Source organism: Mytilus trossulus, chromosome 3 (assembly GCF_036588685.1).
Source record: "Mytilus trossulus isolate FHL-02 chromosome 3, PNRI_Mtr1.1.1.hap1, whole genome shotgun sequence".
NCBI classification, from domain to species: domain Eukaryota; kingdom Metazoa; phylum Mollusca; class Bivalvia; order Mytilida; family Mytilidae; genus Mytilus; species Mytilus trossulus.
Genome location: NC_086375.1, coordinates 13,869,967 through 13,942,055, shown reverse-complemented (window position 1 = coordinate 13,942,055; position 72,089 = coordinate 13,869,967). Strand labels below are relative to the sequence as shown.

The 72,089-nt window shown below is 31.7% G+C and overlaps 5 protein-coding genes across 6 annotated transcripts in view; 1 reads left to right on the top strand and 4 right to left on the bottom strand.

Annotated features, from left to right (window-relative positions):
• LOC134710203 (protein angel homolog 2-like) overlaps nt 1-9,615 on the bottom strand; it is a 12,315-nt gene extending 2,700 nt beyond the window's left edge. The window contains exons 1-4 of one of the 2 annotated variants that reach the window (XM_063570441.1): nt 9,454-9,615; nt 3,419-3,645; nt 2,257-2,326; nt 1-1,736 (exon numbers count right to left, since the gene is read on the bottom strand). The exon at nt 1-1,736 is cut by the window's left edge and continues 2,700 nt beyond it. In XM_063570441.1, coding sequence (XP_063426511.1) covers nt 805-1,736; nt 2,257-2,326; nt 3,419-3,645; nt 9,454-9,556 — 1,332 coding nt within the window. In that variant the 5' untranslated portion in view covers nt 9,557-9,615 and the 3' untranslated portion in view covers nt 1-804. Of the gene's footprint in view, nt 1,737-2,256; nt 2,327-3,418; nt 3,646-5,785; nt 6,816-9,453 lie in introns of those variants that run through there. The other variant, XM_063570440.1, reaches the window with a different exon arrangement.
• Nucleotides 9,616-20,160: 10,545 nt separating this feature from the next.
• Nucleotides 20,161-28,853, bottom strand: LOC134710202 (menin-like). Its single transcript, XM_063570438.1, has 6 exons — nt 28,435-28,853; nt 27,377-27,529; nt 25,117-25,301; nt 24,203-24,243; nt 22,836-23,060; nt 20,161-21,805 (listed from the first exon to the last, which is right to left on the bottom strand). Exons 1-6 carry the CDS (start codon nt 28,841-28,843, stop codon nt 20,713-20,715), a joined length of 2,106 nt encoding a protein of 701 aa, XP_063426508.1. The 5' UTR covers nt 28,844-28,853; the 3' UTR covers nt 20,161-20,712.
• A 187-nt stretch (nt 28,854-29,040) lies between these two features.
• Nucleotides 29,041-44,373, top strand: LOC134710201 (putative lipid scramblase CLPTM1). Its single transcript, XM_063570437.1, has 14 exons — nt 29,041-29,135; nt 29,934-30,095; nt 30,852-31,010; nt 31,548-31,665; nt 32,090-32,175; nt 33,385-33,502; nt 34,027-34,129; nt 34,581-34,725; nt 35,178-35,271; nt 37,235-37,425; nt 38,164-38,259; nt 41,049-41,184; nt 43,173-43,340; nt 43,965-44,373. The coding sequence occupies exons 1-14, from the start codon at nt 29,058-29,060 to the stop codon at nt 44,240-44,242; spliced, it is 1,932 nt and encodes a 643-aa protein (XP_063426507.1). The 5' UTR covers nt 29,041-29,057; the 3' UTR covers nt 44,243-44,373.
• A 10,242-nt stretch (nt 44,374-54,615) lies between these two features.
• Nucleotides 54,616-58,681, bottom strand: LOC134709246 (uncharacterized). The gene is made up of 2 exons (XM_063569415.1): nt 58,620-58,681; nt 54,616-55,553 (listed from the first exon to the last, which is right to left on the bottom strand). Exon 2 carries the CDS (start codon nt 55,470-55,472, stop codon nt 54,771-54,773), a length of 702 nt encoding a protein of 233 aa, XP_063425485.1. The 5' UTR covers nt 55,473-55,553; nt 58,620-58,681; the 3' UTR covers nt 54,616-54,770.
• Nucleotides 58,682-66,969: 8,288 nt separating this feature from the next.
• LOC134710420 (uncharacterized) lies at nt 66,970-68,673 on the bottom strand. The gene has a single exon (XM_063570774.1). It carries the CDS (start codon nt 68,671-68,673, stop codon nt 66,970-66,972), a length of 1,704 nt encoding a protein of 567 aa, XP_063426844.1.
• Nucleotides 68,674-72,089: the final 3,416 nt, after the last annotated feature.

Below are 72,089 nucleotides of genomic sequence, written 5' to 3'. Positions count from 1 at the left end.
AATTAGAAAATACAAATATATAACATGTATCTATATATTCCTAATTTGTAAACAGCATGATTATAAGTGACTGTTATTATTTCATCTTAATAACTTCAGACATATCATAAGAGTTTAAATAACATATTTACGATTTATAAATTATAAGCATTTAAATCCTCCTTTGACATGTTTAATACCAATTTTTACAGTTATTCCTAATTATAATTAACATAGTTTATTAAAAAGAGGTTTATTTGGATAACATTGTATATGCATTTATCAATGTTTATTGAGAAAATACAAAAAAATAATTAAATACAACTTTGAAATTGAGCATAATTAGGAAATGCTGTCTTGAAATAATGCTATACATATGCACATGATGCATATCAGATATATTTGAGAAATAAAATTTGTCTTCAAATTAATGGTATAACTAATACATGATATATGTGCAGTGTATATGTGTATCCAATTCTATACAAGTGATTAGAAAACAATTATATTGCTGATTTATTTGCAATTTTGGTGTTTGTTTGGCTTCAATGAAAAATTGAAAATACAATAACATTTTTACCCCTTATTGTCCCACTAACAAAATTACTTATATACATTTGTACAGTTCTAAATATTTATTGACAATGATAAATCAAAACTTACATACACAGCACCACATATTTTGAAAGTATAAAAAACTTCTAAGTCAAAATAGTAAGAAAATGCACTGTTCATGTGTTAGCACTAAATGAAAGTAGAAGCAGAATTAAGATCAAAGATCATGAAGATTCAAATCTAATGGAAATAACTAGCACCTTTTCATAATTAAATCAGCATCATTTTAACCAACAGAGGTAAATGGTCGGAAGGATTATATTGATTTGGCAAATTACCAAGTTCTTGAATTTCTCTGGATGACATGAGGCCCCAGCGACCTAATAATCTGAGTTTGTCCTCCATAATATTGCTGGTCGTGTGCTTGTTTCGTCGTGTATGCACGTTCCTATGTTGGACGCTGTAAAATATATAGTCCACTGTGCAAGCATCGGCACTGTGTTGTGTTGTGACTTCGTGTTCATAATGTCCCAGTCTTTCTATAGTGTGGCGATATGTTGATACTAAATTCAACTTGTGCCATATACACCCTGAAGACTGTGACACAGCTGGTTGGCTCCTATGTCCATAGTTCTCCTGATGGTGAGATCTTCTAGAAGCGTGTTTGTTTTCACTTTCTATATGTTGACACTGGTCCGAAATGTTTACATCTGACGGAAAAAAATCTCGTGATAAATAATTGTCTTTGCCATATTGCCCTTCTCTCTGACCAGATATAGTCCTTGTTAGTAATCCTTCATACCTCAAGAACCCTTGAACCATGAACTTATATAAGTCACTAAACGGTGTAGCATTGAAATCCCCACACATGAGAACCTGACAATGACGATTTTTATTGGTTTTTGCAACTTTATCAATTTCTGCCAGAAGACACATGGCCTGTCCAAGTTTAATATCCCCTCTCCTTGGATTAAATAATAAATGAGTATTAGCTACACAAATGGAATCTTCTTCTGAATATTGGTGTTTATGCGGTCTAAGTTTAACAACAAGACCAACATTGTCTCTGTCCAACAGACTATAGTTAGATTTATAGTAAGGCACAGAAACACTCTGTTCCAGAGTAAATTTTTCTCTTTTAAAAAATGTTGCACAGCCGTCTAATTTGTCACCAGTTCTCTTGACATACACACCATTATAACCTGAATAAAAATTGAAGTAATTTTAATCCATGGATTTTTCTTCTTTATAGTAGTGAAAATATTGAATCTCTGCAAAAATTCAAACATTACTAAATGTACAAATGTTAACAAAAACAGAAAAAAATCAACGTAATGTCTCTTTTCCTGTACATCATGATTTATGCATGTACTAATATTGAAAGAAATGCATTATGTTCAGCAAATGTTTTATGATTTTCTTGTTTTCTACTTTGGTGAATCCTTTCTCAAAGAAAGTACTCAAAACCAAGAAGTTCATTTTTAAATTTGACATGCTTTAAAACTGGATCATTTGGTCCTCTGATGGCTTGTTCATGTATAGATTCTGCTTGTATTTTGCTCTGATGAATTCCTTCTGTTTATTACTGTGGATTCATTTATTTTTGTGGTTATCATTTTTTTGTGGATTGATGAAGAATATGACAGCCAAGCGACCTCAATTTACTTATTAAGGTATTTATTGTCTCCAAGCAATAATTTCATGTCTATCTTATTGTCTTACCCAGCTGTTTCAGTTTAGGTTCCAAGAATTCTGTGTAATGCTTTTTGTTTACTTCTTGTAAACATAATATCTGAAATTAAATTAAAAGTAAAGTATTGAGAATGTATTAATGTCATGAAGATGTGATGAAATAGCTATTGTCAGATTGTTGTTTTATAGATGTACATGTATACAGATGTATACTACACTACCCAAAATACCCTTTTATCCATATACATGTATAATGTAGATAGTACTTTTTTTTTATTCTACCTACAATTTTTTAAATGACTTTCCAGTCTTTAGAACTCCCTAACCCTACACCCCATCCCCGATACTTAAAACAATAATTGTTGTACATGTCATGTAATCATATATATATAAGAGGATTATTTGATTTGTAATATGCTTTATGTATCCTACACATAATATGTAAAAACTCTAATTTAGTAAAATTAAAACAGATTATTAAAGTTGTAAAAAGGATATAATTGTTTTTTTACCATTGCTCATACATTCATATATAATTACATGTGTAATATTATCAGAAATTTCTTCTTTTCTTTTCTTCAATGATATAATTACTTTAAAATTACAGGATATATTTGACATGTTTAATTTAAGATAAATGAATAGACTAGTAAAAGTTGTCATCCTTAAATAAAATAACTCTTTTGTTCAAATAAGGAAGTTTTCAGACAAATACTTGTCTTTAGTTCAAAGAGCCAAAAATTAGAGCAAGGTCTTCCTTTTGTTTTAATATTAAGGACATTTACTTAAGTGGCACACATATATATCTATCTAGTCTGTCCATAATACTTCTAGAATTATATTGCATATTGACTTTGCTTAAATGACTGTCACTCATTGTGACAATGACTGAACTTATTTAAAAAATAAATAGCATGTGTAGCAGTGGGGGGAAATATGAGAGAGTCAAAATATAGTATGCCAATACACAAAATGAACAGTGCCTGGTGTCCCAATAAAATATTTTAATATTTTACTTGACAAGGCATACATGCATGTATTATAATTCCTCTTTATACAATGTAATAGCCCAACAATGTTAGATCTGTAAATTTGTGGAAGCAAATTTTTGTTCTTCCCTTGCAGGGAATAGAACTCATGCATTTATATATCTGTACTCATTTCACACTATATTAAGGTTCATCATCAATACCTCAGCATTTAGAGCTTGAATCTCTTGCAGCAATTTTTCAGATCTGTACTTCCAGTCTAGAACTTGTTTTGGGGATTCTTTGTATAGATATTCATTGTCCTCCAATAAGTTCTGAGCCAGGATATTGTATGACATTATGGTAAATTCAAATGCAGGTCTGGGTCTTTGTAGCTGTTCTATACCTAATCTGGTCAGTTCCCATTGTCGATTCACACCATACTCTTTATCTGTAATATACAATGTAAAAGACATGCGTCATGTGGGTTATTCAAATAAGACTTCTAACTCCAATATGTATATCTGATAGTGATACATGTAGCTACATGTATATACTACGGTATATACATTTGTATATATAAACAAGTCTAAATTGAAAACTTCTTTCAAACCTATGATTGCGTTGGATAAAAACCGCAATTTTTAAATGTGTGCATGCACTCACACCACATCTTCCTATATCTATGTAAAACAAATTTCGTTGTAGAAGGGTCTAAATACATTCAGTTTCACAAGGAATACAGAAAATGTGTAGCTTATTGTGTACATGTTATTCACATTTGTTCTTATTTCCATATATTTTTTATTTTACTCTATAATTATTTCAAGCTTTTGTAAACTAGTGCTCTTGTGGGCTTGTGTGGACGCCAGTCTGTTGTTTCAGGCTGTGTGTTGCCATTTGAGTATTTTTTATAGTTGTTGGGTTGCTTTCATGTTGACAAATAACATGAATCTGTAGGGGACATAAAAAAAGTTTTGCCTTATTCTACTATGGGCATAATGACTGAGTGCAAAATGCGAATCTAATGGCACATGTGGCATGTAGTGTATTGGAAATATAGACTTGACCAGGAAATCTAAATGTTGATCACTGGTCCATGGAATGGGGTCATGATCAGGTGAGCCCTGTCTGACAGACCTGTTAACCTTGAATGGAGCCCAAAATTAAATAGTCAAGTGAGATAAACACAATAGATGGTCATGATAGTACACAATTTAAAAAACATAGATTTTAATTATTAAATATAAAGTTGTTGAAACATAAAAATGAAAACAATTTGTTTACAAAGAACACAAAACGTATGATGCATCCAGTGTTTCACCTTTTGAAATATATAAAGCTTTAAGCAGAGATTTTAAGCTTGTGTGCCATTGCTGGAGCAGTATCCTGATAAAGTTATACTCACAGAGAAGGATAAAATTAATGTAAATGATATATCGAAATTTGTATTGATTGGCATACAGACCGTTGGTTTTCATGTTTGAATGGTTTTACACTAGTAGTTTTTGGGGCCCTTTATAGCTTGCTGTTCTGTGTGAGTCAAGGCTCCGTGTTGAAGGCTGTACCTTGACCTTTAATTATTTACTTTTATAAATTGTTACTTGGATGGAGAGTTGTCTCATTAGCACTCATATACATGTACCACATCTTCCTGTATCTATGACAAACTGACAAAGTTTTAGACGTGTTTTAATGTCTGATATCATGATAATCATGATTTACGTGAAATTGGTTTTAAATTTCTGTTGAAATAAAATGGTACATTGTATTTTCTTGTTTAAACATTTTAACAACATGTAACATACAAATGTATCAATGCCTGTGACTTTGCATTAAGGTTCATCATAACAAATGGACAAATATGGCCGTATTTTTACCTCAAAAACTACTCTGTGTACAGACTTACCTGTGCTGTTTGAAAAGTTTTAATGCCTAGCATCCACTAGATATATAAAAGTTAAATGCATTTTGTGTTTAAGAAAGATAAAATCTTTCTTGGTTTTTGCTGGGCATTTTTTTTCCTTTCTTCAGAAGGTGCAAAAATAAACAAACACCTGCATTACTTTGATACTGTCCACTCACTGACTCAGATAAACTCTTTAACTCACCTATAGTTGTGAAGATACCTGGTGTCCATGTCAATTAAGGACAATGAAAACAATACAAACCGGTTTTTTACCTGAGGGAGCATCTCATAGTTGTTCCACAACTTAGTCAATTTTCACACCTTTTGCATGAAGGGAAAAAAATGCCCATCAAAATCCAAAAGAGATTTAATCTTTCTGAAACACAAAATGGATTTAACTTTTTTATATCTAGTGGATGCTAGGCATTAAAACTTTTCCAACTTTACAGGTAAGTCTGTACTCAGAGTAATTTTTGGCATGTAAATACGGCCATATTTGTCCGTTTGTTATGATGAACCTTAACCTAACGAGATGCATTTTTGTAAATATAAATATTCATGTATTTTAATAGAAAACCGTTTTACTTAACCATGTTTACAGTTAACAAATGGTTAAACACATAAAATAAATTCACATTCTCCACATACAATGACATAAAATAAAATGAAAATAAACATGTACCTATTTGTTGAACCTTGTTCGGACATTTTATCTCTTCAGCAAGTTCAAGAACTTCATCAGTTTTGGTTCGAGCTACTTTATAATTAGATTCTCCAGACAAATGAACTTTTCTTTTTTGAGATACAGTTGCATGAAAGCTGTTTTCCAATAATCCTGAGGAAAATGGAATTGATCTTCGATTATAACGATCCTTTTTATACTGAAATATTTCCTCTTTTACTTCATGTGTACAAGATTTCATAGTACTTCCAACTTGAATAACAGCTGGGTCGTCTAATACATTAATATTTTTTTGACTACACTTTTTCTGCATTCCTTTTTCCTTAGAACAACTCGACTCAGAATTGTCAATGTTAGATTTTCTTTCTTCCATTATTTGTCTTTGAATATAACATTTGTGGTTATCTAACAAATTCTCTTTTTCACGGGAATTAATTAAAGTTCCATTAGTACAAGTAATTGATGATTTGGTACTAACAGTTCTTTGATTCACAAGTCTCCCCAATATACAAAGCCTGCACTGCATTTTCGAAAACATCTTTCTCAAACAAAGTCAATACCACTAGTGACTTGACATCCATTCTAAAAATACTTATCATGATACTTCTTAGGTTTAAAAAACCCAATAAGCTTTAACCTTGACCTTTAGGATTAAACATAGGATATGCTTCACCAATATTACATCATACATGTACATGTAGTGTTTCACTATTGGGCTGCCTTATAACAGAAGTCTTTGATACGTGCTTCTTTTTAAAAAAAATGTTTTGATCTGAAGAAAATAGAATAAATGTGACTTGTTCAAATGTTAGTTTCACTTTCAAACAAGTTTTATCGCATGCATGGTTAGATATTTTCGTAGACTTCAGCACTTTGTCATGTTTTTTTAGCTCTTTCACATTCAACCCAAAATGTTCTTATTTTGAAAACATTGGCAGTGTGCCGAAAAGTTTTATAAACAAAGCAACCACTTATCAATCACTCCTTTGTGTCATGCATGTACTGGGTTTTCGTCCTTGATTATAATAACACACGAGTCGACTACGGGTCTTAAATTCCGTGTTTACCGAATAATGTCATTAACCTCAACAAGAACCGGCCAGGCTTAAATTTCGATAACACACAAGGATTTGTAACAAGAAAATGAACACTAATTAAACATTTTGTACTTATATGCTGTTTGTACAAAGTGAAAGATTCTATATCCCCACCCTTACAATTGTAAGCAGGAGACAGAGGCGGATTTAGGCCCGGGGGGGGGGGGGGGGGGGGGGGAGCCCCTCACCCTTTTGGGGAAAAAAATGGTTGCTTATATTGGGAATCACTGAAGGGTGACTGGAGCGGGCCCCCTCTTAGGTCAGTCAGTGAGCCCCCACTTATGAACATTTCTGGATCCGCCACTGGGAGAGATGTTTTACATTACTAGCGGTATATTTGGAAAAATCAGATATATTTATCATACATATACCATATGAATCATATAGCTATATATATATATAGCTTGTCTCAGAAAAAATGTCCTATACACATTAAGAAATATATTAAGGTACATAAGGGGAGAATTCTAAGACAAGTGCCTGTGATATACAAGTCTCTGGAAAGTTGCAAACACCGGCCCAGAGATAATGAAGCTGATATTGTATGTACTTCGGGACAATACTTAATTTTAGCGCTCTGGGCCCCGCCGGCTTTCTCAAAATACGTAAAAAAAAAAATTCCATCAATTTTTATTTTTTAGCGTTTTACTGTATTTTATTAATATAAATATACTATACACATCTTGTATTTGCAATTTACTATCAATTCCAAGTTTACTGGCTTTCCGAAGAGGTCACTGATCATATATAATGACCGAAGGATTTTTTTGTTATACAAATATATATATAATCATGGAGGTCACAGTATATATCAGTGACCGCTGTGGATAGTAAACATCGAATTGATAGTTAATAGCAAAAAAAAGTAGTTTATAGTATACTTAGGTTCGCATAATAGAGAAACTGAACGCAAAAATAATGGTAGATTGTTATGCAAATATATTTCAGATCTCCTTGGTATTGGAAGAAATATACTGTTCCCAGTTCTAATGCAGTCCAGCATTGATGACAGAGTAACGTTGGAGTGTTCAGCGGTCTTGGAACAGCAGTATCCTTCATTCAAATTAGTTCTTATTTCATTGACACCGCCCCGCCCCTCCCCCTACTGAATACCGTTTCTGTTCGGATTATTCCTACTCAGCTACTCACGGTACGATTTTTAAAACACAACCCTGTACCTGAATGCAGCGCATGGAGTAATAGGCTCTATATATCTTTGGTGTTATCGTCACACATTTTTTTCCGACCGTTTTCCCCTATTAAAACAAACAGATTTAAAACTAGCAGATTTATTTTTTTGATGGATGTATTGTAATTCTGTTATGTTTTGCATTACACAATTTTCCAAAGCCAGTGTATCTATCATTATTTTAATAACGTGTAGACTTAGTGACCATGGCTAGACTTTCGTTTCAGCACAAAAGAAATGTGCCGGTCAATGATACAATTTAATCGAATGACACAGTGACACAAAACTAAAAGAGATAATAGACAGTCTATAGAGCAACAATAGACACTACAAAAATGTCAAATTCACAAGGTTAAATCACTTCTAAATATATTTGATTTTCTCCAAATCTTTCATATTCTAGGCAGAAACCTTGAATCAAAGATCACCTATTATTACACAAAAAAACTCCGATTTTCGAAAGCACATCAGTCCTGGACTGTATTTGGTCACAATTTTGGTGTCTCACAAAAAATCGTAAGTCACGAATAATTCAGTATACTTATGACCAATCTGCATCGACTGAATTCACACCATGTATAGATATGGATATAATCATCTCAATTCTGCCAGATCAAAGCCACACACATATTAGAAGAAAAAGGCATAACAATTATTTGTAATATTAACAGGCAAATATTCTCAACGATATCTGTACTATATTGATAGCTTTCTCAGTTCAAATAGATATAGGAAGATGTGGTGTGAGTGCCAATGAGACAACTCTCCATCCAAATAACAATTTAAAAATTAAACCATTATAGGTTAAAGTACGGCCTTCAACACGGAGCCTTGGCTCACACCGAACAACAAGCTATAAAGGGCCCCAAAATTACTAGTGTAAAACCATTCAAACGGGAAAACCAACGGTCTAATCTATATAAACAAAAAGAGAAACATATATTAATATAAATGGCAATACTTTTCAGCACCGCTAGGTTTTCTTGAATAAAAAACTAATTAAATTTGGCACTTGTGCTTCACATTAAAAATTTACAACCTATTAGAATATTATCATAAAAGTCTTTTCTTAAAAAGTTATAAAGGGGACATTGTCTTGACATATGAAATATTGATATAAATATAGACAATCGTTGAAGCATGACTGTAGCGACCCCCTCTTATAGGACAGTCAACTGCTCCCCTTATATTTTTTTTTTATCCTATGACCACTGCATGGGTATTTTATTTATTTCAGTTTTATAACTAGCCCCCGCGGACCTACTATGCCAATTATGTGCTATATGATAGGAACAGTGAACTTTTTGTATGTCCCTACAAGAGACAGCAACCCAAAGATACAAATAATTTTACATAAATAGAAGACAGATATACTAACTTACCTGTATACTTGTGTCTTTGTCTCCCAGACATGTCTATATACCTTATGTATATTTTATTGGTCAATATATGATGTGAACATCGTTTATAAAGGAATCGTAACATTAATCATTTCATTTATTGAAGACCCCCCATTCCCTTACGTTGCTAATACCTTAACAACGCCTGTGACGTGTATACATATTTACGTTCGATGCGCCATAAGGGCACGGAACAGCATGTGATTGTTTAGAAAAAGTTTTCCAAGAGAATCATTGAACATGGTCTTCAACAGAATCATTATTAACTGTGGGTGACAGTGTTACAATATCACGAGTTGGTTGGCATATATCGCTCCGTTTCACAGATGATTGCGAATATGTTCCCTTTCCCCGAATGTGACATAACGAATTAGAATAAAACCGAATTTGTACTGATGAACATGCGCATCGCGAAAGGGCGCCCCAATAATGTATGTGGAGCAGATTCTGCTTATCCTTCAAGAGCTGTGACCTGGCTTGACATCACCCCTAGTTTACAAAGTCAGTGGGGGTTTGTTTTGTTCAGTCTTTAGTTTTTATGATTTGTTTTGCGTACTATTTGTTATTTGTTTGTTGGTTCTTTTCTAAACTTTGTTAGTTTTTTTTTCTTATGAGTTTGAATGTCCCTTTGGTATCTTTCGCCTCTCTTTTAATGAAATCGGCGAAATAACTATCGGCTCCTCATGCAGTGTTGAATAGTTCTTGATGAATTGTATTTATTGATACACGTGCATGTTGACAGATATATCATTAGAAAGTAACAAAATTAAAAAAGAAACTCCAAACCGAGAGAAATTAAAATAAGTTGACAGCTAATCACCTCCAGACAATCATTCTTTTCTTTTTTAATACGTAATTTACAACCAGTGTAAGGGAGGTAATCAAATAATGTTTTTTTAATTGAGATTGGATTACCTCCCTTAGACTGCTTTTAAATTGTTGTAATTGTTCTTTAACCAGAAAAAAACTCGTTTGGCCCCCTTTTTGCCTTTAATTCTGAAATGGTTGGGACCATAACCCCCATAGTCAATCCTTACCATCCCTCTGTTGTATGGAAACTTGTGGAATATTTTCAGAGATACATACACTTTAACACAAGTTATTGTCTGAAAACTACGAACATGCTTATTTGGGCCTCTTTTTTGGCCCATTATTCCTAAACAAGTGGAACAATAGCCCCCAATTTTAACCATCCTTAAGTGGTTCTCAAACTTGTATTAACATTTTATTGATTTCTATTCACTGATACTAAAGTTATTATGCAGAAACCATCTATCTCAGACAACGCTGATGACGACGTATTACCAATATACGACCAAAAACATTTTAAATGTTTGCAGTTGTGTAAAAACCCACTGTGAGTCTTCCAAGAAGACTTGTCTCCAAATATTGCAAGCAGAAATTGTCCATGGTTTGGTATGGTAAAGTTAGGTAAACCCTAAAATTCATTCAGATAATAAATTAAACAAGAGTGCACACACGGAATGTCTCACTTGCTTTACTGTTGAAAGTCTTAAAGGTAATGATTTAACAAAAAGCATAAAAGAAACTAAGCCTTTAAAGCTGACTATATGAGGTATGGGCTTTTTCATTGTTGAAGGCCGTACGGTGACCTATAATTGTTAATGTTTGTGTCATTTTAGTCTTTTGTGGATAGTTGTCTCATTGGCAATCATACCACATCTTCTTTTTTTTATAAGGTATGATAAATTTAGTTTTTAAGATTTTGTATACACAAAATATAGTAGAGCTATAGCTTCTGGTTATTGAAAAAAAGACAAGAACAAGAAAATCTTAACAAACTTTACCAATGAACCATGAAAATTATGTTAAGGTCAGATGATACATGCTAGACAGACATGAACACTTTACAATGGTTCCATTATATAATTGACCTATTGCTAAAAGTGCTTGAAATACAAACTAAACCACACACCAGATGGTCTGCAGGGCGCAGCTTTATACGACTGCAGAGGTTGAACCCTGAAGGGTTGGGGCAAGTATGGACACAACATTCAAGCTGGATTCAGCTCTAAATTTGGATTGTGATTAAATAGTTGACACAGCATAGGTTTCTGACACAGAATGAATGTGGTCTAATGAACTTAAAATTTTTGTTTTGCCTTTGAGCAATTCACTATGCTGTTGAATATTAATCCTCTCAAAAAAATATTTGAAAAATTTTCTTTTTATTTATGAAATTTCAAATGAGAAAAATTAATCCCCCCCTTCTCCCCAATTTTTTTTTCACATCCTCCTAACCTTTATTCCAAAACCGATCTCAATTCAAATTTCTAATGGAGTTTGCAGCAATAATCACTCATTTAAATACATCATAAAATATCAAAATGTAAAAAAAGTGCTTGTTATCACTGAATGGTGAAGATTGTTTTAATTTATCAGTTGGTAGTAAAAGTGAATATACATTGTATTGTATAAAACATTGATTTAAATTGATTGAACTACTATTCAGGACAAAGAAAGATAACTCCAATTGAAATTTCTTGCTATTGCACATTATTGTGTAATTAGATATTTCTTGCTATTGCGCAATACTGTGCAATTGAAAATACTTGCTATTGTGCAATTGAAGATTTCTTGCTATTGCGCAATACTGTGCAATTGAAAGTTTCTTGCTATTGCACAATACTGTGCAATTGAAGATTTCTTGTTATTGCTGAGTACTGTGCAATTGAAAATTTCTTGCTTTTGCACAATACTTAATATAATAATTTTAGATCCTGAGTTGGACCAACTTGAAAACTGGGCCCATAATCAAAAATCTAAGTACAAGTTATCAAAGAAACCCAAGAATTCAATTTTTGTTAAAATCAAATTAAGTTTAATTTTGGACCCTCTGGTCTTTAATGTAGACCAATTAGAAAACAGGACCAAAAATGAAGAATCTACATACACAGTTAGATTTGGCATATCAAAGAACCCCATTTATTCAATTTTTGATGAAATCAAACAAAGTTTAATTTTGGACCCTGATTTGGACCAACTTGAAAACTGGGCCAATATTCAAAAATCTAAGTTCATTTTTAAATTCAGCATATCAAAGAACCCAACCAATTCAATTTTTGTCAAAATCAAACTTAGTTTAATTTTGGACCCTTTGGACCTTAATGTAGACCAATTTGAAAACGGGACCAAAAATTAAGAATCTACATACACAGTTAGATTCGGCATATCAAAGAACCCCAATTATTCAATTTTTGATGAAATCAAACTAAGTTTAATTTCGGACCCTTTGGGCCCCTTATTCCTAAACTGTTGGGACCAAAACTCCCAAAATCAATACCAACCTTCCTTTTATGGTCATAAACCTTGTGTTTAAATTTCATAGATTTCTATTTACTTATACTAAAGTTATGGTGAGTAAACCAAGAAAAATGCTTATTTGGGTCCCTTTTTGGCCCCAAATTCATAAACTGTTGGGACCTAAACTCCCAAAATCAATACCAACCTTTCTTTTGTGGTCATAAACATTGTGTTTAAATTTCATTGATCTCTATTCACTTAAACTAAAGTTATTGTGCAAAAACCAAGAATAATGCTTATTTGGGCCCTTTTTTGGCCCCTAATTCCTAAACTGTTGGAATCAAAACTCCCAAAATCAATCCCAACCTTTCTTTTGTGGTCATAAACCTTGTGTCAAAATTTCATAGATTTCTATTAACTTTTAAAAACTAAAGTTAAAGTGTGAAAACCAAGAAAATGCTTATTCGGGCCCTTTTTGGCCCCCAATTCCGAAAATGTTGGGACCAAAACTCCCAAAATCAATCCCAACCTTCCTTTTGTGGTCATAAACCTTGTGATAAATTTCATAGATTTCTATTCACTTTTACTAAAGTTAGAGTGCGAAAACTAAAAGAATTTGGACGATGACGCAGACGATGACGCCAACGTGATAGCAATATACGACGAAATTTTTTTCAAATTTTGCGGTCGTATACAAACTTGACCTTGAAAAATGAACCATGAAAATTAGGTAAATGTCAGAATAGACCTGCAAGACAGACATATACTCCTTTCAATTATTCCATACACCAAATATAGTTGCCCTATTGCTTATAGAACAAGATTTAAACAGCCTCAACCACAAAAACTTGGTGAACCATCAAATAGAGTTCCAAGGTCATATGAAACCTCTCAGACTGACATATCATTCCATAGACCACATATAACTTGTTGGCTTACTGCTTACTAGTATATATAGCATTCAAGAAAAAGACTTAATCATGTAACCTTAACCTTGATCATTGATCCATGAAATGAGGTTAAGGTCAGGTGAACTCTGTCTGACAGACATGCAGGTATCACAAATAACCCATATACCAAATATTATCCTATCCCTCATAGTATTTATATGTGAGAAATTCACATGACCAATAAACTAAATATTTTTTCAAGCAATGGCTAAACCATGAAAATGAGGTCAAGGACAATGGACATTTGACAGATGGAAACTTTGTAATCTAAGGTATTTGTATACTAGACATAAAGCATCCAGTTGACATAGACAACTATGCAAGGAGACAGCAGTAATCTTGTTTCTCAGCAGCTTCTTTGTTTAGAAAACATGTTTTGTTTTAGTTCATGTCTGTCATATCTTTTTTCGTAAATCATTTTGCTATATATTTTTTTCCTTCTCATTTTCAATCATACCACATTTCTTATATTCTTCAATAAAGGTGTAACAGTTTATGAACTTTGCTTAGATCATCACAGATCAGACAATAAATAATGTAAATACCTAGGTCTTCCTACATTTTCTAGTATGTTTACCAATGGTGAATATGATTGATGGATGGCTATTTGATGTCCAGTGGCAAATTAAATGAATATCCAGGATGAGAACATGTTATGCTTTGTACCAGATTTTTAACAAGCTTCTTCAATTACGAACAGCCCACAGGAAGAATTGTCAACCTACTGGTACACTCTGATACAGATCTGACCAGTGTCTGCTCTTATTCCTGAATGACGTCTGCATAAAGGGAACAGATATACTAATTTTAAGTATTTTTTTTCATCTGGGGTTGAAGTCATAAAACTTTGCTCAGTGCTTGGAGCACAAAAATCATGCTCAAAACATGAAATCCAGCATTTTTATTGGTTGATTTTTTTAGTACGAGTACAAAAAACTGACTCCAACGTTTTATGACCGCAAGGCCTGGCCTGGTTTAGAAACCTCAATCTCTTGAACTGGAAACAGACACATTACCACAAGACCCCCGAGGTGGGTCTGGTGAAATTTAAGGCAAATAAATAACAAAATATTAAGTTGATACCATCACACTTTATCTTGCACTAAGACAAAAATCACATGACAACAAAATGGCTAATAACAATATTTACATACAACTGCTTGTACTAGCTGCCTGAAGAAGTTACCTCCCCTTTAATCACTCATCAAAGCTATTGCATGTCGTAACAATAACAACAATTGGGACGGCACCAACATGTGCGAATTAACAATAAAATAACAATGCACAAATATTTACAGTTCTTAGCACTTGTTACTGAATGAAAGTAAGAAAATATCATCTAAATCACAGAATTTATATAAAAAACTTTATCAGACGTGTATCAAGCCTGACAGAGGTGCTTTTCAGGTGTGTACCTAAATTTACATACATTTACATAATAGACATTACAAAGAAATAAACCATTTTCAGATGTGTAAATAAAATTACATACATAACTGAAAAAGAAAAGAATTTATTATTTTAGCTGTGTACCAAAAATTACACACATAACAAAGAAAAAGAATTTATAATTTTTCAGATGTGTACCTAAATAACATACGTCACAAAGTTAAGAATTTATCATTTTCAACTGTTTACTTAAATTACATACATAACAAATAAACTTATCATTTTAAGGTGTGTACCTAAAATAAGATTCATAATTATGTAACAGACAATGAAAAGAATTTACAATTTTCAGAAACATAACAAGGAAAATATTTTATCATTATCAGGTGTGTATCTCAGGTTATTGTATCTCTCTGTTTACTCTGATATTTTTTAAAAGAAATTTCAATAATTTTTATCTCTCTGCAATTAAACAAACTTTGAAATTTTTCTTTTGTTGTTATACAAGTTTTTGAACAAATAGTTTAATTTACGTCTCCAAAAGCACTTAAAATGCTTTCAAAAAAAATATACGAACAGCTCAGAAACTTTGCCGCAATAATTTTCCCTATTTCATTTAAAAAAAAAATTCAATGGTAATTACCCGGTATCTTCTTTTTATATTTTTTTGTTATTGAAAACCTCAAATACCCCTCCCCAAGCACTAAATTTACTCTCAATTCATCCCTAAAATTAACAGATGCACCACACAGTTGTTTCAGTGGCAAAAACCAAATGATTACAAGTGTTCTATTAAACCACTTTTTTTTCCAATCCAATTAAAATACAAACCCTGTGTCAAAGCTTTGATTTAAATCAGATATATCAGTTCCTTTAATTTCTATCCATAAATGATTTAAAAATTACAATTGTGTAATGTTAACGTTATACTAAGTACATTTCTTTTAAACCATTTAATGTGGATAGAAATTCACTAGCCTGTGCATATATGCAAAAAAGATATCAATTATAAAATGTGCATCTAAAGATGAACAAGTACAAACAATTTAAAAACATACAATGATGCACCAATGATAACAATTAGTTTAGAATAAGCTAACAAAGAAATGTACAATCCAATAACAGAACAAGAACATTAACAGCTAAAATACAATTATTATTAAAAAGAACATGATTTAACACACACTTATTTGTACAAATACATAATAACATATTTTTTATTAAAATAATTTTCCTAAAAAGTAATGTACAGTAGAACAAGCACAAATTTGTTTTGTTTGGGAAAAATAAAATGACCATATCATATTTCAATATAGTCATATCAGAAAATCTTAACAACCTTTAACCAATATTTTCTAAACTATAAAAAGTAAACGTGAAGACGATGGGTCTGACAGATGCCCAAGCTTCAATCAAATCCAAAGCAGAATACAGAATATTGTATCTGAGAAAATTATGGATTTGGAGTTAACAGTGTTGTTTTTGAAGATTTACAGGCATAGATTGACAATTTTCCCCAAATTGATTTAACTGGAAACACATTAGTAGTCAGTAAATATATATGTATGCGAACAAAATTAAAATATTTATGCCCCCAAATCTTTAAATAGAGCACTGTTATCTGCCTTCTAATGCAACCGAGAGAACCACTACTAAATGTACTGTTTAGTATCATTTAAATGACATCTGTGCTTGTGACAGAAAATATAGGTAAAAAAGACCATTCAGAGGAGACGAACTATGTTTGAAAGACCATTCTTTTGTCAAAATTCCTTTTCATCTTAAGAATACTTGTTATTAAATATAAACCTCTTTTTCATGACGGAAACTCTGAAAAGGTGGTCCATAAAGACGAGTTCCACTGTAAGAAAAAAACAAATTTTAATAAGTCTTGAATGAAGTGAAGAAATAACATTAATATGTGCACAGTTTTTTTACTTTTTATTAATTGGCCTTACAGAAACTTCACAAGTCACTTCTAAATATAGGTTAAAATCACACACATGTTATTTTATCATTATTGTTCTGTACGAGGAGACTCGAGTCTGATGTATACCAATAACAGGGAAACTAGACTTATATAGTAATGCAAAACTTTAACGAATTCAGAATGTACACACAAGATAAACTTAAAGGCAGGACATACAATACAATACTGTAAATTTAGAAGTTATTATGTGCATTCATTATTCCGATTTTAAAGAATGGACAAATATGAGATTAATCATTGAGATTTCATGTATTAGATATCAGAAGATATCAGAATACAAGTTTTTATTACAGTGATCGTCAGTCAAGGGGTCTCATTGGGGGGTTCCAATCCCAGATCCCGCTTACTGTTTTGTTAGATTTCAGTATCACGCTTACACTATGTACATAACCAATTCTCATTTTTTTGTCATTTCCCAGGTCCGGCTAGACCTCATTTCCCGTTTTTAAGACACAATAATTTGTGTGTAATTTCACGTGTCACACTTACAAAAAAATCGAAAATCCCGCGTCAAGCTCATACCCCAATGAGACCCACACTCAATCACATTGTTTGCATGAATAAAAATGTTGCAATAATTTCTCAATTTTAAGTAACAGATAAAACAAACAAAATTATGTCTACCTACTGAAAATTTTGAAATATTTGTGAAAAATTGAAATGGGTTAGATTTTACAAAAATAAAATTTACATTCAAAATTTTGAAAGTGCTATTTCTATGCAGCAAATTGTAATGATCTACGCAGTACATTTTTGTTACTGTTTAACAATAGCAATAATAAATTCACAGAGAAATTTCTGAATTTACATGTAAAATACAGTATGATAGAATGTGATAATACCGGTATCGATAACAGTTAGATGATAAAATGAGTATGATTTTTCTACTTCATTGACACAGTGGAAGGTTCCGAAAGAAACTTTCATACAAAAAATGCTTTCATTCCAGATAAATCACTTATTCAAAACACTATTCAATGATGTCACAATAATATTTACATATATGTACAATTATGAGTGATTTTATATACAATGATAACTTTTACACAAAAGAGATCTAACACAATTGCATTTAAGTAAGAACACATTGTGGATGACTATAAAACATAGATATAAACACATTGCCATTAAAAATTTCATTAAAACAAAAATATAGCACTATATATAGATGCTTTCAAGGACTAAAATTACAACTTGAAATTATGCTAAATTAAATATAAATAACACTTTTGTTCTTCAATAAAAATGTACATCATAAAAATTCAAAATTCTTAGGGCTCTTCCATTAATTAATGGGGGGTTTATAACCCCAACCAACCACAATATAAAATTTTATGATTCTTAAAACTCCTTAAAATACAACAGCATAATTATTAATCATAAGTATCTCCCAGTGCCCATAAAAAAAACATTTCCGAAACAACTCTTTTTTGTGGAAAGTTGTCTCATTTGCAATCACACCACATTTTCTATTTTTATACTTTTTCATCATACCCCACATTTTTAATACTTCAATAAAAGGATAACAGAAATCTAGAGAACCTAAACATGACTATCAAATAATACTGTAAACCAACTGAATTTTACCCAAACTTTATTTCACGTTTAACCCTTTCTAGACAACTTTACAGCAATTTCTTTTCCCCAATTTTCTAATTTTCTAAATATATATATATAATGAAAGATGATTGATTGATTGATAGATAGTGGGTTGCCTAAAACCCAGTGGCAAATATTTCATGTATATTCTGGACGAGAACAATTTAATATTAATTACAAAAGGTAGGTTCTGTAATAGAGGCAAATGAATATCAGTTGACCTATTTTGTGTTGAAAAAATCATGTAACTGTTTGAAAACTTATTATTTTGTATTTTTAATCAAAGGCTTATACATGTATATGTATATGTGCACTAATATAAGGTCAATTCCTAATTGCTGCCACTCATATGATTCTGATTTCCAAATTAACTATGATTTCCTTTCCTTGAACATGTTTTTTTTTTCAAAGAGCAAATTTTATGATTCAATAAAACATTTTTAAAACTAAAATTGAAAATATTATTCAAACTTTGATTATTTAGTAACTGATGGGGGCATATGGTTGTCCTTTTGTGATCTTCCTGCTTTCAGCCTCAAAATTATTTGGTTTCAGGATCTGAAATTTTACCTTCATTCTATTTGATTTCTTTTATTGCAAACTCTGTGGAAAAAAATCAACACATTTTTAATTTTTTTTCAAAACAAATTTCTAAAACATTGTTGAAATACATTCATTTGTTTTTATTGGCCACTCAAAACAATAAAATAATATTTGCCCTAAATATTCAGAATACTATCTGGTAAGAAAAGACTTTGACATATGCCTGTCACAAAGATATTCAATCATCTAAGGTAAACTGTCACTCAAGAATCAAATGCCCTATTTATGTTTCTATAAGTATTGAAATCATCCTTATTTAACAGTGTATGTATGTATTTGTATTGCAAATTAAATTCTTAAAATGTCACAGGCAGACCAGGTTAAAAAAAGATGCACAAAATATATTGATTGATTGATTTTTCTTGTTTAATGCCACTTTGAAGATTATTGGCTATTTCATGGCAGCCATTTTTTTATTTGATGATGCAGTGTGTCTGAGGACAACCACTAACCTTTCGTAGCAAATAAGGCAAAAGAGATTGGAACCGATCACACCTACAACATGCAGAGCTCAAATTCACAATCACAGTATTGACAGGGTAGTGATAAAGTAGATGAAATACTTGCATGCCACTGAGGCCTCTGCAGAAAAATGTGAAAAAATCTTACATAAACTTAAATAAGCCATTTATTTTATTTTCAACATCCAAATCCATTTTTTTGTTGTTCAAAATTTCATTTCATTTCAATTTTTTTTTTGGGGTGATAAAATGACTCACTTTCAAATCCTCTTAAAACTTCTTATAAATTGATTTTCATGAGAATTTCTGTAATAATTTTTGTGTTTGACCTTGGACCATCAAATACCTTAGAGTGAACGGACACAAAACATACGGAAACATTACTTTGGTCCTATCACACTACCTGTAAAGAGTAAAATAGAAACGTGAAAAAGGTCTAGTTAATAAAGTTAATAAACAGGAAAGTTCTTAGAAATTTTTAGAAAAACAAGTATTATAACTATAAAAAAACAAACAAATAACTTAAAAAAAAAGCAATTAAAAATGGCTACAATAGCTATTTTGTGTAAAAAAAATATTGTTTGATCAAATTTGATTCAGTCATAAATAAATTAACTTGGAATGCAATCTATACATCAACTTAAACAGGCAGTAAAAAATAAAGAAAGACGGCCATGGAATTTAAATTAAAAATATTTACAACAAAAAATAATCGCAGGGATCATTTCAAAATTTGACAGTTGTTTCTAATGATCATAAAATAGGAATATTTCTAATTTTCAGTTGTTCAGTTTAATATGTTCATGATGTTTACATTAAATCTTTGCATTTGTACACTTTTCATTGGAAAAAGTAGACATGGTTAGCGAAAAACACCCTTATGTCAATTAAAACCAAAATGTCAAATTTTGAAATGGTTCCTAACTAACTAAAGCTACAATCTCAAAACAAAATAAACATTAACAATAATAACTAATTGGACCATTTATTCTCGTCGTTGACGTTTCCTTGCCATTGCTAGGTCACCTTCCGTGCTCCTTTTATGATTTTTGAAATGTACTTGTGATTGTGCCGTAAGTTGAAGTTGTATTGCACTGTAGTTACACTTTTCCGAGGAGAAAATTTTACGCAATGCCAACATTTTATGACTTTTCAGACATAAAGTTACTGGTTCAAAAATAACTTTTTCTTCCATTGGCTCTGGTTCAGGCTCAGGAATGGGACTTTCATGAGAACTGACAGGTACGGGACTATTCGGTGAGACAGGGGTAATAACTCCGTTTGTAAACTGCTGTTCTTTTTTATACATCATCATATCTGATGGACTTTCTGCCTTAAGCATGGCGTCAACTGACATACCCATGAAAGGAGATCCATTGGACTTGGTGCTCAAGAATTCCTGTAAATCAACCCTTGTGTCTGACGATGCTGTGACAACAGATGTTGTACTAACAGCTGTAAAAGGTTCGCCGTTTCCAAGGAGATACTCAGGATTAAGTATTGAATCACCGCATGCTTGAGCTAATGCCTCTATATTGGGATTAGGTTCTGTGTGTAAATCATCATCAACTTTAGAGACCATGGCTTCAATATCAGACATAGATTTGATTTGAGAGTCTTCTGCTTGCCCATTTATTTTGTCTGATTTTTCTTTGTCATGAGTTTTACCTTTCTTTGCTTTAACTTTTTTCTTTTGATTTCTATTTTCATCTTGGATGATTTCTCTCTCTTCTTCCGATTCCTCGTCCGATTCAGATGAAGAGGATGACTCTTCGCCATCCTCACTTATCAGATGAATCAATTTTCTAACTGTGGGATCAAATTTAGCTAGAGAATTCACCAGCTGTTTTGCCCATGTTATGTGGAGGACAGGTGTTTTACTGTCCTCTTCCCATTCACAAATTCCGTCATAGAATCTAAGAAAGTCGGCGTAGCAGTCAGGATCATATGATATTGATGTTTGGTGAATACGGGAAGCATTTTCACTGGCTACATGCTTCATCATTGTTGGTATTAAATCATTGCCCACTTCTAGAAATTCTTTGTAAATTTCTTCATCTTCTCGATTGTAATTAAAACTGTAAAATAAATTATAAATTAATAAGGGTGACCGTAAGATATAAATAGAATGAGACGAGGTATGATGACTAAAGAGACATCTATTACCCTAGAACAAAAACTGGGGATGTAAACAACTACATATGTAGATGCTTTTGCTTTTATAAACTTGTGAATTTTAATTGAAAACTCATAAAAATTTACCCCCATAGCTGTTTTTAATAATACACACAATACCACAATAACAAGCCATATATTATTCTCAATTCAAAATATGAAGTTTCTATGAAAAAGCTACATTTATAATTTTAACCCTTTCCTCCATAATGACGCCTTTTGACGCCACCCCCTTTATTCCATAATGACGCCTTTTGACGCCTGTGTAGTACCTCAGTTGAAACACTTCGACTACAAAGTGTCTGCAGTTGACTTAATAAAGTTTGTATCCAATATGAAAAGGAATATCATAGGAATATTTGACTTAAATTTATTTGATGAAATAGTTGTTTTTCACAATGCTTTAATACTTCAAATCATAAGTTCAGCATTTTATCAAAAAAAATCCTATGCGAATCAAGTATGCAAAAAAAAAGGGTTAAGGAAATAGATACATCCCTCTTTTATAATTTGAAAATTGTTAACATGGTTCTATCAGCAATGAACAAAATTTATATCTTCTTATGAAAAATTTTGAATTTTAAAAAAATTGCATGATGCTGTATATCAATAGCTGATCATTTATACAAAGACATTCATTTCTTGTACAACTGATAAAGTGTTATTATTTCATGCATATTCAGGATTATATTTTTTTTGTATGCACTCAATATCGTGATTGTTAAACGATCAACAAAAATGAGAGTTAAATTATTGTGAATACAAATAATGATATCAAAATTCAAAATGCGACTTTTCATTTTTTGCAAAACCTGTCCCGCCATAATTTTGGCAATAATGAAAACATCCACAAAAATTATTCCACCCTGAGGATAACACTGAGTAAACAACAATATCCACAGTGAGTCACCAGCTTTTAAACAAAATACTTACTTTTTCACTGCATTAGTTGCTTCTGCCCATGCTTTTAATGCTTGTTTATAATTCTGTTTTCTGTAATGGTAGCCTCCAAGATAGGTATATGGATAAACGTGTTGATTATTGTAATGAACTTTAGATGACTGGATTGATTCCTCAAAAATGTCCACAGGAGGCGGCCTCCCAGGTGTTGGTGAGATCTCTTCTAAGTCACCCAGATTACCTAAAGCCATTGGGTATCTGTAGAAAAAAATTGATATGTTTAATTTTTCACAATAGTTATTTTGGGACCTTTTTTTTATAAGTATACAATGAGGTATGAGTTTAGATTATGTTGAATAATGTACAGTGACCTATAGTTGCATTTATTTTTTGAAGTCTCCAAAATTACCTATAAAAGCTACTGGGTACCAGTGGAAAGGAGTTTGTTTATTTTTTTCTTCAAATTTGTCATTTCCAGATCCTTTTATAGCTTGCTATGCATTATGAGTTTTGCTCATTGTTGAATAACATTCAGTGCCCTATAGTTGCTAACTTCTACCTAATTTGGTCACTGGTGTCTAATTCGCAATCTTACCACATCTTCTTCTTTTCATATAAATAGTTTTAGCAATATGGAATAATAAGTGTTATTCCATATTGATAAAATATTAGTAGGTTTTTCTATATAAATGGGATTTTTAATACATGTTGTTATTCATAGAAGCACAAAAGATGGTTACAAACATTCAAAGTTATTCGTTCATAATTTTTTTTAACATTATTTACTTATGAATTTTAAGATAAAACTTTAGTTTCATTTTATCTACATTAGGAAAAAAAATTGAAAATAATCAAAAAAATTGACAGTATTTATTACATGAATGAAAGTTACTTAGTACCAAAGGTTAATGTCTTTTTTTTTTTTAGGTCTTTTGCTTACATCTAATTTAATATCTATAATCTATTGCATAATCTATGTAACAACAGATCAGATTACAGTTTTCTTTTATAATGAAAATGTCAATTTTTACATTCTATTTGATTTCGCAAGCTTATAATGAAATGTTTTTTTTCAACAAAAAAAATACACATTAATTTACAAAAGATACATTAAAGAAAAATTGAATGTGTGCTTGATTTTCATTCTGATATTAAAATGTTTCCTTATTGGTTGTAGGTTTTTGGTCTTTCATCAAGTTGTTATATTCCTCCTTGCATTTCTTTGGAAATGAAGATTTTATTATTTTTAAGAAGAGTTTATTTTTTGAAGAAGAGTTTACTCATTGTTCAAGAATCATAGATTTATATCTCTAGTTTGGTTGCTGTTTCAATGATGATCCCCCCATTCCATTTTTTATTTGAAGCATAATTTTTCGACACATATTGAGGAGTAAACTTACTTTGATAAATGGCCCAAATCATACAACAGCCACAAAAGTTCCTGCAATGATACAACCATTTTAATTTGTTTTTAAATATTCATGAAGTACGTAAAGTTCAGCAATAGTCCTGGTATAAAAGATGGTTCTATCCAGGAATAAGGTTGTGTGTTCAAAAGTTATTGCATGACTATATGTCTATGTCCTAACTCAGTCAAAATAACAATGGTATTGGCAAATATCCCCCTTTTAAATCAAAGGAAATCAATATTTTCTCTGTCCTGTGTAATAAAAGGGACAATCATATAAAAGTTTTAATGCTTTCATTTTCAAACAAAGATAAAGAGAAAATTCAGCCCAGTTGGTAAAAGAAAATATATCTTCAGAATTGAAACTATACACTCATTATTATTTGTTCGATGGTGGCCTTCTGCTGTTTTCTGCTCTTTGGTCGGGTTGTTGACTTTAGACATATTTCCCATTTCATTTTTATTTGATACCAATTTTTGTGGGTTTAATTAATGTTGTTGGTTGTGGTGAACCTCAAATTGAAATGTTCAAAGAATTATAAATTATGAATAAGATTTTATGCAAGCTTGGATAAAACCAAGAAATTAAACATGCATATAAATGCAAGTTTTCGTTAGTCCAGAAAGTTGTTGTCCACGAAAATAAATGAATCCACAGCAATCGTTTTTTGTTGTTGTTTAAATTGCTATCTGTTATACTGTGGATTCATTTATTTGGTGTGTGTTAGCCAATTTTCATGGATAAGGGAAAACTTGCATGCTAGTGGATATTTGAAATTCATTGTTTTGCTGAAGTTTGAATTTAAGCCTATAGAAAATTTGTCACTGGTTGAATATTTCATTTCGTGGTTCACATATACCCATCAAATCCACTTTAATTGGTATCTTACAATGAATCCACAGTACCTGTTGTAATGATCCCATCTCCACACTATCCACAGTCAAATTTATGGATGGATTAATTCCACTAACAATGGCTGCCACTTCCATGTGTCTGTTACATATAACTGGCTGTCCATTTAAATACAACCAACTCTTTTCTACAACACTAGCTGTGATTGGCTGGCCTCTTTTATCTTCATTTCCTTTCCCTTAATATAGAAATTTCTTATTAATTCATCATTTCACATCGGCACATGACTCCAACACAATGAACCAATGAAAAATACAATTCATTGACAGGTTGAAAAGTAAAACAAGTTGCTGTGCTAAATATTTTATTGTCGAAATATAACCTGCGAACTAAAATAATATTGGTTAAAGCCTTATCTAGTTAATACAGAATAGGATCAGGTATTGCTATTATCCACATGTATGTTTTCGAAAGGGGAAGTTTATTTATGTTGTTAGAAACACCATATACAAGTAACAAGGTAAATCCAGTGTTCTCCCCAGGCCGATATGACACTGCGGTGCCGCAGCGCCTTCATAATATTTCCGTAGATCCCGCAGCGTCTTAATTGGCCGTTGTCCCTTAATACTTGATCCCGCAGCGTGTTAATTTTCACATTTTCATTATAAATATTGGTTAAAATTGACAAGTTGCTGATCACCGCTGAGAGGTCAGTCAGTGTTACGCAATAACTGATACTGAAGTCTGAACAAGTTTTACCTGGGCCACGCTTATCTTAGCCTTATCGGACTATGTTTTCATGTAATAGCGTAAATGATTATTAAAAAGATAGACATGTGTAGAATAAAATTAAAACAAATAAAAACTGCAGTGCAGAAATTAAAAATATAGATCGCAAATACATTGTATTTTCGCATCGTGTGTGTGATCACTTGACCATTTAAATAACGGATTTTTTCATTGGTCGAGAAGAAGAATCTATTTTAACACGACCAATGAACGCGCTGATTACACGTGATAAATTTGAATACACATGGATAAAGATATTTACGATGAAAATTATGAATGAGAGTATTTGTAGATGAAAAAAAAAAAAAAACTTCGATTTAAGATAACTAGGAGTTATTTATTTAAATAGAAAGTGAGAAAAAGTTGCTTGCAAGGTAAATTCGTCTCAAACTTGTGTTTCTAAAAATAAAATGATCATTGAACATCGATCGTAAATCCGTTCGTCGGGAAATATGTGACAATCAACACGGCCGGGTACGGATTTGCTGCAGCTTCTGTATAATGTCACTAGAAAATAATTTCAATGCTTTTAACTTTAACGAATTTGTAAAGTTTCGTTTATATTTACCTGCCAAAGATAGGTTTTAAGAATAAAACACACGGAAGGAGTAATGTCAAACTACGGAAACTAGTCGGCTGTTCATTAAAACATTTTTGTTTTAAAAAGTTGTATTATGTATACCAAGTATCTTAACCGTAAACAATTTTATTAATTCTGAATGAACATGTTCTCTGCTAATAACAAAGGGTTGACTTCTAAGCTAAAGGCAGATGATGGAAGTAGGTTTTTTCTCTCAATCAAATGACTTCTAATAAAAGGGGGAATACACCTTCCTCTACACTGACAGTATGAGCAGATGTCATTGCTTCTCCTACCAACCGAGCTAAAGTGTTAGCAAGTGATAACAGCAAGCACCTGTCTCTGGTTTCAATAACATGGCTGTCTGAGTTTCTCATAGCTTATATATGTTAAAGGGGGTATAAGCAAAATTTATTGTACATTTGTTGTAAGAGGGGGTTTTCAACCCTATCAAAAGAGGATAAAGGCAAAATTGAGGAACAGACTGTACAACAAAATAACACTATTTTGAAACAATATAATCCCTAGAAGGAGCAGAGAGTATAGAGATGAATATTTATATTTTGACTTCTTTTATAATTAATATGAATAACTTTTGTGTTTAAAATCATTTTATTTCATATACATTCTTGTACTTTATACTCTGCATTATTAAACACATAACACAAAACATTTTTACTCATACAGCATGTCATGATTTATAACTGATTGCTTCAGATCACACAAGTTCAATCTAAAAAAAAAAGAGTTACGCGCCCTTGAATTTTGCGCCTTCAAAAAATCCTGGGGAGAACACTGAAATCTTAAATATATTGATAAATCTAAAATACCATGGTATTTTGCTAGTGGAGTTGTCAATCCTTTTGAGAGCATGCCCAACAAAAATCCATATATATTTTTGCAAAAGATGCAGCAAAATCATGAGTTTAAACTTGACCTATTACCATGCCATGTGACTTCAGCAGTTTCTTTTAAATCTTCACCAAACACAACCCAAGCATGGTCTTCTGATAAAGATAAATGTACGTCATTGTATTCTAATATCTGGAAGGCAGCAACTACTGCAAAAGCCACACCAAAACAGTCAAGCTTGTTTCCTGCAAGAGAAAAAAAAAGTACATACAGTTTATAAAACATTCAGACATCAAATGTCAACCATTCTTAAAATATTTTTTTTTATTAATAATCTGTTTTAGTGTTTCGTATATTTACATCACTACCTATAAAGAGATTGTTAACCTTATTATCATAAGAAAAGGAGACTACATATATACATACATTTGTATATTCTATTCATTCTATTGTACTCTATAAATACCATGTATACATGTGTGTGTGTTAATTGCAGATTAAAATGCATACATTGATGGAAACATAATTGGTGAAATAAGCATCTGGTACACATGGTACAATAATATTGTTATGGTTGATGTGTACCTAAATTGAGCATGTCCTAGAATTAAATGAGGGGAACAAGTAGCCTTCAAGATGTTTTTTTATATAATAATAAGATTTATTTATATAAAAATGTCCTGATTTTACACTGAAAATGTTAGGAGTCTTAGAATTCTATGCTACTCCATACAGATTACTTAGATTCTTAGACCAGTCACATTAGTTGACAGCATAGTATAACTGATATAAACTAACTCTTCCTTCGTTTTTGATGAATAGTTGATTCACTTGCAATCATACCATGTCTTCATAATTGGATGTTTTACTCCTCATTAGAATCTGATTCTTAGAAATATGGGTATTAAACAACAATATTAAATATTTTATAAAGGATGTCATATATATGAACAGAAAATATGGTTGGATTTTATTCTGTATTTGTGATTGTAGATTGATGACAGTGATGTTTTAATATAGACATGATAGAAGATGTAAATTATGACCATAACAAAAGGGTTACGGTCACTGAAAGTCCTGTGTCAAATTGTTTATGAACAAGATAAATAAAACTACATGTAGAGATGTATAAACTTGTTAATAAGTATACCAGTTAAGAAACTGTAAAGTGATTGGAGATGAGCTCTGTCTTTGAAACTCTTTGATAAACAACACCAAACCACATCCGAGACAATTTTCACAAGTTCTCTGGTAGCAAATTTGTCAGGAAATTTTGTTTTGTCAACTGATCTTTTAATATGCGTCACAAATTTAGTGTACAGTGCTTCAATGGTCGATAATTCAATAACAGGGAAAATGGGCTCCAGCGTGTTGGATTTGTCAGCATCACTAGATACCGCTCGGTTGACAGTCAAAATATTTTCAATTACTCCAAGCACAATTGACATTAATGTTAAGTTAGGTTCATTATCTTTCAGTTCATGTTTAAATAAGTCAATGACATCTTGTATTTTTTGAAGGGGAAAGAATTGTTTTTCGATTTCTCGTAATCCCGCCATCTTGCATTAGGAAAATAATATTTTAGCCTTTAAATCTGCATTTTTGCATAATTATTTATTTAAGGAGTTTTATTAAGATATTGTCAAAAATATTCATGCTTTAATATTTTTCTTATCTAAGTTTTATTGTATTTTAGGTTGTCATTGCTTTGTTTTTAAATAAAATTTCTGTTTCGTAATAGGTTTAGAGATTAATTATTATGTTTTAGAGAAAATGGCCGACAACGTGCCCGTCGCATCAGCAGCCAACAGCAATGAAGTCCAAAATGCCGCACCAGCGGCTGACCAAGCGGTAATTAACTTTGAAATAAGTGTATATGTTAATTTACTTTCCCCCAATATTACTTTATGTTTTGAATTTGTGTAAATAACGATGATTCTGATCGAAAGACAAAACAACACACAGCTGAATCTGATGATTATAAATGTGGACGTTTGATACGTCAAGCTTCCCTTTCGACCTTTCCAGAAATTATTTATTTTAACCTGAACAGAGTATTTTTTCTAACTAGTTAATTGGTCCTTCTTTTTTCAGAAGGTATAGCATAATGCCTTTTATAATGACATGATGGTCAGCATACATGATAATTTCAAGATTACAAAAAAATAGTTTTTCATTTTTTTTTGGTGAAAAAAGGGGGGCGGGTCTGAGAAAGATATCCGGGCCTTACAAGAGCCAAACAGATGTAATCTTGTTAAAAAGTTATCACAATGAATATTCAACTCAAATCATGCAGGGAACAATTGTGTACAGTTCTAGTAGACAAAAAATGTGTGTAAAACGAAACCAAAAATAAGCACTATTAATAACCATGCATTTTAAACAGATGAGAATTTAAAATTAATATTCAATACAAATAAAAAAAAATCCCAAAGTTCATGAGTGGAGGGCTACATGTACTTCTATTTTCTTTTTGGAAATATGTGTTAATACATAGTTAGTAAATGATTTAAACATTTAAAACTAAGCTACATGTAATCATACTTACAACTTCAAGTCATTCTAATTTGTTGTAAATTTTGATTTTATATTATGTGTATACCAATATGTAAATGATGATGACTAATTATCTTTATATATTTTCAACAGAGACCTGGTTTCTTTGGGACTTTGAAGACATTAGTAGTACGAATGCTATTTATTTATATGATAAGTAGTTTTTTCCGAAGGGGATCAACTCCTACAACAGGAACAGAAGGACAACCTGAGAAACAATACTCACAGAATCTATTTCCAAAGAACTTGCAGATGGTAAATATAAATAACGAAAAAACATTTAAAATGCACATTAGAGTGTTTATATATAAATCAAAAAATATTTTTATATATAAATCTCAAAATATTCTTGTCGAGAAAATACTCTGGGAAACAGATCTTGAGCAAATCAGTAATGCAATATAACTAGCTTGCACATGTACAGGCTTCACATGTACATAAAATGCAATAAAGTATACTTAATTCAGCTTTGAAAAAGTAAGTTGCCAAGAAGATCAATGAAAACCATTTTGAAAACGATACTAACATAAATATCTAAAAATACTCTTAATCGGAAAGTCCCTAAGAAGATGGTAAAATCCAAAGCTCAAGCACATCATACGAATGGATAAGAAAAAGTTCTGTCATATTCCTGACTTGGTACAAGCATTTTCTTATGTAGAAAATGGTGAATTAAACCTTGTTCAATAGCTAGCTAAACCTCTCACTTTTATGACAGTCACATAAACTGACATTACATTGACAATGATGTGTTCTTATTGGCTTTACAGTAATGGAAAGAACTGAAACATTACATTAACACATTTAAACTGAAAATTTTGGAAATGAACAAAAAATATATATTTATTAAAAAATTGTACAAGCATGAGCATCATCCATTAATGGCATTATCATTTTGACAAATTAAAACAGTTACAATGAACAGGTACCCATTTTGTCTCTTTGTTAATATGTTTTATTTATAATGGTTTAAAAGACACAAATATATAATTAGATATCTGATCATTCCAGGACTTATATATGTACTTATCTGAACAAGAAGCCTTCTCAGACTTTGACAATGAAAATGCGTTAGTTTGGAAAAAGACAGGTCTGATGTATGGTGATTGGACCAGTGGACCGAATGGAGATGGATCTTATGAAAAATCTATGGAGATAGATACACCAGAGGTAAGGAAAAAGACAATTTTTGTGAGGCCTGAGGCGAAAGTTGCAGAAAGTAAAACATTGATGTGTTGCTTTTCTAGCTTTTGTAAATGGTCAACAATTATTAAGTTTTCTGTTTTAGTCAGTTTGATAAGAGCTAATTTAAAAGATCAATGATGTTTTGTATTAAGTTACTTTACTATCAATACCTTACTGTTTGGCACCTATTTCAAAGCTCTATCCCTAGGTGATGGTCAAATGACTGAATAATTTTTGCTGACAGACAACATTTATCGATCTGGGTCAACTATTTTAGAGGTGTTTTGTTGATAGGGTTCCAACTAACAAACCCACAAGACCAAACACAGACAAACAAGTTACAATTTACAAACATCAAAATACTCCCAATTAAAAAATATTACTTAAGGATAATGGACACACAGTACACTTGCAGACCTAACTTTGAAGAAAATGTAATTATGAGCGGATTTGAAGATGCATTTTAACATTGTTGTAATGCTTTTGGTTATTTTATCTTTTGACTGAATTACTTTATTTCAGAGCGTCCAGAACAATGGTTCTATATACCTACATGTATATTTTGTAAAAGAAGGGAAATCTCCGAATCCTAAAGATAAATTAAAATATCTGAAGAGGTATACAGTGTATAATACAAAAAGTAAGTCAATGCAATACTAAAAATTTAGTCAAAATAATACAGAAAGTAAGTCAACAGAGTTGGTGAAAATGGTGGGCAGAATGTTTTGAACTACATTTTGCAAAGGACCGAAACAAGGAAGGACCACTAAGGAAAACAGATTTTGAGAGTTTGATACTTTCTTGAGTCAAGAAAACACAAAACAGTAAAGATCTGACAGTAAATTATTTGCAGTACATAATACTGAAAGTTAGTCAATAATTTTTAATAGTTTTACTAAATGTTCGTCAAAATGATTGAGAATTTTTCTATTGTTTTATTTTATGTATGCATAGTCTATTTACACACAACATTATTCTGCAAGTAATTCCATACAATTTGGAGATATGTCATAGCTGAAGTCTTTGTTTCCCAAGAAATATGGTTTAATAATTTTTAATTTTAGGATTGAACAAGTTTAAAAAGAGAAAATTTCAGAATACTGTAAACTTGTTGACAGGTGAAACAGACGTTCACCCAGATCTCATAAAGGTAAACCAAACTGTAGATTCTCTAATTTAGTGCTTCTTTCCATTTGTAGGAAAAAGCTGAACTTGGGAAATGATTTGTTAAAACTCATTTATGAAGTCAAATTTTCTTGATTTCCAAATATCCTACTGCGACATTATGAATAAAGGCAACCATGCCTGATGACATCACAAATAAAAGAACACAACTTTCTGTATATCTTTGAAAAGGAAGGATAAAAATCATTAGCGAAACAGACTCCACCACCATAACCCATATATAACGATAAATCTGCATTATTTAAAAACCTTTGCAAGCCCACATGCTTTGAATATTCAACTTTAAGTGTCTTCAGTGGAGAAATATAGTAACACACTTGTTGCAGTGTCAAAATCTATATTTATAAACCTATTGAAAAAAAAATTGACAACATGGTTTTATGCCCCTTCTGTGATAGCCCCACCTACGATAGTAGAGGGGCATTAAGTGTTTTAGTCTGTTGGTCTGTCGGCTTGTTCGTCCATCTGTCCTGCTTCAGGTTAATGTTTTTGGTCAAGGTAGTTTTATCATTAGTGTATGCTATAAGTGTGAAGAAAAAGTCTTTATGGTAAATGTTTCGGAAGAACTGTATAGTTTGCAAAAATGAAGAAAATAAATGCTTAAGATTATTTGTAAAAAAATAAGTAAAAGTTAATGCATATAACTAAAGCTACACCAAGCTTAAGCTTATTGAAAATGTTTTTATAAGTTTTGACTTGATTAAAAAAAAATTTTGCTTTATTCAAAATAATTAAACAATTTGTTAGCCCAAATTCTGACCAGTGTGTACAGGTATGGAGGCATGTCTCCTTTTTGACTGCAACTTTGTTAGCTAGCACACTTAAAACTTGAGGTCTGAATGCAGGTATATTTTTTTTTAGCAAGGTGTACTCAAACTTATACTTTTTACTCCGGATTCATTTATTTTTTTACCAACAATTGTTGATTTAGAAAAACTTGCATTTCCATAGATATTTGATTTTGGGGTTTTGCCAATGCCTGCATACAACTTCATAGAAAGTGTGTAATTCGTTGAAAATCAAAATTTGTACCCTTAAAATCTATGAAATTTGGTATCCCATGAATAATAATTTATCCACAGTAGCCCTTTTATTTATGCAGTAACTAAGCATTCATCATCATAATCATTAGCAATCATGCATGTTCAAATTTGTTTATTTTTTTGCATTCCAGAAAGAGAACATGTCTTCCTTTGAGATTTTATCCCACTGGCACCCTAACTTAACTATAAACATGATGGATGATCACACACCATGGGCAAGAGGAAGTCTACCAGCACCTCTGGATGAATGTAAGTTGACCCACAAGACCCTCAACTGTAGATAGCCTGGCATCCTTGGCTTATTATTCTACTGCATCACTAGACATAAAAAAAAAAAATATGGTATATGAGACAACCTTCCACCAGAGACAAAATGAAAAGAATTAACTTCTAATGGTCACCATACAATTTTCAAAAATGAGCATTTCAAAGCCAATACTACAGTCAGCTATTAAGTTCTTTAAATGACCAATGTAAAACAGTTCAAACAAGCAAGCTAACAGCCTGAAATATGTACAGAACAATGAACAAAAAACAAATATGGAACGCCAACAAATGATTACCACTGTATTACAGGCTCATTTTTTTAATACAAATAATTGTTTAAAATATATGCTAAACTTGGTGATAAATTGCAATATAACATTGTAACACTTCTCACAAAGTATTAGAATTCAGTTGATAAACAAATTTAGATTATATAGATTTATTGAGTCAAGGATTAGATGATTAAATAATTGACATTTATTGTTATTTACATTTTTATTAAACAGACGTTGAATTTGTTCCTGGTGGAGAATTCTACTATCCTGTCATATATTTCAATGACTACTGGAATTTAAACACAGAGTATCAACCATTGAATGATACAGTCAAGTAAGTTATTGAATGAGTCATCTCCCCTTAATTTATCTGGTCACTCAGTTCAATCATCATTGAAATTCAAACACAAATTGACTGATTAGTTTGTGGCATACCAAATATAATTCATTTTGAATGATAGTATTCTTTCCAGGTCTCTTGTTTTGCTGTAAAAATAATGTTTGAAAGCCAAAGATTGTTTATCATTTATACATTCATTCATTGATTGAACCAAGGGAAGGAACTTTAAAAATAGAGTAACTAAACCACCTTCAGCAAAAAATTTGAATTCCTCTATACTTTTTCACTGTTCAGAAAAATGTTTGACACACACCCAAAGTATACTCCCCTTGTCCAATGTATTATTTTATAATACAGACATTATCAATTGTTGATGAATATGTTTGCGAGTTTGATTTGTAAATGTATAACTTCAATTATTTAATGTAAATATTTTTTTCTTCAGGAAGTTGAACTTGACCTTGTCCTATTCTCCAATCTCTCTGCTAAGATGGCAGATGTATGCTGCACAGAACATGAGGAGTAAGTGGTACTCCATGTTAGGAGCAGATTTCATGGAAGACTCTGATAATGATCAAGACTCCTTAAAGGTGAGAGTTAGGTTTAAATGGATAGATTGTATTTGATACCTAACATGGTAACAACAGTACTGTTTTACTGATAATACAAATTTGAATTGAATGTTAATTCAGAAAAAACTCTTCCTATAGCAAATATTGTCTGTGGCTAGTTATTATTTGTAAAAGTGTTTTTGCAAATTGCAGTCTTTTTACCTATGGTGTTGAGGCATTTGGGTTGATGAAATGCAACCACAAACCCCATATACAAACTAAATGGTGCTTTCACATTAGAAAACTTTAGAACAAAGGTTAAAAGAACTTTATGATGAAATCAATGGGGCAAAAAAAGATATTTAAAAAAAATCGGAACCTACCCAACTGTAATTTTTGGACCGTTCTTCAGGAAACACACCTATTTTATTTTTTCTTATTTTATCAGCTTATTAGATTTCAGAGGATATTTATTTTACTTTTTCTTCCAGACTGCCATTATAGAGACTAATCCTTATTTGTTGGCTATGACCATCATTGTGTCCATTGTTCACAGTGTGTTTGAATTCCTGGCTTTTAAGAATGGTAAGGATCAAAATGTTACTTTTAAAAGTTTACTTTAAATTTTGAAAGGTACTTTGGATGTAAAGTTGCTATGTCAACAAAAGGCAACAAAAATTTTTGTCATAGATATAGTTGTTAAAAATTTTAAAAAAATATAATCACCAAGAACATACAACTGATTGATATTTAGCTTGAGATGGAAAGAAACGAGGTCTGCTTTGAAGCCCCCCATGGGGTATCCAAGTAATCACAATATCACAAATTGTTTTGCCAATATGATCACATACCTGGTATACAATGGTATAAATCATTTATTATTTTTTAAACAAGATAATCAAAAAAATCAAAAATACAGTCCTAGATTATCACATAATAAAAAAAAACACAAAGAGGATGTTTCACCTGGAAGGTGAGCTGACAAATTGAAACAAGGAAGATAAAATTACTAATCACAAAAGCTTGGAACAATAGTATTTAAGGTCAAGTTACAGTAAATGGGCTATGTCACAGATTTCAGTAAAATTTGGCATACAACTCTGACTCGATGAACTTCAAATGAAAATCGAAAAAATAATGCATTTATCTCAATTATCATTTGAAATATTACTGATTGAATTCTTACTAAATGGGTGAACATTTGAATAGAAAGCACATAAAATCAGCGAAAACCCTTCTAAAAATTTTCTTAAAATCGCCAAATCTCTAATTCTACTCCATAGATTTTTCTTAAAAAACTATATGTTGTTGATACATAAATTTCCGTTTTAATGATGCAAAATAAAGATAGGGTCACCGACTTCGTTTTTACGGTATTTATCATTCAAAGTTGCGTTCTTTGTGAAAAAATCCAACAAAACGTCGAAATAATCGTAACGTTATCGCGTTTCAGGCCGTAAAACGTTGATTTTTGACGTTTTTCACTACCAACAAGGTAACAAATTGATTATTAGACAAAAAACGAAGTCGGTGACCCTATGATTATTTTATATCATTAAAACAGAAATTTATGTGTCAACAATATACAGTTTTTTAAGAAAAATCTATGGAGGGCTGTTCCAGAAAATACTATGTCCCCCCCAGGGACGGCACTTTTTTTTAACCCCCACCACCCACAGAAATAAAATTTAATTAGAACAGCACTCCCTTTGCATTTTGGTATTTCAAATACAACCACCCACATAATATTTAAAAAAATTGCCTTCCCTGGGGGGGACATAGTATTTTCTGGAACAGCCCTGAGTAGAATTAGAGATTTGGCGATTTTAAGACAAATTTTAAAAGGTTTTCGCCGATTTTATGTGCTTTCTATACAAATATTCACCCATATTAAAAGAAATCAATCTGCAATTTTTCAGATAATAAAAGAGATAAATGTATTATTTTTTCGATTTTCAGTTGTAGTTCAACGAGCCAAGGTTGCATACAAATTTTTAGCAAAATCTGTGACATAGCCCATTTACTGTTCCTTGACCTTAAAAGCATTTTCATCACAATAGAAAACATGTTACATAGTGAATCTGAAAATAAAAGTGATAAATACCAGTTAAGTTGGTGTGATCAACAAAACAAAAATTAACACAATGTACAAAAAATGATTAGCACAATGTATTGAAAGTTGTTTTTGATTATGAATGGCTGGCATGTTAAATGTTATTATATAATTATGGCCTTTATTTAACATCTATACATTTATAATTTAAATACTATTGTAAAATTTCATTTCAAATTTTTCTTAATATTAAGATATAATCACAAAAACATAAAAGAGTACTGTAAATTTAGAAATTATTGTGAGGTTTTGATAATGTGACTCACATCAGGTATCTGAAACATAATTTGTATACAGATTTTCTTGAATCTTAAAAATTGTCTCACATTTTTGTCAATTTTCCAAAAATGGAAATAATGAATGTGAGCAATAATTTCTAATGAACTGTAACAAAAAAAAAGTTGAAAATTTAAAGACATCTTTCTTCCTTTTCAGATATCCAGTTTTGGAGGAACAGAAAATCATTAGAGGGTCTATCGGTCAGATCAGTCTTTTTCAACGTCTTCCAATCAATCATTGTTGTATTATATGTCCAGGATAACGAAACCAATATGATGGTTCGCATCAGTATCTTCATCGGTCTTATTATAGAAATCTGGAAAATACAGAAAGTTATAACAATAAAGGTAGGTTACTATGGAAACAAACATGAAGGTCTCCGTTTTGTTTTCATATGGCAATCAATTTTGGCAAATGAACAGTCAATGCTACTAATGATCAGGCCTATGAAGATTAAGTTAACATTTAAAAAAAAATGTGTTCTTTCTTTCTCAGTATCTGTCCGTCATGAACATATGAAAGTGTTTAAGTTGATATTAGACATTTAAAATGTTTCTTACACATGCCATATTAATTGATATTATTCATAGACAGTGAATTCTTCCTGTAAATTATTAGAGTTAAAGGTAAGAACTGTTTGATTCCTGGCACTTATTACTGTATTGTAATGATGGCATTTTCAAAATCTGGAAAATATAGAAAATCATCATGCTGTCTCCAAGTAGTACATATGAAATCATTTTTGGAAATCTCTTTTTCTGAAAGTCAGAATTTCAAGATTGAGTAAAAAGCAAACGTGATCAAATAGATAACATTTTCTCTATACTTTGTTGCTATAAATTTCCTAACTATTTTTTTCTCTTTTACTTCTAATGTAAATTTAATCTGATTAAAGTGCTTTAATATATTTTTGTATTTTCAATCTATCAAATTATATAGGATGAAGTACTTCCATTTCCAATTTAAACATTTTTGAGGAATTATAAATTTCTTTTCTTTCCCATTATGATCCAAAAGATTAATGTTCTCCTGTTTAGAAGATTTTTTTTTCTTTTCTGTATTTGTATTGTTTATTCTATTTTCAGCTTGATCGTGAAAATCTATTATTTGGATTAATACCAAGACCCACTTTTGAAGATAAATCTACTTATACACAATCTCATACAAAAAAATATGATATGGTAAGATAACTGGTTTACTGGTTAGATAACAATAGATAACAATAGATAACAATAGATAACAATAGATAACAATAAATTACAATAGATAACTATAGATAACAATAGATTACAATAGATAACAATAGATTACAATAGATAACAATAGATAACAATAGATAACAATAGAAAACACTAGATTACACTAGATAACAATAGATAACAATAGATAACAATAGATTACAATAGATTACAATAGATAACAATAGAAAATAGATAACAATAGATAACAATAGATAACAATAGATAACAATAGAGAACAATAGAGAACAATAGAGAGAACAATAGAGAACAATAGATAACAATAGATAACAATAGATAACAATAGATTAGCCGTAAGATCATTTCAGATTATTGGTAGTCCCTCTTTCTCATAGGCTTTTCCCTATAATAAATTTAGAAATTATAGATTAACTAATTATTAAGGTTTCAACTCCCACTGGCGAAGTTGACCTTTGATTGTATGGTTCTTGCATTTCCTTTAATATCCATTTTGGTCATATAGATCCTCGAGTATTTAGAAATTTTTGGATTTAAAAATTTTGGGTTTCAAGCATTCAGTCCTGGTAACAGTAAAAAAAAAAGCGCTTTAGACCAAGACTTCCAAAACGGTCATATATTCCGGTCATTTGTATAATGTCCGGTAAAAGACCGGCTGGGCAAAGCATGAAACGGTCATATACTTTTTAGTTTCAAAGGCTTTTTCGGTCATTTTAACATATAAATTCATGATCTTTTTGACCCAACATTTTGCCTTTAACAGCCATACATTTCCAGTCATAAAAGTGACATGATGAATAATTACTATCAAAACAACCCCTACTTTAGTACTTTCTAATTTTAATCAAGGCTAATTAGTTGTTGGACAGCTGAAAACTACCTGTTCAGGTGACCGGTAAACTATTTTCAGTACCGGACATTGTATAAATTAATTGGTCCATTCCCAATTATTTTCGTACATTTCAGCAGCTTGTATCTAATTGATTTAAAATATATAATAAATACATTTATAAACATGATTTGATAAATCATTTTAAAAGGTTTTAAATGAAAAATCGTCAGAACTACGTTGTATGAACAAGAACACGTGTGCGAATGTGCACAGGTGGGAAATTCAATTATGCATCCTACATTTCTTCAAAAATGATAAAACTATCATTAATGCCTGTATCTAATGTTCATTTCAAGTGTTTTGTTGAAGAAATAACATGGAAAGAGCTTCTTCGCTCAGTAGTTCTATGTTAAGGTGTCATACCACCAATTAAAAGTCCCTATCTGTTCAACCAAATTTTACAATTTTCACAGCTTTCTAAATATTTTACCTTAAGTTTAACTTCATAGAAACCAGGTATATCCTGAATCCTACATGTATCAGCTTTCTGCATGCCAATTTTCAACAGGTGTTTAAAATCATATAAAAAAGAAAAGGTGTTCCGAATAGAAGTACCACTAAAAATAACCCCTGGTTTTCTGGAAATCTTAAATTAGTATACTATGGAGTGCATTAATCCTCAATTTTGAATGCAAACTCATAAACAAGTAAATTTTAGCTCAAAATGGTCTTAATATATTTCTCGTTCACCAAAAGTTTCATTTCTGCCAATTTGTCGGTTAGTTTAAGTAAAAAATGACATCAAATGCACTATTTTTTGTCTACTTTCACATACGTTCTAAATTTGAGGGAGTAATTGGTGGTATGACACCTAAACGTACACGGATTTTACGTATCCGTTTATGGTCCATGTTTTACCATTGTCAAGTCAACATCCGGTTTTGAAAAAATTGACTTTAAAAACGAAAATAAAGTTCTAGACAACTTCATTTTGCACAAATAAAGAGTCTAATGCAGATATGAGCACATTGATGTGCACACTTTGAATGATGCAATGTCAATTTTAACATTTTATGTCAGAACATCAAATTCATATCAAAGTAAAGTTTAATATCGATTTTAATTTAATGTCAATGTGATGGCCATCTGATTACCATAATTGCCTTAGGGATTAAAATTCGGATCAGATATGAAATGTCCGGCTGGCTCAGAAATTTTTTGGAAGCCCTGCTTTAGACACACTTTTTTTAATACACGTATATGAATAACATTTTGTTCCCTTCTTTGTGAATGAATTAAACAGAATGGAATTAAAATTTATAATGTCAAATATTCTTAAAAGTTAGCTACATAAATAATTTGAAGAATATTTCATAAAACTAAATTATGTATTTTTGTAGTTATAAGAAGATGTGATATGAGTGCCAATGGGACAACTCTCCATCCAAGTCACAATTTATAAAAAGTAAAGCATTATAGGTCAAAGTACGGCCTTGGTAGTATGAAAACATTAAGTACACATGACTATAACATGTATAAGTTAAAGGCATTTGTGTTAGTAGAGAACTGTTTTGTTAACACACTAGAACAACTTGTCATGTTACAAGTTACAATGTTTAAAATCAGTATTTAATGCTTGTCAGCAAAGCGCTTAGCATAAAGGAGAATAAGCAAAGACTGATCGGCTTGAAGTCAGAATAATGTGTCCAAGTAGGGTGAAATGTTTTCCTGCTAACTGTTACCTTCTGAACTAGCATGTTGAAAATCTGGCTCAGTGTACAAAGTACAAAGCAGGGTTAATATTCATATAGCATTAATACATTCTAGTTCTGAATATGCACTTAATTTGTAGTTGGACGTTAAACAGCCATCTATCATTAATGAAATATCCCTCGAGTTTATGGTTATATTTCTATTTCAGATGGCGTTTAAATATTTATCATGGGCTTTATTCCCGTTGTTAGGTGGTTATGCTGTGTATTCCTTATTATATTTAGAGCATAAAGGCTGGTACTCGTGGGTACTCAATATGTTATATGGATTTTTATTAACATTTGGTAAGTACATATATTAAGAACATAAAAATTATCTAATTTGAACAATTGAAATTTTGTGAGGGGTTTTGTTTAAACAGGTTGAGTTCAGATTAGACAGGTCATTAATTTATATAAGCTTTGGTTTTATACTTGTAAGTTTTATTTTAAATCTAATTGTTATCACTGGATTGGTGTCTCTGTAAGACATATTCCTCATCAATACAGTGCTTTCTCTAGAAAATTCAAATTGCATGCTGGGATAAAAGGACATTTTCAAAAAAGATTGTTATTACTAAAAAATAAAGCATCATGGTGAAATTAACTACCACAATTCCTTTCTAGTAGGATAGGAATAAAGAATTTACATCATTTGTCAGGGTACCCTGATGCTTAAATGCCTTACAGAGAGCCGTGGTGTAGTGGTTAGTGCATCGGACTACTAACACAAAGGTTCCTGGTTCGATTCCCGTTTGGGATGAAAATTTCAGGAACTCAATTTTTGGCTCTCCCTTGACACCATTTGCGAGTATGGTCTTGAGGAAACGATGATAGTCCGTCGGACGGGGATGATAAATGGCTGGCCCGTGTTAAGAGAGAGCCACATCTCTTGCACGTTAAAGACACCCTTGTAGATTTCGAAAAAGAGTAGGCTAATGCCGCTACAAGGCAGCACTCGCACCCGCAAAGTGGAAAGGGATTAATATAAGTTGCAAAACTTGTTTCCCAATCCACTATAAATAAATATGTTTAAACTAAACTAAATGCCTTACAGAGAACACTAATGATTATGCATTAATTATTTACCACTTGACATTAAGTATTAAGTAACGTCATCATGGTTCTTCTACATACACAATAAAACGTAGATATTCATATGTTAATTCTTAATTTCAATGAAATAAACATATAAAGCACAGACAACAAAATAAACATATATATGTTCAATGTACAACAAAAAATGAGGTACATAGATAAAGGAAGATGTGGTATGAGTACCAATGAGACAATTGATCCAAGTCATAATTTGTAAGAGTAAAAAGTACTTGTATAATTATACATATAGATTATTATTCTTTTGAAATAAGTCTAAAAATTGCATGTCAGTAGACTTGACAGTCCAGCACCATAAAGACAACAACACACTGTACCAAACACAAACAAATTATATGCTCAATCCCATTTATAAGAAAACACAGACAGTTTCATTAAGGTATAATTTGTTCATTGTAAATATAATTTTATATTAAGAATGTTCGCTCCACTTGTTTTAGAATTTTTGCATGATATTCGAAAACCTCTGGTTTTATCCATGTAGTGACATTAAAAAAATTTGCCCATTTACCCCTTCTTTTCTTTCCAGAATTTGATTACATATAGTTTAAAATGTTATCATTGAAAATCTTATAAAATTCTTGTAATTTTATCATTGTTTTTGAAAGAAAAAAGGTGCCAGTGTTAAATGTATGAAAAAGTAGAGAGAATTATTTCCCACCAAATTTTCAATGGCTTATATCTTGAAAACAAGCACACGGACCCTTCATTTTTTTTCCTGCTTTTTTAGTTTATTTATATACTATCAATTTATAAGTCTTTAAAAAGCTTGTTATTTTGAAACAGAGTAGCAAACATCCTTTATATTGTTCTTCCAAAATAATTCATACAGTTGCATGTACCTTAGCTTTACAATCATTTGACAAATTGTAAGCAGACCAAACAGTCTTCAAACAAAAACAGAAACAACAGAAACAAAATTGTTTCTTCAACTGAAAATCCAAAAAATATTGCAACTATGCCTATGCTCTCAAGATAATTCTGTAATTTTTAATTCTAATACAGAGACTTACCTGGTATATGAACTTATAGTGAGAAATTACTTTAAAACTGTTCCTCAGACTGTGTCAATGATATATTTAGGGTCCAGAATGTTGGTTTTTGGCTTTAAACTATATCTTGATCAGATCCAAATTTTATGATAAATAATTTTCACATTGCTGATTGTTTTTCTTCAGGTTTTATAATGATGACTCCACAGTTATTTATAAACTACAAGTTGAAATCAGTAGCCCATCTTCCGTGGAGAATGATGACCTACAAAGCTCTCAACACATTTATAGATGATATATTTGCTTTTGTCATAAAGATGCCCATGCTCTATCGTATAGGTTGTTTTAGGGACGGTAAGTTTGTTTATGATATTTTGTTACTGAAAATTCAGAATTTTTTAGGGTTTTTTTTTCATTTCATTGTATGAGACTTGAAAAGAATTGCATGAATTCGAACTTTGATTTTAAATTACAATGTTGTTATTAAGAATGCAGTCTTTCCCGAAATAACAATTTTTTGTCCATTGAATAACTAAAACAGTTTCCAAGTTTCATTATATATAAATTGCCCCATCTTGATTTCTTCTTGTACTTTTGAATCTTTCACACATAGTTCTAGTATCTTGGTATGATGTGGCTAATAAATATATAAAACAAATAATGAGCAGAGAATTCATCTTTATTTGGTTGGGGGGGGGGGGGGGGGGGGGATTTAGTTTCAATGTATGTAATATATTTTTTTGCTAGGATTTTAAAGAAAACAAATATTTAGGTATATGTTATTCAAAATTGATTCTTCAATGGTATCAAAAATTTCAAAAAATGATACTCCATAAACTAGCATTACTTTGTTTGTAACAGAATTATTAGTTTCTATGCCTCAGGATCCTTACTGACATGTCAGTTTTTTTATAGTTACAGTTTATGCTGTACATGTAGTTGGATAAAACCTTCATTATAAGTATTTATCTTTTTCAGACATTGTATTTTTCATTTTCCTGTATCAGCGTTACATTTATCGTATAGACCCTAAAAGAGTGAACGAATTTGGTACCAGTCAGGACATGTTAGACCCGAACGGTGACATCATGCCTGAACAATCAGAAGCCATAGAATCAAGTCCATCAGAAGCCATAGAATCCAGCCAATCAGATGTCAAAGAGCCAAGCCAATCAGCAGAAGAGAAAACAGAACAGAAGGACAGTAATGGAGAAGCACACCTGCCAAAATCAGCAGACGATAAGAAAAATGATTGAATAATTTGATATTTTAACATTTTAATACTGTAGTCAGAAATCCTGAGAACAAAAGGACACAAGAATGGATTGTTGCAATATGTGATGTTGTGATATATGTTACCTTTTGTAGAGTAAAGATGCTTTAAATATTTGATCTTATTTGTTGCATTATATCAAAATACTTCTTGTGTCTGCCCTTTGTTTAAAACATGATATAAATGAAAGAAACGACAAAAAGACAGAAATTCGAAATTAATTGAAAAAAGGTAAAGTCCACAAAATCTTGTAAAATCAAATGCCTGACTCTATCAGTTAAACAGAATGAATGGAATATACCTGTCATATTCCTGACTTTATTGGTCCCCTACCAATTAAGACGAAGGGGTCTTTAGGTTTGCAATCCCTCCGTCTGTTCATTTGTCAGTCTGGCAAATCAGTTATCCACACTTTTTCTTCATGCATGGAGATATTAATTTGATATTGTGTGTAATGTTTTATCACGACAAGTTACAGATCAAGTTTTAATTTTTATCAGTCTGATGATATTGTGCAGAGTTATGGTCCTTTGACTTAGAAAATTTGCTAAAATAATAATATTAAATCTGCATGTTTTTTTTGTCATTCTTGAAGATATTAATTTGATAATAGGTATATAGTTTTATCATGACAAGTTACAGTTGAAGTTTGAACTTTGTTTCAGTCTGTTGATTTTATGCTGAGTTAAAGGCCTTGGACTTAGAAAATTCACTCAAATAATCAGTTTTCCTCACTTTATTTGCTTGAAGTTTGATTTGAAAATTGATATACAGTATAGTTTTATCATAAGTTACAGATCAAGTTGGAACTTTTTTTTGGTCTGATTGTTTTGTGCAGAGTTTTGGTCCTTGGACTTATCATCACTTTTTATGTTACATTTGAAAATATTGAATATTTGTTATAGAGTTTACACCATGGCAAGTTATACATCAAGTTAGAAGTTTTTTCCGATACAATGAATTTATAAGCGGTAGGGGACTATGTTTTTTCATGCAATACACACAATGCTTGTTTGTACTTCTATCCATCTATTCATTTTGAGAAAGGAGTTATGTGAATTATTCAGCCAATGCTTTTCATATTTTGTAATGTTCACAGTGTAGATACTATTCTGTACGCTATCCGGAAGTCGCGATTTTCGAAGCGAGGATTTCAAACTGGTCAACAGAACGGTTTTGTTTTGGTGCCTTTTCTCATAATCTTTTTACTCCTATATCTATAAAGTGCTTTGCACATCTTAAATGTATGTATAACATCATAAATATGAGTAACTGTAACAAAAACATGCAGTAGAATATAAAATATACGTGTGCATCACACCAACTTCGTAGAAAAAAGTGAAATCGATTGACAATTTTGCTCTCGTAGTAAAAAGCAAATAATCTTTTATTGCAAATATTTGCATCAGTTAACAGTACAATATATACTGTTTCAATATTCCTACCGTATTTAAGTAGAATGTTCGTATTTCAAATAAAAAATATGTTTTCCTTGAGGATCCCAAAATAAATTACTGTACGATCAGTCTAAAACTGACTGTATTCTAGTAGAGATTTCAGATTTTTTGACTGTATGATCAGTCGTGATTTTGAAGAAAAAAAACAACAATAAATGGAAGTTTTTAACGACCTTGACTGAAAAACAAAGGCAATTTGAAGGTATATACGTGTCTATGTGATATTATGATTGTGTCCATGGAACTATAACGTGTGATTTCTTTCATCAGACAATACAAATATATTTCTGATGATTTTAATAGACGGCAAAATAATTATATTTTTGTTCCGTCAGTCTTACTTAAAATCAAATGCCTAAAAAGCAATACATGATCCGCTTGTGGACTTTGTATTAGAGTGTCGTTGCAGCTATCTGTTTAACTATTACATTTTTAAAGACTATTTACACCATCTGCCGTTGACCAATTAGTGATAACATACATCAAGCCTGTCTCTTTTAAAATGACAAAAAATAGACAGAGAAAGCTTTGCTTTAAAAATTAAGGTATTGAGGAAAGAATTAACGAAATTATACCCCGCCACTTCTATAGTCCATGTTTTGGAAAAAAATAAACCACCAGAAAAACTAAATCATAGGTGCACAATGGCATCATTTAATAACAAATATGATGAAGTTTTATAAATACTAGTATATGGTAAGTTTTTGAAAGTTGCATATAGTAAACGGGTACCACCCAATAAGGTAATGGAAAAGTCCTTATCATGGAAATAAAAAAATGATGATTTTTCGAAAAACCAAAATAAGAGGTACACAATTGAATTAAATGATCAGGAATCTGAAAAACATTCATTGAGTTATGACAAGTGTCTGAAGGAAGTTGTGGATATAAAATAGGTACGCCCAATATAAGGTTATGACAAAGTCCGTATTTTAGATACAGAAACATCAAAAATATTCTCACCAAAAATTCGAAATAGAAGGTCCATAATACATTAATAGAGTAAAAATGGAGCAATTTTAGAAAATTTTAACAATTGGTTTTGGAAGTCACAGTTGGAAAAACCTGATGGGTGCCCCAATATAATGCAATGTTCAAGTCCATATCTTATATAAAGAAACCCCATAAAAGATTTTTGATAAAATTCGAAATACATTCCTTTTTTATATAAATAAGGCCGCTAATTTTCTCGTTTGAATTGTTTTACATTGTCATTTCGGGGCATTTTATAGCTTACTTTGTGATATTGGCTTTGCTTATTGTTGAAGGCCATACGGTGACCTATATTTGTTAATGTCTGTGTTATTTTGATCTCTTGTGGACAGTTGTCTCATTGGCAATCATACCACATCTTCTTTTTTATATTATAATTTATGATACGGAATCCGAGAAAAAATAATTAATAGTTATACCTGTGACGGATTCGGGAAAATTGGGATCCGGCGGTTTGAAACTCTTTTTTAACTTTCAATGCATTTGTATGGGAACATATATTTGGAATCCTCTTTTCTCCTGGATTGGACCCCTCTCCATTTAAAAATGTCTGGAAACCCCTATGTATATTAAGTGGTTTATGAGAAGATGCGCTTGCAAAACCGGCGAAACATGTTGTACCGGTCCAACGGACGAACAGAAAGACGGACTTCATTATCACTATAAACCATCGCTTTACAAAGTGGTGTACAATTGAGTGTGAAAGAGGCAGATCTACTATACATCCAAAACAAAGTGAAGGAACTGTGATCAATTATAGGCTACAGTTCGGCCTCGAATGTTTGTAAATTCATGCATTTTTATATAACAATTAAATCAGTGTGTTTGTACAATTGTAAGTATAACGGAGGACATTTCTGAAACTTCTATAAACAAACAAACCTTCTTCTATTTCAGTCACATTCAAACATCATTATACTTAATGTAGTAAGTCGAGTACACCCTATCAAGCTAAAAAATGTTTGAAAAGTTTACAGGATGTGAATTTATTAAAATACATGTGTGTTCTTTAGAAAAATGCCATCTTCTAATGTATCGTAAATAACTTTGAAATCACTACTAGAATACAGTGAAATAAAGACTGATCATACAGTTTCAAAATATACAAGCGAGACTGATCGTACAGTGATAAATCCAAACAAGTGTAATTTTCTTATTTCTGGCTTCAAAGATCTGGCTGAAACTTTTACCACCACTTAGAATATACTTTATTTAGAAAATTAAGTCTGAATTTTACGTTAATTTGTACAGTAAGGGTGCAAAAAGATTGTTTTTAGGTTCACCGACTGCTTTTCCTTAGTGATGCACTTGAAAATCTCTTGATTAAAGCAAAGATACGAATAATGAATGTGCTAAATTTAATTATAAACCATTTGTGAATATCGATGTCAGCTGAATTAATCATTAAGCAATGTACAGATGAACATCTTACCGTTTAATATAGTATATCCAACAAATTTAAAATGTGATCCAAAAAGTTCTCGCTTCGAAAATCGCGACTTCCGGAAAGCGTACAGAATAGTATCTACACTGTGATGTTGTGTTTAGTTAACATATTTCATTTGCTGAAAGCAAAATGAATCAAACACAAGTAAGATGTTTTTTTAGCTCACCTTCTCCTCTGAAACTACTGGGCCAAATTAAACCGAACTTGGCCACAATCATCTTTGGGGTATCTTGTTTGAAAAATGTGTGGCGTGACCCAGCCAACAAACCAAGATGGCCACCACGGCTAAAAATAGAACATAGGGGTAAAATGCAGTTTTTGGCTTATAACTCAAAAACCAAAGCATTTAGAGCAAATCTGAAGAGGGGTAAAATTGTCTATCAGGTCAAGATCTATCTGCCCTGAAATTTACAGATGAATCGGACAACCCGTTGTTGGGTTGCTGCCCCTGAATTGGTTATTTTAAGGAAATTTTGCTGTTTTTGGTTATCTTGAATATTATTATAGATAGAGATAAACTGTAAACAGCAATAATGTTCAGCAAAGTAAGATTTACAAATAAGTGATCATAACCGAAATGGTCAGTTGACCCTTATAGGAGTTATTGCCCTTTATAGTCAATTTTTAACCATTTTTCGTAAATCTTAGTAATCATTTACAAAAATCTTCTCCTCTGAAACTACTGGACCACATTAATCCAAACTTGGCCACAATTATCTTTGGGGTATCTAGTTTGAAAAATGTGTCCGGTGACCCCGCCATCCAACCAAAATGGCCACCACCTCTAAAAATAGAACATAGGGGTAAAATGCAGTTTTTGGCTTATAACTCAAAAACCAAAGCATTGAGAGCAAATCTGATAGGGGTAAAAATTGTTTTATCAGGTCAAGATCTATCTGCCCTGAAATTTTCAGATGGATCAGACAACCTGTTGTTAGGTTGCTGCCCCTGAATTGGTAATTTTAAGGAAATTTTGCCGTTTTTAACTTTTTAGCTCACCTGGCCCGAAGGGCCAAGTGAGCTTTTCTCATCACTTGGCGTCCGTCATCGTCGTAAACTTTTACAAAAATCTTCTCCTCTGAAACTACTGGGCCAAATTAAACCAAACTTGGCCACAATCATCATTGGGGTATCTAGTTTAAAAACTGTGTGGGGTGACCCGCCAAACCAACCAAGATGGCCGCCATGGCTAAAAATAGAACATAGGGGTAAAATGCAGTTTTTGGCTTATAACTCAAAAACCAAAGCATATAGAGCAAATCTGACATGGGGTAAAATTGTTAATCAGGTCAAGATCTATCTGCCCTGAAATTTTCAGATCAATCGGACAACCCGTTGTTGGGTTGCTGTCCCTGAATTGGTAATTTTAGGGAAATTTTGCTGTTTTTGGTTTTTATCTTGAATATTATTATAGATAGAGATAAACTGTAAACAGCAATAATGTTCAGCAAAGTATGATTTACAAATAAGTCAACATGACCAAAATGGTCAGTTGACCCCTTTAGGAGGTATTGCCCTTTAAAGTTAATTTTTAACCATTTTTCGTAAATTTTATAGATCTTTTACAAAAATCTTCTCCTCTGAAACTGCTGGGCCAAATTAATCCAAACTTGGCCACAATCATCTTTGGGGTATCTAGTTTAAAAAATGTGTGGCGTGACCTGCCAAACCAACCAAGATGGCTGCCATGGCTAAAAAAAGAACATATGGGGTAAAACACAGTTTTTGGCTTATAACTCAAAAACCAAAGCATTTAGAGCAAATCTGACAGGGTGTAAATTGTGTGTCAGGTCAACATCTATGTGCCCTGAAATTTTCAGATGAATCAGAGAACCTGTTGTTGGGCTGCTGCCCCTGAATTGGTAATTTTAAGGAAATTTTGCTGTTTTTGGTTATTATCTTAAGTATTATTATAGATAGAGATAAACTGTAAACAGCAATAATGTTCAGCAAAGTAAGATTTATAATAAGTTAACATGACCAAAATGTTCAATTGACCCCCTTAGGAGTTATTGTCCTTTATAGTCAATTTTTAACAATTTTCATAAAATTTGTAAATTTTTACTAATATTTTCCACAGAAACTACTGGGCCAAGTTCATTATAGATAGTGATAATTGTAAGCAGCAAGAATGTTCAGTTAAGTAAGATGTACAAACACATCACCATCACCAAAACACAATTTTGTCATGAAACCATCTGCTTCCTTTGTTTAATATTCACATAGACCAAGGTGAGCGACACAGGCTCTTTAGAGCCTCTAGTTTGTTATTATTTTGAATATTATTATAGATAGAGATAAACTGTGAACAGCAATAATGTACAGCAAAGTAAGACCTTAAAATAAGTCAACATGACCCAATTGGTCAATTGACCCCCTAAGGAGTTATTGTCCTTTATAGTCAATTTTTAACAATTTTCATAAAATTTGTAAATTTTTACTATCATTTTCCACTGAAACTACTGGGCCAAGTTCATTATAGATAGAGATAATTGTAAGCAGCAAGAATGGTCAGTAAAGTAAGATGTACAAACACATCACCATCACCAAAACACAATTTTGTCATGAATCCATCTGCATCCTTTGTTTAATATTCACATAGACAAAGGTGGGCGACACAGGCTCTTTAGAGCCTCTAGTTGTATTACATATTATGATACAATATAATTGTGGAATCATTTGATCATATCATTTTGGTAAGGGTACCAAAATAAATGTAGGACTGGCATTCATGCGGGTTCCAGATCTATGGCGGATTCCAAATCTATGGTAAATAAAAAGTAATGCCATCACAAATCAAAGGTAGATTTATTAGAATCCAAATCAATGGCATATTTTGGGATATTTAGCTTCCAAAGATATGTCATATTTCATGCAAGTGGAGGACCAGTCAGTACATATGTGACCAATGACTAAGTGGCTTTCTCAAGAAATCCTACTTTTCCCCAAAAGTATAGGTATTGGACATTAATATATAACTCAAATGATGTAGAAAGTTATAAGAAATATTTTTTTAATTTTATGAATCTCAAGAAAACATATTAATTACCATAGAACGGTTGAAGACAATGTATTAACTGAAAAAGTCCAGATTATGTTAAAAAAAATTAGTACAATAAATTAAAAAAAATAATAATAACAGCATAACAAAAAAATATAACGGCAAAAAACATTCCAATGTCACAGTAAACACTTGTGCAATCAAAGGACAAGACACCACCAAGAACATAAACGAGAATGAGAAAAGAAGGGACATGAACCACAAGCATCAAAAACTCCAAAAACCAAGTAATTATCATTGTGAATTATAAAAACCAAGAGTGAAATTCTGTTCCCTAGAAGTGTTAACATTTCCTGATCTTTTCCTTAGATATATCAAAACAGTCATCTGGATATAGTATATAAATAAATGTGTTATACCATCTTTAGGAGAGGCGAACATGTAATTTGACATTAGTTATTTGCAAGGTTACACTAATATTTTTTTCCCCTGAAAAATTACTCGGATTTGCCATAGATTTGTAGTAAACTAAAACCTGCCATAGATTTATTATTTGTATGGTGTTTGTGACGTAGTATTTGTCATAGATTGGAGTCCTACATATGTTTTTTTAGTATTTTGTTATACATGGGTATCTTCCATCTATTTAGCTTAAATTACTCACAATTCTTCATAAATCATTGATGCACATAACATAAGTTTTCCTTAGGGTGTCAGTATGCAAATCTGGTTATGTTTTTTTTTTATCAGTAAACAAAGATGCCTATACCCATGTCAATTGAACTCGGATGGCTAGTTGTCTCATTGGCAATCTAACCATATCTACCTTGTTTTGATATCTGATTTGCTGAAATAAAATCAACGGTACCAATTTTGTTGCACCAGATGCGCATTTCGACAATACATGTCTCTTCAGTGATGCTCGTGGCCAAAATATTTGAAATCCAAAGCTTATATAAAAGATGAAGAGCTATAATCCAAAAGGTCCAAAAAGTATAGCCAAATTCGTGAAAGGAATCAGAGCTTTGCACGAGGGAGATACATTCCTTAATTTATAATAATTTTTAATATTTTGTAACAGCAAATTTTAATAACACAAAAAATCCGTATTTTCATGCCAGTACCGAAGTACTGGCTACTGGGCTGGTGATACCCTTGGGGACTAAAAGTCCACCAGCAGAGGCATCGACCCTTGATCAATTACATTTTTGAAAATTGGTAAACAGATTGATTCATTCTATGAAACTGACAGCGGCCACAGTGCTGTTATTTTGGTCATGATTCTCCGATGTGTATGACTGAGACGTGCTGATAAATAGCCCACATGTTACTTCCTTGTCAGTGGTCCTACAAATGTATGTGCATGCCTCTTGATGCCTAGATACTGATTCATTAAAAATAGGAGTCTGGGTACATTTCTCTGTTCCATGAACGCATGTAAACATAATGCAATCAATTTTCAGATAATTAGTTTCAAAAATTTGTTAAACTTTGATTCCTGATATGCCATGAGTACACACCGGTGCCTGTGGTACAATAAGAGTTTAGTGTATGTCCACTGGTGAGCAGTATGTAAATGAAATCATTGAACAATCAAATCCTAACTGTGACGTTAGTTATCAAAGGAACCAGGACTATAATTTAGTACGCCAGACACGTGTTTCGTCTACATATATGAGACTCATCAGTGACGCTCAAATCAAAATATTTATAAAGCCAAACAAGTACAAAGTTGAAGAGCATTGAGGATCCAAAATTCCAAAAAGTTGTGCCAAATACGGCTAAGGTAATCTATACCTAATAAAAAAAATCCTGAGTTTTTAGAAAATTCCAAGTTTTGTAAACAGGAAATTTATAAAAAATTAAATATAGGCATTGTGAAATGCATGAATGTAAAAGTTATCAAAACATTGAAACATAAAACAACGAGGAAATTTGTTTTATAGATACAAGATGTTGTTTTATGTGTGCCAATGAGACAATTCTACATCCAAATCACAATTAGTAAAAAGTAAACCATTATAGGTCAAAGAACTTCCTTCAACACGGAGCCTTGGTTCACACCAAACAGCAAGATAGAAAGAACTCCTGAAAAGAACTATTGTGAAACTGTAAATACAGTTAATTAAACCAACGCTCTAATCTATAAAAAAATCGAGAAACGAGAAACACAAATATGAACCATTTTAAAACTAATTTTCTCAAATATTAGTAAAATATATTAACCTGCTTTATCTTACAGTCATTTTGATGTTAACAAGTTCAATTCCTTCTTTTCAGACAGAAACAATACCGCTTATCATTTGAAATCATCCAAATCTGTATATTTTTGTTCCTATGAATATTCATAAAAGAGGGACGAACGATACCAGAGCAGTCAAACTGAAAAATCTCTTTCTGTTGGGCCACTCAATGTCATATAGCTCAAATATTTATACATCCTTGGTCTTTAAAATTGTTAAGGAAGCTGGCTTGTCATGTCTTGGATTTTTTGTCAGATGTTCGGAATCCTCTGGTTTTATCCATTTGAAAGCTTTGAAAAAATATGCCTGGAGTGGTGACCCCCATTTGTCTTTTTATAAATCTTTTACATGTATATTGATAAGCCATCTGTAAAAGTCTTATAAGATTTAAATTCTTTGAACAGCTTTTGAGAATTTCTACTTGTCAATGATAAAGCTAAGAAAAGTTATGAGAGAATATTTTCCCGCCAAAATTTCATAGACTAATATGTCGAAAACAAGCACAGTGACCTATATATTTTTTTGCTCTTTGTATTCCTTTATTAATCCACTATCAATATAAACTAGTGTTTTAAAAAGTTAATAACTCTGAAACTGAGAAGCGAACTTCCTTAAGTTAGAGCATTCCTATTAATTTGTAATCCAAGGAAGTGGTTCAGATGCGTAAACTTAATAAAGCGTTATTTGAATTTAAACTACTTAAAACAACTCTATTTTATTTATGTGAAGTAATTTTGGAATTTTCCATAGCATGTACAAAATGATCATTTTTTTCTTCAAATAATAATAGGATGAAGACATCTAATAAGAAGCATCTAGTGCCTATCTTTAGGGAGCATCCATTTAACTCCAAAAGGGGAGGTGTGAAGGATGTCTTGTCTGAGTCATATCTTCTTATCTTAGTTTTTCAACGCTATCAATTATTTTTTTTCTTCTTCTAAATTTAACAATTGGGAACATCTTGATTCAGAATATTTTTGTCATCAGCATGACTATCATGCCCAACAAGGGGCATTATGTTTTTCGTCTGTCCAACTTCCGGTCAAAGAATTTGAACATAGAAAAGGCGAGTTGGGCATCATGTATTATGGACACATTCTTTTTTCATCAAATTTGGGATCAGAATATATTTTAAGGAAAAAAACATTTTCACCCTTTTGAAGGTAAATGGCCGTTCTCTAAAATATACAGTTATACCTTTATATATAAAATGAAAAAAACCAGCATGGCATTGTTTAGATTTTATAAGCAAAACCTGTTTGATCACAACTGTCAGCACTTATATCACTTGACACTAACATCAATCCTGTTTCTCTGTTAATGTCTATTGCTACAGGAGATTTGATTCCATCAGCTTCTGATAAGACTGTCTAACTGGTTTGACCATCTGGTGATACTACCACTATTTTGTTCTTTTCATAAGAAGATATAAAGACAAAGCCATTTTGGTCTATCGCAAGTCCTCCTGAATAGTCAATATCATGGCTCTGAAATGTCCAAAGTACGTCTCCAGTACTTGTATAGCACCTTACTTGGTCTTCATAGAAAACGGTACCATATATATTTCCTTGGAATAATGAAATACTTTTCAGTTTAACCACGCCTTCTAAAATTGTATGAGACATGTCAATCAGATTCACGCTAGTGCACTTGTCATCACTACTGATGACCAAAGTTTTACCATCACTCGCTACTCCATAACATTTATGAGAAAGTTTTGTTGTATTCATTATTTTGTTTTTTTCTACATCTACAAGTGCTATCTGGTTAGCTTCTAATGTGACAGCAACTGTACTATTACTGACAAAGCAAGCAGTATTTGGATATTCTTTGAATGTTATAATCTTTCTGATATATATTCCTTCATTACTGAACAGATGTAGACGTTTTTTGTCGTGATGAATTATTATAGATTTACCATCGGGTAATACCAGACAGGACCATATTATTCCTAAAGACTTGATATCTTTTGGAATAGTAAGTCGTCTCAATAATGATGGCTTAATCTGATCAATTTCACAAACATTTGGAACACATTGCTGGTCATTGGGTGGATTGCATATTACTTCCATGATAAATGTATCTTTTGGTGATATTGAGCTAATGGGTTTTAGTTCTGTCACGTATGGAATTCCTTTGAGTTTTTTCACAATCTAAAATATATCAATTTTCAGTAATATAAAATGGTTAGCCCTCAATTATAACTGAATCAATGTTTCTTTTTCGAGAAAATGCCTAGTAACTTAATGCAACAAATATATGTTAATCATGCATATTCTTCTCTTCTTTATAATTATCAAAATGGTTACGATACATAGAAAGGGAAAAAGGGGTGAAATCAAAAACCATGAAAATTAAAGATAAGACCATAACAAGAAAAATGAACAAAATAAAAAATGACAAACATATTGGTTTATGTCCCACCCGTGACGAACGTCACGAAATGTGAGACAAAGTGTTGCAAATTCGTTGGCAACAAGGATTGCTCATTGTACCTTGATCACAATAAATAAACTCTTCATAAATACCAGGACTAAATTTCATATATACGCCAGACGCGCGTTTCGTCTACATAAGACTCATTAGTGACGCTCGAATCCAAAAAAGTTTTAAAAAGTCAAATAAAGTACGAAGTTTCGACCACAAATCCCAGTTAAAATCAGTTTCTTATAGACAACATATTTGTTGAATTTCGAAGTTGACTTTTTCAGCAAATTGTCGGAATGTCAAGGGAACTAGCTGTGCGCCTCTTCTTGCCGACCTCATCTTATTTTCATATGAGTCGGAGTTCCTTGAGACACTTGAAACCAAAACAAGAAAATCAAAGAACCCATATCATTTAATTTCACATTCAGATATATGGATGATGTTCTTTCAATTAACAATCAAAACTTTTCTGTTTTGGTTCCATTAAAATATCCTCAAGAACTAGAAACTAATAAAACAACAGATACGGCTTCTTCTGCTAATTTTAAACTTAGAAATTAGCGGTCATCTTGTTATCAGAATATATAACAACGAGACGATTTGAAGTTGAATTTATCAATTCCCCCACCTTAGTAGCAGTATACCAACTTAATCAGCATAAGGAATATTCATTTATTAACTCATTCGATGTTCAAGATCTTGCAAATGCTACTCATAGTCGTTAAAGATAACCGGTGCCTTAGCAGAATGTTGATGGACCAGCTAGGGATTTGTCACATAACATAAGGAGGATATATAATACCTTTTTGGTAAATATTACGTATCAACTAGATTACGATGTTAATGCAAATTGAATGTAGACTGCTATAATCATATTTTTTGACAATTTTACCGATAATATGTATTTTAGTTTTGCTCATATATCGTTGTTAATATAATGGGATTTTGTCCGACTGTCATACAAGTGAGAGGTTTCGCGAGCTATAAATCAGATTTAGTTGATCATGTTATGCCTATGAAAATGCTTTTACAAAATCAGGTATATTACAGTTGTTATCCATTCTTTTGATGTGTTTGAGCTTTTGATTTTTCCATTTGCTTAGGGACCTTCCGTTTAGAATTTTCCTCGGAGTTCAGTATTTTTGTTATTTAACTTTTCAGTTATGCAAAAGACACATATAACCATGTCACTCTATTTGCATTAAAATTGGCAAAAGGGCATGATAAGGACACGTTTCTAAATGGACGCTAATCATAAGATAGATTTAACTTAATTGTTTTCAGCTTTTGTACACATACTATCTGTGATGGTTTCCTTTAGGTGAATATGTCAACGTTAATAGCATTGTTAAATATGTCTATGTATTATAAAATGCAAAGGAGACATAACTCTTAATCACTTTCTATCCAGTTATCGCCTTAAAAAGCCTAGAGGGTCACTTTGTATAATTGGATGTATTGGGATGTGCCAAAAACAAACCTGTCATGATTTCGCGAGATTTTATATAGAAATTACCTTCCTTTTTATAACATCTGTATTAAAATGGATTTACGTTATGTCAAATTAAACCATATCATTTGAAAGTTAACGTATCAAATAAAGTTCCAAAATGAACCCCTGTGAATTTGTCTCCCTGGTTATATACGAGTATTAGTAATTCTTTCTTAAATATCTATATAACTGAAAGTAATGAATTTCAGTGAATGTTACACTAAAATGGGTATATATTTTTTATGGCAAAAATGGCAAAACTGTACCAATAAAAATATCGGGGTTAATAAGTTGAGTGTTGATACTAATTTTTACATGTGGATGTGGACAGTGAATAAACAGCAGAGTTTCTTAACTATGGTAGCGAAATGTCACCAATTCAGAATTTCTCTCTCAATTGTCAACGATGATTATTTAAATGTATCTAAGCGTAATCATAGTTAATCTTTATCTGAGCGTCACTGATGAGTCTTATATAGACGAAACGCACGTCTGATGTATTAAATTATAAGCCTGGTACCTTTTGAAAGCTAGTATTTGTGTGTTTCTCTGTCCTGTATGTTCTCCCATTTATTTTTTTATTTTAGTCCTGTCATGTAATGTTGTAATTTTAATGTTATATTTAACATTGCCATAAAAGCGGAGATTTTGCTAGACACAAAACCAAGTTCAACCCACCATTTTTTTTTAAATGTCCTGTACCAAGTCAAGAAAATGGCCATTGTTATATTATAGTTCGTTTCTGTGTTGCATTTTAGCGTTGTGTTTCTGTTGTTTCGTTGTTCACCTCTTATATTAAATGTTTTCCTCAGTTTTAGTTTGTAACCCGAATTTGTTTTTTCCTCAATCGATGTATGAATTTCGAATAGCGGTATACTACTGTTGCCTTTTTTAACTTCAGATATATACAGAAACGCAACTAAAGTAGCTTGTGTGTACAAATATGATTGTGTGTTTCGATCTTTTTTAAGTTATCAGTGTTTGTTTTTAATTTTATAATCTCATGTGTAGTTTTTCGTTTATTTTGTCAGTGTGTATCACCAATGTGAGACTAAACAAATCATTGGTATCATTAAACATGATAACGTTTTGAATCTCTCCTTTAAAAAGTGTTAAATCTCACTGTGTAATTTGCATGTTTACACACATTTTTTCATCACAAACTGTGAACTTTATCATCTTTCTAATTTCTTGTGTAAAGAACTATAAGGTTTTTCATTCTCATGGTACTGTAATCAGAATATTAAATAGGGTTAATGAATTATTTACACAAATAGTTGAACTACTCCAACATTCTTACCTGGCCATTTTGACAGGAAGGAATTTGCTTATGGAAGTCAAATATCAATATATCTGTGATACTTCTTTACTTACCTGGAGTTATTGATTGAAATTTAAATACTTATTTTTAACTATTGACAAAAATTTCCGAAGAGTCACGAAAGCGTAAAATCAATGGGATTAATGTAAATATAGATATAAGGACATTTGGTGTATTTGCCAATGAGTCAAATATATCAACTTCTGGCAACCGTACAGTCTTCAACAATGAAAGCAAACCCATTACTTAATATTCGGCTATAAAAGGTCTCGAATAAAACACATAATGAACACATTAAATTAGAAAAATAACGGCTTATAAATAACAAATAACTTACGAAGTTGTCAGACATGAAGCAACGATAACCACGGTACAGGAACCGAACATGATACAGACAAATACAGAACGTGTCGGGGTGAAATATGTTTGTTGATATTACGTCAACCTGTACGATGATTTAAGATTTTTCGAAGAATGGTATATTTTTTTTATTGAAAAACGACAAAGTATATATTTGTATGCAAAGACGGCAGAGAAAACATGTTTGATTATTTGCATTTGAGCCTTGAAAACAATTTTAAGCAATTGTGGGTACTCTTAGATCGGTATTATATGTCTTTTGTATTGAAGTGAAAAATAATAATGCTCATTACACGAAGATTCGATTATTTTCTAAAATGATTTAATTCAATGTTTTCTTTTGTAGTATTGACTCTCTTTTGTCACAGGTTAACACTGTGTGTGGTGATATGAATTGTCATTGATATTGTTATATTTATAAATTAACATTTTACAAAATTAAGAATTTTTTGAAATACTAAGGCTTTTCTACCTCAGGCAATATATTACCGTAGCTGTATTTGGCAAAACTTTTAGGGTTTTTGGTCCTCAATGCTCTTCAACTTCGTACTTTATTTGACCTTTTTAACTTTTTTGGATTCGAGCGTCACTGATGAGTCTTTTGTAAACGAAACGCGCGTCTGGCGTATAATATAAAATTTAGTTCTGGTATCTATGATGAGTTTATTCATATATTGCTGACCTAACGCACAAACCTGTATTTAAGTGATTATCGTTGGTTGCTGCTCGAGATGATTTTCGTTCGTGTATAGTTAGTTTTCATATATAAAATAATGTAGAATTTTCTTTATTTATCTTTAATTGCTAGTTCATGTCATATCAACATATTTCTATAAAGTGTAAACATCTTGTTTTCATAAAATGCTCGTTGATTAGACCCCGTTCTAATGTCATAAGTAGGCTAACATACGGTATAGACGCTTAGGAATGTATCTTGGTCTTTAAATATACGTTTTGTATTATTCGTTTTTATATTCTTTTATTCAAATAAACATGAGCGAATGTTATAAGGGATTTCTATCTAATTATTATGCAATTATATTTATACCAGATATATAACCTTATTTTCTGCAAATTCACTACTAAGGTTGAAACTCTAATTTTTATGATTTTTTTCAAAGTACATTGCACACAATAATTTCAAAAGAAGGTTGAAACAACAAATTATATATTTGTATGCAAAGATGGCAGAGAAAACATGTTTGATTATTTACATTTGAGCCTTGAACACAATTTTAAGAAATTGTGGGTACTCTTAGATCGGTATAATTTGTCTTTTGTATTGAAATGAAAATAATAATGCTCAGGGCTCATTAAACGAGGATTCGATTATTCTCTAAAATGATGTAATTCTATGTTTTCTTTTGTAGTATTGACTTTGTATTGTCATAGGTTAACACTCCCACACATGTTTATCCCCGCCACATTTTGTATATTGCTGTCCTAACGCACAAACCTGTACTTAAGTGATTATCGTTGGTTGCTGCTCGAGATAATTTTCGTTCGTGTATAGTTGGTTTTCATATATAAAATAATGTAGGATTTTCTTTATTTATCTTTAATTGCTAGTTCATGTCATATCAAAATATTTCTATAAAGTGTACATATCTTCTTTCATAAATTGCTCGTTGATTATACCCCGTTCTAAGGTCATAAGTAGGCCAACATACGGTATAGACGCTTATGAATGTATCTTGGTCTTTAAATATACGTTTTGTATTGGTAGCCTATATATTCTTTTATTCAAATAAACATGAGCAAACGTTATAAGTGATTTCTATCTGATTATTATACAATTATATTTATACCAGATGTATAACCTTATTTTCTGCAAATTCACTACTAAGGTTAAAACTCTAATTTTTATGATTTTTTTTTAAAGTACACTGCACACAATTATATCAAAAGAAGGTCACCTGAAACAAGTCCAGTAATAATTAGATCAAGGATTGAACTTACATGTATACTGTTATATATTACACAATATTTATTTTGCCATGTCATAGCCGTGAAATATTCCTAATTGCCCTTTAACTCCTGTTTGACATTTCAGCTTTATGACATGTGTGTTGGTTCTAAAGTTAAATCATTAGACACTTTCAACTTATCAAGCAGGAACAACATGCATAAATGAAATCATGTGTACAAGTTTGGACTAGGAATCGTAAATTAAAACAATGCGAAAATCGACTAATTTACACTACGATATCGTTAAATAATATTGGATACCTTGCATATACTATGTTTTTCTAAAACATATGATCATATCGCTGAATTTCCATCTCTTGAATTATTGAAATTATGCATTGACACTAATATCTTGGTGTAAATAAGAAACACCAATTCGGGCTAGCACCCTCAAGGTGTGTCTAATACTTATACTTAACATCTAATACAGTAAACTAGTGGGTTTAGTAGCAATATAGCGAATAGCTACAGCCCATACTCCTTTGATTCGTGTGGGCTAAATAAAATGAATGGTAAAGCATTTAAATCGGGAATTTCAAATAATATAAAGCAGGAGGTTTAGCATGCCATTTAACTAGGTTCAACCCACCATTTTTTTCTTAAATTTTCCTTACCAAGTCAGGAATATGGCATATGCTTTTTAACAGTTCGTTTCTATGTGTGTTGGCGTCTGTTTTTGTTGCACTTTTGTGTTTCTGCTGTTTTCCTCCTATAGTTGTTGGGTTTCTCTCGGTTTTGGTTTCTAACCCGTATTTGTTTTTTTCTCAATCAATCTACGACTTTTGAACAGCGGTATACTACAGTTGTCTTTATATATAAGCTAATAAAGAGTTGATATATTGATATTGATATATTTGTTTTTTCAGACCTTCTATATATACATGCAGGTGAAAAATAGATAAACAAAATCTGCCATTGAATTGGTTTAACAAATCTGGTTTATGCTAGGGAAACAGCTGATGATTTTTAACATTTCAACTAAATGCACTTCTTCAAGAACTAAACTTTATCTAAATGTATTTTAACGTGGTAGACATGTTAGATTTTTTCTCTCGAAAATAAAGCGTCAGGGGAAAACACAATGTACAAGAGGACTGAAGGGCATATGAATAGTAATTGTCGGCTACGTCACCTAGCAAAATAAAAAACTAATCAAAACAGAAACGACAAATAGAGGGTAATATACTGCTTTCAACAAAAGATAAAGAACAGTAAGAACCAGGTTAACATGGGTTAAGTAAAAGAGACAATTTAATTAAGCCGTAACGTTTATATAGGGTACATATGTGGGTTGTTGTGCTTGCCGTGAAACCTTGTTTAACCCTGTTTTCTTAAAATGTTCTGTACCGAGTCAGGAATATGGCAGTTTGTGTTATCTATGTTTGTTGGCGTCTGCTTATGCCGTAGTTCAGTGTGTCTGTTTTTCCATATTTTTCCTCTTAAAGTTGATGTGTTTCCCTCGGTTTTAGTTTGTTACTCAGATTTGGTTTGTCTTTATCCAATTATGACTATTAAACAGTGCTATACTACTGTTGCCATTATTTATACTAGTTAGTTTCACAAATAAAACAGTTGAAATACAACGAGTAACTTTAAATGTTTACAATACATGAAGTGAAACATGACTTTTATGTCAAGTTTGTAAATTTTTCATTTATTTTGTAGGATCATAATTGTTTTAAAGAAACATCATACCCACTCTAGAAAGACGTAGATAATGGTTCCATATTTCTACAACTAATCGTCTTTCCCTTTCAACAGTACGTGCACTTTTTTTTATTTTTGTAACTACTCATTGTGCAATCTCATTCTTAAGGGCATACGATACAGTTACAGGGAAGGTAATGACGTTGCTAACGTAAAATGATATTTTCGCGACTTCAAACTATGACATTTCGGGGTAAGATGCATTTTTCGACTGATTTTTATCATTCGAACTGATTTAATTTGAAAACGAGTGCATTGACCCCTATTTTTGAAAACAGCAATTTGTTTCATTTTGCAAGGAGATTATGTGACCCAAACTGTAAATAGCGCATTTTTTTAAATTTTGATAAACATGCAGCAAAAAATGACGTTTTTTCCTCTATTCATGATCATTTGATAAATGTGAGTTATTTCTGAATAAAAATTGCATAATTTTTAATAATACTTATAAAATACAGAAATTACCGATTATTTAACAAAAAAACAATTTGTGTTTATCTTTTAAAACAAAAAAGTTATGTCTTTCTTTCGAAAAAGAAAATACGGACACAAATCTGAATTTTGAGCAAGTATACCAAATTTCGACCTCATTTTACTCAAAAAGTAGCACATGAAGGTATATTTTTTATTACATATTTGATTTAATCAGGTACAAAATAGCCTATATGCAAATTTTCATCAACTTGTAAATACAGGTTCAAAACTGTATCGTATGCCCTTAAATCTACTGAACAGGCTAATTGCAAAAGTAAACTCAGATTTTCATCAAACTGTAAACTTTCAATTGTAATGATTAGTCAACAGAACATTGGCTCTTCTTTCAGGTCAATTATTTATTGGATAGATCAAGTAATCAGGTATTTATACGTGAATTATTTGGTTTTGGCGTTCCTGATGAAAAAAAGCATGAAAACAAATTGTACACGTAATAAATTTCATGAGTCCGAAGCGCTCAACTTAACTTAAATAAAAAGAAGCGCTTAGGGTGCGTCAAACTTTTAAAAGTTTATTTTAATTTTTTTATTACGTTTTGATATAATTTAAAAACATATAAGGACGAGGAGATAAAACCTTTGATTGTACTTCATACACCAAAAAATTTCAAACAAAGATATTAGGAGGAAAGATTAACCATGACACTCCGTAAATTTATGGACACCTTCACGAGTTGGTTGATCTATACGATGTGTCTTTGTCAAAACTAACCTTTTTTTACCACGTATTATATTGTGGTTTTCGATCCATTTACGTCGTCTGGTCTTTTAAGTACTGAACGTGACCTTTTATCGAATATAACCGTTTTGCTGAATGTGAATTCGCATTACTATAAGACGTGTGACGGTATTTATTTATACACCATTCATGAAATCAATTATGGTGTTGTATTTGTAATTCTGATCAGATATTGTTAAATGTATTATCGGTTGTATTTGTAATTATATTTTTTTTATATCTTTTATTCGTATGTAAAAGGTAATATCATTTATTGTCCAGTTAATTTGTAGGGTTTTAGTTTGAAGCAACTAAACGTACACGATTCATTTGTATTACTGTTTGATAAACATCGACATAGCTAGATAATACAATTAATTATCTAACTACTAACATAATTCTTTATTAATATTCTTGTAATTGGTATAAAATACATAAAATACTAGGACAACAAACCTGATCCTGAACTACATCGTATATCCAAATTTTAGAAATTTACCTGTGACGTCACTTATGTGAGGTTATCCAGTCGTGTGACAGACAATGCGTTGGTTCTGTTGTGCTGTTTTTATGTGGTGTCCTAAATTGTTTCATGTGTTCATTTTTTTTCTGTGGTAGGCATGTCAAAATGCACTATTGTACTGTCTATTTGTGTATTTCTCTGTCATGAAATTTCATGAATGACATCGTTACCACAAATTTTTCAAAACCTTTTCTTAATTCTTCCATAGAAACAAATATTTGGTTTGCAAGTGTGGCCTCACTCATAGAAAACGTAATAGCACATCGTAAATTTTACGGTGATGTTGTTTACCGAGTCCGGAAAATTAGATACAACCCAGGTAAACTTATCAATCCTTTAAATGAACTTATTCTGAAAGGTTACCAACCCAACGATGCTATTAAATCTTTGAATATTGTATTTATATTGTATTTATATTGATTTTGTTATCAGTAAATTAAAACCATACTTAATATGATTGTTGTACATATATGCACTTTTACGGTGCTACAATTTGTCGATACCTATATTTTAAAATTGCACAATGTCATGTTATTCTCTGCCTGTTGAATGTTGGATGTGTACCGAATGATATCTTCGTCTTAGATACATGATTTGTTTTGTTATTGGATATAAACTAGCTGTCTGTACTTTTTTTTGTAAGAGTTGTTTCACAACCCTACCACGTCCAGTCTTTGTTTTGTTTTCATTGCTAGATCTTTTTCTATTTTAATTTGTATCGATGTCATAAGTTAAGCATTTGTAAACAGATTTTTAAACTAAGGTTCACAAAATTTTAATCCCGCCACATTCTTTATGTGTTTATTCCAAGTCGGGAGCCTATATATAATATAACATGTACACTGAAGTCTGTTTCTTTCATTTTGGTTTTCCCTCGCATTGTTGCTCAGTGGCGGCCAACGTTGCAACGAGAGTTCTTATAGTTAAAAAAGCTGCTTACGGGAAAATATTTCAATAATTAAATAGCAGAACATTCTCATATAACATACTCTTTGCTATTTATATGAAAAATTATGAAAATCCTTTATTTTGTGTAAAATAAAAAAGCATGTTTTTTTTTGTTTAAAGATAGAAAATCTATGATAACGTAAAAATCTTTGCAAGGCTAGATATTTATTAATAAATGAAAATAAAAAAACAACATTTTAGATTTTATAAAAAAAATATGTGTCATAGAATAGAATAGATCAGTTTAATCGCCACTTGTTTAAATGGACACAAAAAAGGGACGAAAGATACCAGATTTTCTGTGTTGAATGTCTATTTCCCAAGGAGATTTGATTCCTTAAGCCTTTGGTAGTATTATTTAACTGATTTTATTATCTGGTGATACTACCCCAATACTGCCGTACATACTGCTGAGAAGCTATATAAACAAAGCCATTCTTGCCTAATAAAAACCCTCCTTGTTCTTTAATGTCTTGGGGCTGAAATGCCCGGAGGCTAGTACTTTTGCAGCAGCAGATTTTGCTTCTAAAGGACAAGGTTCCAGTGATAATGGATCTTTACCTTATATATCTATAAGAATTATAAGATACTTTGAATTTGAATGTTCTTTGCAATTTTGAGTGACAAATTATTGAAATCCTCTATATTATATAAAATGCTAAAGTTGTTAACAAAAAAAATAATGATCTCTGAAGCTAGAACTTTACCTATAAAAATGATAGGTAGCCTGAATCGCTCACCTGTATATTATATTTGTACCTCAGTGAAAGGACCATCATACTTCGGCGTCCCCATCGCATCTCCAAGTCCTACATATTTATATGCTTCAGGCCAAATAAATTGTGAGATTTCCATTTTGGGTAAAAGTAGTCTTGACAAAAGAACATAAGTTGTAACTGACCAAAAAGGTGTTGAAAATAGCTCAATGGGCAGGATTTTCAAGTAAAATTTCCAGCCGTGTTCCATTTTCATCAAGGTTTGCCTTTTATTATTATTCTTTGGTAAAACCGATGTATTGTGAATTGATACAATTTACACACCTTGACATTCAAGAGTTGCATCGTAGCATTTATCAATACATGTATAACTATTTTCCATCTAGCCTTAGAGAGAAAAAAATATCAAACAGGAACATTTCAGGATTACACTATTGTCTCACCTTTGAAATTGTTAGATTAACTTGGCCCAGTAGTTTCAGAGGAAAAGATATTTGTAAAAAATTGCAAAATTTCCGAAGCATTGCGAGAAATTTACTTTAAAGGGCAATAAATCCTAAAAAGGTCAATTGACAATTTCGATCAGGAGAGCTTACATATTGCTGAATGCGTCTGAAAATTTGCTTTAGCTTCGGAGATACCAGCTAAAATGCATTGAAACCCCTATGTTCTAGTTTAGCCATGCGGCCCTCTTAGTTGATATACAGGGTCATCGGATATTTTTTTAACTAGATACTCTAAGGATGATTTAGGTCAAGTTTGGTTTATTTTAGCTTCGGCGTTTCAGACGAGAAGATGATTTTTTTAAATACCGATGACGACGACGGACGACAGACGCTAAGTGATGATAAAAGCTCACTTGGCCCTCTGGGCCAGATAAGCTAAAAAGGTCGATTTAAATTTTATAAATAAATGCTGTATCATAGAAAGCATCACGTCTATTATCTCTCATAAAACTGGACACCACCATCAATCCCTTTTCTTTGTTTATATCTATTGCCCAAGGAGATTTGATTCCATCAGCCTCTGATAGTATTGTCTTACAGGTTTTACCATCTGGTGACAATACCACGATACTGTTGTTCCTACAAGAAGCAATATAAACATAGCCATTCTTGTCTAATGTAAGTCGTCCTGGTACGTCAATGTCTTGGCGCTGAAATGTCCAGAGAGGTTCCCCGGTACTTTTATAGCAGCAGATTGTGTTTTGAAAGGTCGTGGTACCATTGATAATTCCTTGCAATAACGAAACATAAAATAGTTCCTCCACTCCTTTTTTATAGATTGTTTGAGACATATCGTCCAAATTCACTTTGATAATCTTATTATTATCACTGCTAATAATTAAGTTTTTACCATCACTTGCTACTCCATAACAATAATGAAAAAGATCAACTTCTTCAATAATTGTCTTCTCTTCAACATCCACCAGAGCTGTCTTGTTTGCTGATCCTAATAAGACAGCCACTGTATTATCTATGACAAAGCATGCATCGAGAGGATATTCTCTGAATGTAAATACTTCTTTAACGAAGAAGCCAGCGTCACTAAAAAGCAGTAGTTGTTTTTTGTTGTAATCGAGAATTATTACCTTACCATCAGACAATATTAAGCACGCCAGTATATTCAAAAACTTCATATTTTGGGGAATTGTCAGTCTCTTTAGCAAAGCTGGTTTAATTCGATCACTTCTAGGAACGCATAGTGCTTGATTCTTTCTTCCGGTCTTGACAAGGAGAGTAGAAGACGTCGTATTGATATTAATATCTCCAAATGATTTGACATCTTGAATACTTGATAGAAGATCAGATGAAATTTTAACCTCTAAATTCTTTTCACTGAAGTGATCGCCACTTTCCTTTAAATCTGAAATGTATTTTGCGGCTTCTGATGTAGTTTTTTCAATTTCCTTCAGACCAAAATACAGTTCTAACGCAGTTGCAGATTGTGTCATTTTGGTAAACTCGCTCTGAATTTTTTCTATCTGATGCAGTCGCTGTTCCATTTGTTGTACGATGGAGGCCATGTTTAATTTCAGCTCCAAATGTTTATTCTCTAGTTCGTCGAGTACTTTCTGCTCTATTTTATCAAAGTAGTCATCGATAGACTTTCGAGTATACAGGATTTCATCAAATGCCTCAGTTTTCTGGGAATTGGCTGTACTGATCCTCGCTGTCAGGTATTTTATGGCTTTATTTAAGTTTTCATTTACGTCCATCAATTCGTTTTTATAAAACTCAACTGAGAAAGAATTTTTTACTTGCTTAATAGCGTCTGATAGCAGTTGCATGTTTCCACATGCCTGGTGTTTATCAGTGATGCATTGATCACAGCAGGGACATGCATGAACAGAACAGTAACGTTCAAAGTTCTTATTGTGGTCTCTGCACTGACTGCTTATTTCTTGTATGAATGTCGGTAACTTTTGATAATCTTGAGATGATATGGTCTTATGATTTATGGTCAATCTTAATTTTTTATGAGGTTTTTCACAGTCTCCGCAAAAGAAAACTTCACATTCTGTGCACCACGTGACTGCTGTTTTCGGGACTTCATCATAATGACATATTGTACAAATGTGCTTGGCCGATGAAGACATTGTACTTTTATCTTTCCTTCTGAAATGTATGAAAGTTATTTTGTCTTATAAAACTGCATGCAGTTACAAGGAATAGTTTGACTCAAAAATATCACACCGTATAAAGAAAGTAAAAGTATGAAATCAAGCGTATTCAACTAACGGGACGCGTGAAACACACCTTTTATATTCCGGACTTGGTACAGACATTTTTCAAAGACAATTGTGGGTTGGTTTCCTGTTTACAAATCTTTGAATTTTTCGAAATAAACTAAGGATTTTCTTATCCCAGGTATAGATCACCTTAGCCGTATTTGGAATTTGGATCCCCAATGCTCTTCAATTTTGTACTTGTTTGGCTCTATAAATATTTTGATATGAGCGTCACTGATGAGTCTTATGTAGACGAAACGCGCGTCTGTCGTACTAAATTATAATCCTGGTACTTTTGATAAATATTAACCTGGTTTCACAGCCAGCTTAACCCCCAAGTTACATGACAGTTGGTTTAGTACTATTAAAATGACATTTTTGAGTAATCAACCCAAACAGATATATATAAATATATGTGTATGTGACAATAATTGGGATCCAGCAGCCAAAACTGTACAGAAATACAGATCAACTGACTAAAAAATTTAAACAAACATACATTTATATTTTGCAAACTAAAAAACGATAACTGGTATTTTGAAAAGTTTCTTCAAAATGAAACATAACATAATCATAATTTATGATTTAACTCTATTTGTGGGAGTCACTTAGTAAGGAAGATAAAGATAGACTGCTGTTCCAACGTTATAAATAGATTAAGAGAAAAAAATCCGGATTACAAACTTTAACCGAGGGATATACATCACCTATAAGAGAAAAGCAATAAACAACAGAACACTGAAGTGCAACAAAAACAAATGACAATGCAATAGACATGGATTCCAAATAACAGATAACAACTGCCAAATTCCTGAGGTATTACATGTAATTTTAAGAGAAAATGGTATAGATTGTACCTGGTTTTGGGCTAACCAAACATCGTGCTTTATGACTCTGTTAAATATACTGCTCAAATGACAACATTACATGACATTAAATTATACTAGATTTTTCTCAAACTATTGAACTGATTATGACAAAACGTGACAGTAATGCTAGAAATAACCAGTATTACAAAGGAATAAAAATTCCATACAGTTTATTCAACAAAAGTTTCTTCATTAGGTGCAAAATCACTAAAATTAGTACATCACATCCGGTTGCATACGAAAAAATATTTCTATGAATTTGACAGTTTCAACAAATTGTCGGCATTCCTATGGGAACGAACTGTGTGCCTCTCCTTGCCGACCTATTCTTATTTTCATATGAATCGGAGTTCCTTCAGACACTTGTCAAAAACAAGAAGATAAAAGAAGCCAGGTTATTTAATTTCACTTTCAGATATATTGATGATGTTCTTTCCATTAACAATCCGAAAACTTTTCTGATTAGGTTCCACTAATATACCCAAGACCTAGAAATTAAAGAGACAACATACACGGCTTCCTCCATCTCATTTTTAGACTTATACCTGGAATTTGACATAAACAGTCATCTCAGTACCAGAATCATCGACAAACGAGACGATTTTAATTTTGAAATTATCAATTTCCCCCACCTTAGTAGTAATATACCAACTTCACCCGCATATGGAATATATATTTCCCAACTTATTCGGTATTCAAGAGGTTGCAGCTTCAATTCAGACATTGTAAAACGTCACCAGTGTCTGAGCGGAAAGTTGATGAACAAGAACGTCTCGTCCTTTATCTTAAAAAGTTCATCGGAAGGTACCAAGAACTTGTTGATAAACATTCCGTATCAACTTCACATATGATACAAGATGGTCTAGAAGTATAGATTTTGCGTACTGACGTTGGTAATCATCTTAATAACGTGTTATAGTATTCTTTTATTTGTCTTTTTTAATATTACTTTTACTGTTAAGTCAGTTTTTTGAGATATTCATTTGACGTGACTCTGTACTTGTGTAAAACATCATACTTTGAACGACAAAATTATTTCATTTATTAATATTACTTTTTCTTATGGATCATGCCATACTTTGAATGACAAAACCATTTTATTTATTAATACTACTTTTTCTGTTAAGTCTGTTTTTTATGATATACATTTGACGTGACTCTGTACTTATGTATCCCGTCATACTTTGAACCACACAATTATTTTATTCATTATTATTACGTTTACTGCTAAGTCTGTTTTTGTTATATCTACTTTACGTGACTCTGCATTTATGTATGCCGTCATACCTAAGTACTTGGGAACAGGACAATTTCTTTTTTGCTATTTATCATCAAATCCAGATGCTTTACTGTCAACGGCGGCCTTATACATAGAGAGATTTTAGTATTTTTTTGTTTTAGTATACAGATGAACGACAAAATTATTTTATGTCTACCTGTGCGAATTTCAAACGCGCAATTTTACACCAGTACTGAAAACCTTCCATCCTTTACTGGTAGACTTTACATAGATAAATAAAATCGTATAAGATAAGAAAAATGAGGGTGTTAAATTTGATGTATGCCTTTTTGTGCTTCTTCGTTACATTTGTTGTTTTTATAGTGATTGAGATGATAACACAATGTTGACTACTGTGCTCCTATTTTTGACATTTTTACTCTTTGATATTTGGATGATATTTTGGCTCTCAATAATGACGACTTCAGTATGTATATTAATGAAATTTATCCTGGTGAACTTACTTTAAATAAAGCTAATACTAACAATGACCACTGCCCTTTCCTCGATCTTGATATTTATATCACTAACGGAAAGCTGAATACTAAAATTTATGATAAAAGGGATGATTTTTCATTTCCTATCGTTAATTATCCGTTTTTAGATGGTGACGTTCCCTTGTCACCATCTTACGGTGTTTATATATCTCAACTTGTACGATTCGCTCGTGTATGTAACAATGTTTTAGATTTTAACGAGAGAAATGTATGTATTACTGAAAAATTATTACACCAGGGTTTTCGATATCACAAACTAGTCAAAACATTTACTAAATATTATCATCGGTATAAAGACATCATTCGTAAATGTAGCTCAACATGCAGCCGAGACTTCTTATACGTTCAGGTATTTCACATCCATTTTTTTATGGAAATATTCTTTATAAAGCACAAAGGTGTCAGTATTCACCTCATAAACTTACAAAACCTTTGAATAGACTTATTAAGAAGGGATATACTTACGATACTGTTGTCAAGTCATTAAAGATTGCATATTTTGGCGTTAATATTGAATCACTGATAAGGTCTTTGCATCGGAACTAAACACATTTATTCTAAAAACAGTTGTTGGCATGATACGGGTTATGTTCTTCTCATAGATGTTATGATGGTATGATACTAAACCCCTAACGGGAA

Excerpts from the sequence above, each read along its gene's own strand:
- LOC134709246 (XM_063569415.1), bottom strand. The coding sequence starts at position 55,472 with ATGGAAGTAATATGCAATCCACCCAATGACCAGCAATGTGTTCCAAAT.
- LOC134710201 (XM_063570437.1), top strand. The coding sequence starts at position 29,058 with ATGGCCGACAACGTGCCCGTCGCATCAGCAGCCAACAGCAATGAAGTC. Across the intron at positions 38,260-41,048 it reads ATACAAAAAAATATGATATG|ATGGCGTTTAAATATTTATC; the intron begins GTAAGATAACTG and ends TTTCTATTTCAG. Across the intron at positions 43,341-43,964 it reads TATAGGTTGTTTTAGGGACG|ACATTGTATTTTTCATTTTC; the intron begins GTAAGTTTGTTT and ends TATCTTTTTCAG.
- LOC134710420 (XM_063570774.1), bottom strand. The coding sequence starts at position 68,673 with ATGTCTTCATCGGCCAAGCACATTTGTACAATATGTCATTATGATGAA.
- LOC134710202 (XM_063570438.1), bottom strand. The coding sequence starts at position 28,843 with ATGGCGGGATTACGAGAAATCGAAAAACAATTCTTTCCCCTTCAAAAA. Across the intron at positions 27,530-28,434 it reads ACTTTACAGTTTCTTAACTG|GAAACAAGCTTGACTGTTTT; the intron begins GTATACTTATTA and ends TTTCTCTTGCAG. Across the intron at positions 25,302-27,376 it reads TGCTGAAGTCACATGGCATG|GGAAAGGAAATGAAGATAAA; the intron begins GTAATAGGTCAA and ends TTCTATATTAAG.